Source organism: Hibiscus syriacus, unplaced genomic scaffold (genome assembly GCF_006381635.1).
Source record: "Hibiscus syriacus cultivar Baekdansim isolate YM2019G1 unplaced genomic scaffold, ASM638163v2 tig00007041_pilon, whole genome shotgun sequence".
NCBI classification, from domain to species: domain Eukaryota; kingdom Viridiplantae; phylum Streptophyta; class Magnoliopsida; order Malvales; family Malvaceae; genus Hibiscus; species Hibiscus syriacus.
The window spans coordinates 23,811-95,899 of NW_024062123.1; the positions used below are offsets into that span (position 1 = coordinate 23,811).

The 72,089-nt window shown below is 34.3% G+C and overlaps 7 protein-coding genes and 3 pseudogenes across 7 annotated transcripts; 4 read left to right on the forward strand and 6 right to left on the reverse strand.

Annotated features, from left to right (window-relative positions):
• Positions 1–5,103: 5,103 nt before the first annotated feature.
• On the forward strand, positions 5,104–9,145 carry LOC120201154 (kinesin-like protein KIN-1). The gene is made up of 15 exons (XM_039201820.1): positions 5,104–5,421; positions 5,563–5,665; positions 5,756–5,799; positions 6,153–6,182; positions 6,272–6,394; positions 6,493–6,518; positions 6,691–6,772; positions 6,993–7,034; positions 7,114–7,147; positions 7,290–7,365; positions 7,436–7,655; positions 7,748–7,839; positions 8,080–8,197; positions 8,271–8,450; positions 9,008–9,145. Exons 1-15 carry the CDS (start codon positions 5,308–5,310, stop codon positions 9,143–9,145), a joined length of 1,422 nt encoding a protein of 473 aa, XP_039057751.1. The 5' UTR covers positions 5,104–5,307.
• Positions 9,146–12,514: 3,369 nt separating this feature from the next.
• LOC120201155 (sodium/hydrogen exchanger 1-like) lies at positions 12,515–13,581 on the forward strand. Its single transcript, XM_039201822.1, has 5 exons — positions 12,515–12,636; positions 12,725–12,857; positions 12,939–13,001; positions 13,089–13,175; positions 13,273–13,581. The coding sequence occupies exons 1-5, from the start codon at positions 12,515–12,517 to the stop codon at positions 13,579–13,581; spliced, it is 714 nt and encodes a 237-aa protein (XP_039057753.1).
• Positions 13,582–14,841: 1,260 nt separating this feature from the next.
• LOC120201163 lies at positions 14,842–16,552 on the reverse strand (annotated as a pseudogene).
• An 11,484-nt stretch (positions 16,553–28,036) lies between these two features.
• On the forward strand, positions 28,037–31,436 carry LOC120201164 (BUD13 homolog). The gene is made up of 8 exons (XM_039201830.1): positions 28,037–28,148; positions 28,258–29,188; positions 29,763–29,830; positions 29,920–29,981; positions 30,150–30,253; positions 30,398–30,470; positions 30,542–30,722; positions 31,136–31,436. Exons 2-8 carry the CDS (start codon positions 28,299–28,301, stop codon positions 31,219–31,221), a joined length of 1,464 nt encoding a protein of 487 aa, XP_039057761.1. The 5' UTR covers positions 28,037–28,148; positions 28,258–28,298; the 3' UTR covers positions 31,222–31,436.
• A 963-nt stretch (positions 31,437–32,399) lies between these two features.
• LOC120201156 (protein FANTASTIC FOUR 2-like) lies at positions 32,400–33,038 on the reverse strand. The gene has a single exon (XM_039201823.1). It carries the CDS (start codon positions 33,036–33,038, stop codon positions 32,400–32,402), a length of 639 nt encoding a protein of 212 aa, XP_039057754.1.
• Positions 33,039–36,946: 3,908 nt separating this feature from the next.
• Positions 36,947–40,386, reverse strand: LOC120201165 (annotated as a pseudogene).
• A 682-nt stretch (positions 40,387–41,068) lies between these two features.
• Positions 41,069–42,124, reverse strand: LOC120201157 (receptor-like protein 9DC3). Its single transcript, XM_039201824.1, has one exon. It carries the CDS (start codon positions 42,122–42,124, stop codon positions 41,069–41,071), a length of 1,056 nt encoding a protein of 351 aa, XP_039057755.1.
• A 14,945-nt stretch (positions 42,125–57,069) lies between these two features.
• On the reverse strand, positions 57,070–58,553 carry LOC120201158 (phytochrome A-like). Its single transcript, XM_039201825.1, has 2 exons — positions 58,279–58,553; positions 57,070–57,352 (listed from the first exon to the last, which is right to left on the reverse strand). The coding sequence occupies exons 1-2, from the start codon at positions 58,551–58,553 to the stop codon at positions 57,070–57,072; spliced, it is 558 nt and encodes a 185-aa protein (XP_039057756.1).
• A 22-nt stretch (positions 58,554–58,575) lies between these two features.
• On the reverse strand, positions 58,576–60,174 carry LOC120201159 (annotated as a pseudogene).
• Positions 60,175–66,079: 5,905 nt separating this feature from the next.
• On the forward strand, positions 66,080–70,080 carry LOC120201153 (receptor-like cytosolic serine/threonine-protein kinase RBK2). The gene is made up of 9 exons (XM_039201819.1): positions 66,080–66,288; positions 66,936–67,048; positions 67,133–67,468; positions 67,595–67,846; positions 67,926–68,080; positions 68,740–68,819; positions 68,901–69,036; positions 69,116–69,265; positions 69,757–70,080. Exons 1-9 carry the CDS (start codon positions 66,245–66,247, stop codon positions 69,910–69,912), a joined length of 1,422 nt encoding a protein of 473 aa, XP_039057750.1. The 5' UTR covers positions 66,080–66,244; the 3' UTR covers positions 69,913–70,080.
• The last annotated feature ends 2,009 nt before the right edge of the window (positions 70,081–72,089 follow it).

Here is a 72,089-nt window from a genome sequence, read left to right on the forward strand (position 1 = left end):
GGCACGAGTAGGGCATGGGCGTCAATAGTGGCTTCGCGTGGGTGGCCGACAGTCATGGGTTGATGCTTGGTGTATTTGAAAGCCATCTCGGGAATCTGGGAGTAAAACGTGGTTGTGCATGGTGTGGGGTATGGGCCTAATTAAAAATATGGTGCTCACACCTACCCATTTATATATCCACTAGTGAACCATATTTGAGCCTATTTCCCTTTTATTGTTTTACACCTCATAATTAAACCTGAAACCTTTATTTTATTTTCCTCTCTTTTCACACCCTTACCGAGACTTGAGATCTTGTATCACTCTTGTTCCATGAAAAAAAGATGAAAAAAATCACTTTTTCGAGAAAAAAATAGCAAGTTGTTCACTGTTTCGAATAACAGAAAAAAAAAGCAGACCCTTGTTCAAAAAAAAGAAGGGAAGGAAAATCGATTGTTTCAATTGTCTTTCATCTATTCTTTTTTCTTGTTTTGTTTTTCATTGCACTTCAAGTTAATTCGTGGATTGTTCTTAATTAATTTGATATCTTGTTTCGGTATTTTAAACCTTTATTTTGGCATTTTCCCTACCATAACCTAAGCCCCGTTACACCTTGTTTAAAGACTCCTTGATTATTTCATTATGTTCATTTTTCGTAGTGGAGACTTTATCGGATTCCAAGCCTATGGTAATATTTTGGTTAGTTTCGGTTTGAGCAATTTCATTTACCTCAAACACTTTGAGCGGATATGTGTGAATATTTGTAAGGTATTGACTCATGTTTCATTGAAGTCGACAATTAATTGGGATATCTTGCTTTCTTTAAAATTTCTTGGTTGTATCTTTGCTTGAAATTTACTTGAATTCGGAAAATATCATGGACTTAGTTCGATTGGAAGTTTGAGGGATAACATGAAATTGAAGATGACATCTTATGATTTTGATATGTTAATTGATGAATGCCTGAGGACAAGCATTGAATAAGTGACGGGGAATTTGATAAGTGCTTAATTTAGTTAACATTTTGCTTTTAAATTACTCTTTAATCCTTGGTTTTTGTGGCTTAACTATTCATTTTCATTCATTTTCTGTACAAGACGTTAGATTTTGGAAATTGCACTAAAAGGACGGAATTCTGCAGTTTTTTTTATTTTCGGAATTGAAGGTGAACTAGTGGGCATGAATTCGGGCATGAAACATCCGACGAGGCGATGACGTCAGGACCTTCTAGAAGATCCAGTCAGCGTTTTTAGAAGAAAGAATGAATTGGCTGCACATTTTTGGAATTTGGATTTGAATTAAACTCAAGTTTTAGGATAATATTTTAAATATTATATTTTATCTTTGTTTTAGGTATTTAATTTAAATAGGTTTTAGTATTTTAATTAAGTTTTAGGATATTATTTTTATATTTTATCTTTGTTTTATGTATTTTAGTTTAAATAGGTTTTAGTATTTTAATTAAGTTTTAGGATATTATTTTTATTTTATCTTTGTTTTAGGTATTTTAGTTTAAATAGTTTTAAGTGTTTTAATTAGGATTTAAGATGTTTTAGCTTGTTTTTAGGAATCTAAAAGTTATAAATACCCTCTAAGGGAGCCTATAAACATATTTCTCTCATCTGAGCTTGTTTTAGCTTGTTTTAGGATATTATTTTTATATTTTATCTTTGGTCATGCTTAGCCTAATTTTCTTTAAAGCCGAAGGCTAAAGCGAAGGCTCAATTTCAAACGTGAGAATTGTAAGGTACTTAAATCGCTTCGGATTTTCTCTTTATTTTCTGAGCTTACTTTTCAAATCAAAACAATTTCGACATTGGTTCGGATATTGTTATGGTTAACGTTCAAAGAAGGATTTACTTATTGAAGCATATTCAACTTCCCGAGAACACACTTAGCAAAATTGTTTACTAAGAGAAAACTGAGATCGGAATCAGTTATTGTTGAAACGACACAATCCAAGTTGACAACGAAGAATTGTCCTTGTAAGCTGTCATGAATCTTGAAGTAAAAAATCTGTTTCGATGATCCGAGGAATTTGAGGCGAAGTTGAAGTCTGAGGCTGCTCTCACCATAAGTTTTCATTATCTTAATTTATTTATTTTATTTATTTGTTTGTTTAAATTTTATCTCATTATACTTCTTTAAATAATTTGAACCCCTTTTATCTTTATTACTATTTTTAAAATCATTATTTATTATTTTATTATTTTCTCTTTTTTATTCTATTTATTCTATATTTTCAATTTCATCTAGAATTCTATATTCTTCTAAAATTAAGAAAGAGTTTTACTAAATTAGAAACACCACAGTCCCTGTGAATCAACCCTGCTTCTCTGTACTACTTTCCTTTTCTATTTGTTAAAGAAGTTGAAATTATTTTGATAGCAAACGATGGTTATCAACTTCAGAGATCACATCACACATATCTATATCCTCCACATCCTTAGCCATTCTTTCCACAGTATTAGCCTTGCGAGCTTTAGCTTTATTTGGATGTCTATACTTGATTTGTGCCCCATCTTTCCACAGTTCAAGCATTTCCCTTAGAATTTCTCCTTATTGGAAATTTCACCTTTAGGTCCCAGTTTTGACATATTCTTAGGTTGTTTTCCCTTCTTGGAGTCCTTGACTTCCATCACTCTTCCCTTAGTCTTTTCTTTGTTGAACTTCTTAGCAGTAATTTTGTTGTATTCTTCTATTCGAAGTCTGACAACTAGTTCTTTCATGGTCATTTCCTTCCCCTTGTGCTTCAGATAATTCTTGAAGTCACTCCATCCAGGAGGTAATTTCTTAGTTGTGGCTGCTACCTGAAAGGAATCGCCTATGACCATTCTCTCAGTAAGGATTTTATTGATTAATTGTTGGAATTCCTCCACTTGTTTTACTACTGGTTTAGAATGAACCATAGTAAAATTCAAGAACTTGGCAACTAAAAACATTTTAGTCCCAACATATTTAACTTTGTACTTGTGGTCCAATGTTTCCCACAATTTTTTTGATGTTTCATAACCAACATATATCATATATAATGAATCTTCAAGACAATTCAATATTATATTCCGACATATATAATCTAAATTCTTCCAAGCTTCAACAATGTTGAAAGTAGTAACATTGTCTTCTCCATCTTTAAGAACATTATGATCTTCCTTCAAGAACCTTGAAAGGTTCCCTATGGTCAAATAGAAAGCCATCTTCTGTTGTCTCATCTTGAAATTCTCTTTGCAGAATTTTGTAGGCTTTTCGTTGTGGTTAATTGCCACTACCGATTGACTCACATTCAGATTTGGATTCTGAACCGTTACTACCATCTTAGCATTCATGTTGGGTGAACCAGTAGAGTCTATTGTCTCAATTTTTCTGTAAAAGAAATGAAACCAAAATTAGAAATAATTATAGTAAACATAAAATTAATTCTTATTTATTTTCGATTTTGTTATCGGACTGAATCAATATTCTGAAGAAAAAGACAGTAATCGCAGTTACTTTCATTATAATTTTTGCTATATAGATTTGTTAACTTTGAGATTTTAGTAAACTCGTTAAGACGACAGGATAAATCCCAAAACAAATTATTTAATATCTCAGTTTTGTTTTCCCCACAATTCTGAATTATCTCGGATCAAGAAAGGTAGAAGAAGAGAAATATGTCTTGATATTGAATCTGAGAGTAACAATCCGAGACTAAATTGGAACCTGAGAAAAGTAAAAGAAAGAATAAAATTCTTTTAAAAAAATAAAAGGGAATTAAAGGATATAAAATACTTTGTATTTTGATCCTGAGATCGGAATCAGTTGAGGCATGTCGTTACACAGTTTCCTTAAGACAGATTTTCGGTCACACATTTGTGCTCGAGATCCTTTGGTCGTCTGTCTCCAAGGATACAACAACTAGATAATCAACTACAGTAGTACAACAGTAGAGATCACAAACTTTCCTTATCTTCAATTATCACCGGAAAAACTAAGGGAAAAGAGACATTTTCTGAGAATGAGAGAAAATATTTTCAAGAGAATAAGACTTCTTGAATTCTGAGTTGTGAAAAAACCGAGAGATTTGCTTAGTATTTATAAAAAAAATTGAGAGAGTTTTTCTCCAACTAAATCTCTTTTAATATCTAAATTTAAACAGATAATAATATCTTTTAAATTTAAAATATTAAACCCGAGAGATTTACTCCAACCAGATATATTTTAATATATAAATTTAAATAGATAATAATATCTTTGAAATTTAAAATATTAAACATATATACATTCCTTTTATTATTCAAATTAAAAAAATTATTATTTTGATTTAAAATATAAAAAATATATAATTTTCTTTTAATATTCAAAGTTAAAAAGATAACATATACAATTTTAAATTTACATATTAAAAGAGTAATTATCCTATTAATATTCAAATTAAATCATATCTTTTAATTTACAATATTTAAAAATATATATAATTTTAGGGCGAAAAATCCGACCCGACCCGGAAAAAAATATATAATTTTACCCTATATATTTAGGGATAATTACAATAATACACATCTATATATAATTTTTTTCAATTAAGTCACTGTATTTATTGATTAATTTTTTTATTATTTCGGGTCGGGTCGGGTTAGGTGAAACCTTGTTTTGGTCAGGTCGGGCCTCGGGTGGAGGCTCTCTTGTTCTCGGGTCGGGTGGACAAAAAACCCGACCCATGCCCATCCCTAATTTTAGTACCTAAACTTTTAATTTTTTTCATAACTTAATATTAATTTTTGAACAAGGTACTAAAATAAAATAAAACTAAACTTTAGATAGAAAAATTAAGAGTTTAGATAGTAAAACGAATTAAAACTGACAGTTTAATAGCAAATGCTTAACTTGCCCTAAAATATATTCTAATTTTTCTTTCCCGCCTTCACTTGGTATAAAAGCGAAGAGGAGTTTACTGCTCTCAGTCCTCTGCTCAGCTGAAAAACAGAACGGTTCGCTTCTCTCTCAGATCAGTCCCTCTCTATATCCAAACAGAAATTTCATTAAATTTCCTCACAGTTATTAGCGTTATACTTAGTTTTGCACGATTATTTTCAAAATACTGTTTGGATTCTTGGAAATTTGGAAAATAAATTGTCTACAAACTTTTAAAAGCTTTCACGAAAATTCAAAATACTCTTCGGATTGTCGGAGATTTGGAAAAGAAACTATCAATCAACTTTTGAAAGCTTCGACTGATTCTCAGAAATTTGGAATGCTCCAAACAGATCTATTTCATTTCAATTAACTGACTCTTTTAAAGCTTTCAATTCATTGATTCGGTTGCAGATTTGAATCAGCTTTCAAGTAGAAATGTCGAACGTAACTGTCTGCGTACGCTTCAGGCCTTTGAGCGCAAAGGAGAAAAGAGATATCGGTGATAATATCTGTATCCAAAGCATTGACTCCGAAAACTTCATTATCAAGGTTTGAATTTCGCTTAAGTTTGTTTTCAACTCCAATTTCTTGTCGCTCTTATTTTCTATTTACTTTTGTTTTTCAAAAAACAAAATGATAAAGAAGCTTTAAAAGCTGATCGGCTCAGTAATTTGAGATTGAATGTGATAGGATGAGAAGGAAGAAGGTTTTACATTTAGCTTTGATAAGATTTTTTATGAGGAATCTAAACAAGCTGATGTCTATGAGTTTCTTGTTCTTCCGATTGTCCGAGGTAATATCAGAAAACTGTTTCATTGTTTCTCTTCATTTTCATGACTTCATCAACTGTTTTATGCATTGCATTTTTTCCCTCTGATAACAGATGCTGTCAATTCTATAAATGGAACAATCATCGCTTATGGACAGGTAAGATATCTTGCTTATTTGTGTTACCAGTACATTCCAGAATTTCCAGTACTTGAATGAACTCTCCATTAACTAAATGCTCCAGTTAAGGATTTGTTCATAGTATGATTGATTACGCTGTTGAAGATAATAATAAAGAAGTTAATAGTGAGAAATATCCTCCAAATCTTGTTGATGCATTAAGCTAAAGGACTATGTTGGTTTAGATTTCTATCTGTCTTTCATTGTTGGTAAATAGTAGATCACATTCACACTGCTAACGCAACACATTGCCCTCACCTTTTTGATTGATTGCTTAACTTATCATGAAATACATTTAGTCCTATTTCATTTTCTTTTTCTTTTGATGACAGACTGGGGCAGGGAAGACATACAGTATGGAGGTCTGCCGATGAATGCCTAAATGTAGCCCTGTTAAATCTTGTAAATCAAATTGACTTTGTTAATGATGATATATACCTTATTGGACCAGGGGTCAAACATACTGGAATCTGATGAAAAGAAGAAAGGGATACTTCCAAGAGTGGTGGATGGATTGTTTACATGTATAAAAACTTCTGCCGACTCAACCAAGTACACTATTAAGTTGTCAATGGTATGGAAGCATGTCATGTATGTTCAGAGAACTATATTACTTTCAATTTTACTATTAAATGATGTATAATTCATGAAAATTTTTATTCTTGTCTATAGGTGGAGATCTATATGGAGAAGGTTCGGTATGTATCACCTTAAATTCTATTTGTTATTGGATTGAGAGCTTTGATTCTATAGTAAATATTTCTGATTGGCCTTTCTGTTCTAAAGCTCATGTTGATGAAATACTATATGAGGCGCTTTTCTAGCTGTTTTTATATTTATGTTAATCGCACATGTTTTTCTTATCCTCAGGGACCTTTTTGATTTGTCGAAGGACAATATCCAGATTAAGGAGAGCAAAATACAAGGAATATTGTTATCTGGAGCAACAGAGGTTATCATGTTTTGGCCTGGTGGCATGAATACTGTTATTTTGAACAAACTCAATCTTGTGTAAAAATTAGTTTAATTAAGCTCCAAATTTCCTTTCCACTAAAGTAAAGCAAAGAAGTATAACATTATTTATATTGAAACTATACTTCGTCTCACTTAGATAATGTTATATGCCTCTTTCCTTACTAAATCCTCTATTTATTCCTTGATGTTGTTCACAGATCTCTCTTTCAAACCCAGCCAAAGCATTGCAAAGCCTATCTGTAAGATTAAGAATTGTTAGAACTTTATCTTCCTTTCTGTTCATAGGATATAGATTCTAATATCGGCCTTGAAATTTAGAGTGGGATAGCTAACAGAGCTATTGGAGAGACCCGTATCCTTTGTCATTTGTGCTTTTACGTTTTCCGTTAATTTCTTAATTAGAGAAATATAAAACTCGAGTGAAAGAATTCAGTCTTCGTTTTTACTTCGTAAAAGTTCTATTTAGAATTTTTTTTTTACTTAAACGTAAACAGAAATGAATATGGCAAGCAGCAGGAGCCATTGCGTTTACATGTTCACAATCGACCAACAATCACTTTCAGAAAAGAGGTATAGCTTATCCCTTGACTATGTAAAAGTCTTCAAATGTAACTATCTATAAATTTGACAATGTAACCAGGGTGAAATCTGGGAAGTTAGTTCTTGTGGACCTGGCGGGGTCAGAGAAAGTAGAGAAAACTGGGGCTGAAGGAAGACTACTCGAAGAGGCTAAAACAATCAATAAATCCCTTTCGGCATTAGGGAATGTAATAAATGCTCTGACATGTGGTACACCAGCCAAAGCAAGCCATATTCCTTATCGTGATTCCAAGCTCACTCGACTCCTGCAAGATGCTCTTGTAAGTTCTCTAACCCCTAATTTCATCTCTATGTAATGTCATCAAATCAGTTTCATGATCTGTTGGTTTCCAATTTCATATTAAATTTGCAGGGTGGGAACTCCCGCTCTGCATTGCTTTGTTGCTGCTCACCAAGTCCTTCAAATGCATCAGAAAGCCTGTCCACTCTTCGTTTTGGTGCAAGGTTCATGAACACTATAATATGCTATTATACATATTTAAACCCACTAGAAAAAAAAAAGAAGTCTAAGCATTAAGGAAGGCCTAATATTCTCCTTTTACATATCTTAATTTCTCCTTCTAGAAAAGAACATTTTTAATAACAAAAGCTGAAGGTTCGATATCTCGTTTTGTATGATCAAACTATACATCTAATACTTTATTATTATTATTTTTTTCTGTGGGGTTGTAATTTTCATGGCAGGGCGAGGCATATAAAGACATCTCCACTTGTCAAGGTTAATGAGGACAAAGGTTCCGATAAGAAGAATGGAGCTCTTTCTGGTACCAGAGACGAGACATTCGAGAAAATTCTAGAAAAAGTTAGTGTTATGATCCGACATTACGTAGATGAAACATTCTTGTCACTTTCTAATATGGTTTGTTCTTGTTTAGATGAGTGAGAGGCTTAATGCTGAAGATGTGAAGCTACTTGAGGAATTATTCATTCAGGCAGGACTATTTGTGGATCTTGATTCAACAGATGACTTGGAATCAAACTTTCAAGATGTTGTTGAACAAACCATTTCTTCATTGATGAAAGCTGTGGAGGAGCTCAGATCTGCTGTTCAGATGGTAATGATTTCCATTATCCATTATTGTCTTACCCTAGAGAAATAAGGGAAATAACAAAGAGGGGTAGAAGTCATATATGCTCTAGATATTTGTATGACCACTTTTCCCAAAAAATGGTAAACTACACGGTTAGTGCCCCAACTATGAAAAAAACCATACCTAACATTTTTTTTTCATTTTGGTCATCCATCGAAAATTAACAGTGATGTTGATGTATCATCGTAAAGTAATGTCATGTCATAATTGAAAAATAAAAAAATATCACTTAGTAATTCTGTTAATTTTTTAACAATATGACCAAAATGAAACTAAAATGTAATTTTAAGTGTCATTTAAAAAAATAATTGGATGAAAAACGCAACAAAAATGATAGTTGGGGTACCAAACATGTAGTTTACCCCAAAAAAATAATCACAATTTTTCTTGAAAATTTGTCAGTTTTTCTATAATTCTTGCTCAATAGAGACCAAAGTTACTTTTCTAGACATATAGGACCTTCATATCATGGCAATTGAATTTGGTTCCATGCAATATCTGAGATTACCATATTTGTGCAGCTTCAGAGAGAGAACATGACCCTGAAGGAAAGGCTTGGTGCTGCTGAAAGATTAGATGCTTTGCCCGGAGGAACTGCTGATTTTCTTCAGAAGATTTCTGGTCTTCTCAGCTACTTCATTCCGGGAATGCAGAGATGAAACTTTGTTCCACTCCATGATGATGGTTTATAGGTATTGATTGGATAAGTGATAGAATCCAAGTAAACACTGGAACACATTTGCTCTACTTCAATTTCTGTCTTGATAAATCATATCTCCATACGTCAGAGATGGAATCATTGTCGGGACGGATATATCGGCCATCCACACGTGACAACCATCGGTCAACCGGGATTTCCAGCTGCATCAAAATCAACTGTAAACGAACAACATAATCGTTGCAGGTTCACAAGAAGGCTTCATTTTGACCGAATGGAATACAAACTGAATTTGGCTCTCTTTCAAGTCAGTGAAATTACATAAAAAAAACTTAAAACGCTTATAACAATAATATAAATTTGAGGATAATTATGTCCTTTTCAATTGATGTCATACCAGTGACGATCCCAAGAAGCAATTGAAATGGCAACATCCATGCCATACCATAGCGTTCAAGGATAGAACCAGCAAGTGATAGAGAAGAGTCTTTGAACTCACTAACCAATGTCAAGTCTCTGTTCCATACTCTTTCTATTGTGTCAAGGCCACGAAATAAACCCCAGCCTCTGCAATGTTTCACCAAGCCTTCTATGATAGGGTTAGGGATTTACATTGCCGTTGGATAGCATAATAGCAGCCGCTATATGGTGGTAGCGGTGTCATCCGAAACTTTTAGTGTCAAAAATAGCGGTGTGAAGCAGAATCACTGGACCTCTAGGATGCTTAACTCAAAATGTTGCCAAATTCCGAACCGACCTACCGAGTCTCGATGAACAAGGGAGTGTGAGGAAGCATAACCAAGCTGCAAAAGTCTTCAATCTGCAGCTTCACGCCCTCACTATAAAAATTGCAGGGCCAGTATACAGATTCAAATTTTCCCTACGTTGACGTCCACACAATAAAGTACAACCTTATCTCTAATTATGCTAACTCGGCAAGTATGTTCATGGAAGGTTTTCTAATCTCTAAATTTGGTTTTAGCAGCATGAAGTTTCAGGATAAGCCAAAGTTGTGATTCTTTGAGTGCTTACCGTTTTGCAGGATTTGAGCAGCCTATAATGGCTTGCTGTGGGTCCGGTGGCCCGCCTTTGAACTACGATAGCTGAATCGCATGTGGGAAAACAAAAGAGATTAATGGAACCACAGTGACAGCCAATGCATGCAATGATAGTTCTAAATATATATCGGAGGCTGTGAACCGGTATGATTCATTGCAGATACTCACCGGAAAGTACTCATGCTTGAACTCTTCTTTGTATTGAGTTCTAGTAGTCATTGCAAATGTCACTGATTAAAAAAACTATTTATCTGCAGATTGAAGTCATTATTCATTCACCAGTGAAAAGTATGACAGGTCTCAAAATATAGTTCTTGTGTTGTCAACTTAATTTTCCCGATTTTAAAGCTTTAAGCATTCTGATTATGGCGATTATAGAACTCGGTCACGTGTTAATCGAGCTTTTTTCTAAACACGAACCAAATATTATTAATAATTTAATTTAAAACATTAAAAATTTAATATATTATTTTTTCGAGTTGCTCGAGAGTTTTTGAGTCAGATATCAAGTAGCTTACTTTGACTCGTTAAGAACTCGAGTCGATTCAAGTGACAATCGAGTTTTGATTATATCGAGCTCATGTAGCTTAATCTGTCTCATCTCCTTTACAACCCTAAAGCTAAAAGTTGAAAATCTCAATGGCTTACCTAATAAAAACAAAGCTTAAATATACATTTGGTACTTTGAAATTAATATTTGAAATAGAAACATTCTTGTAAGTTATTACTTTTAATAATTTTATACAATTTTTATTTTATCAAGAGTCGGCATTGTTAATATAAGTATCAAAACAGTGAATTAAATTAAAGTTTGAGTATCAACTTGAGAACAAAATTTCTTTAGGTGCCAATTTGGTATATATTTAAGCCTAAAATTAGTGACAAATTGTTTTATTAGTCCATGCGTTATGTTATGGATTTAATCTTTATAGTCTAATTTGATCGTTTTTAGTTCCAAGACTTTTAAATTTTTAAAAATTTTGGTTTTGATCAATAGAGTAACAATTAAATCTAAGTTCATGATTTAATTTGGTACCTGAATTTAATATTTTTATTCATGTATTAGGCTTAAATTATGAGTTAAGTATTTAGGTAAACTTTAATTAAAAAAAAATATCTAGGTAAACTATTTTTTCTTTTCAAAATCATATCTAATGTTATGTTTTAGTTTCAATTTGGTCACACGCCGTTAAAAAAATAATATTGCTGACGTGATAATTTTTTTCATGATGACACAATATTATCTTATGGTGACACGACAACATCACCGTTAATTTTTTTAATGATGAGTGACCAAAACGTAATACTAGGTATGATTTTGAAAATAAAATAGTATGGTGACCAAATTGGAACCACTAGAATAGTTAGGTGATTAAATACATAGTTTATCCTAAGTATTTATACTCTAAATTCATTTCTTGCTCTCCACTTGGTCTATTTCAAGTGTGGACACTTTCCCTCCTTACCCCCATATATTTTTGGTGGGTGAAACTCCAAGTTTCAATCTCAACTTAGTACATGAAGAAGAAGAAGAAAAATTCTATGTGAGAATGAAGAGATATAATGTATGTTTCATGTAAACTATGCCGCAATAAGATTTATTCCTACAAAAAGAAAGTTGGTATCAATTCTTTCCCCAATATCGACAAATTTTGACTTGAACTGATTCGATAGAGTCAATTTTTTTTTAAAAAAAGTCAAATTCGAGTCGGATCGAGTCAGTTTTTTTAATAGAGTTAAGTCAGGTCGGGTTCAGGAGGAGGGTGAAAAAACTCCAACCTGACCCGACTCGGGGTAGTAGTGTAATTTCTTCTCTATTGTTTTTCCAATTAATTCCCTATTTTATATTGGGTTGGATTGAGTCGGATCGGATTTATACTCTAAAAATTTGAGTCGGGTCGAAATCGGATGGACGATATATATTTTTCAGGTCGGGTAAGATCGAACGGAGAGTATATATTTTTTAAGTAGGGTCAAATCGGGTTTGGGTGGAGGATATATATTTCCAAGTCGGATCGGATGGACTAAAAAACCAACTCAACCCGATTCGTTGTTATCCCTAATTTTCCTAATTTAAAACCTTCCTTTTGCACATAGTTGCAATCTTCAATAGATCCTTGTATCTTTTTTAATACTCTGGGTAAGTATAAGATAATATCTGTTTAAAACAAAATTTTATTATTGATAATGTATATATATCCTGAAGATACATCTATTTAAACCTAAAATTTATAAAGAATAATATTTTCTTCTATAACAGAATTCATGGGAATAGTCTAATCTCGTATGTGGAAATCTTGGAACTTGAGGTGATGAAAATTGCTGAGGATCATTGTGCTCATGTAGGTCTACAATCGGCAGTTATATATAAACACTCAAATGAAGTGATCAAACGATGCATCAGATTTGAGAAATGGAAAGCCAGCAATGCAAGGTGTTTTCTCCTTTCTGATGCGTCGTTCGAGCAAGCAGCTGAAATACCTTGTGACTCTAACTTGGATCATATTCTGAATTCAGTGCAGGAACCTTTGTTGCAGTCAGCTTAGCAATGTTTGCACTGGTGTTAGTTGGAAGGGCAGCATTGTGTACCCACTAGCAAACTTCATGAACTGTACTAAGATACAGGATGATTCGAATATCGAGTTCCCACAACAGGTGATAACAGAAACCATCCATGAATTTAACTGTTGTCAAATGGTTCTAATCCGAACTTTTTCTAAATCTTTGAATCCTCAGTTTGTAATGTGGTGGGCGGGCCTCATGAGAGGTGCTGTCACTATTGCACTGTCTTACAACCAGGTAAATGTTCATATTCCTAGTTCTGGTTTAATAACTTAAAGCTCTTGTTTCTTTGTTGATATCAAGATCAAGAATACTTGAATGCAGTTTTTTTCGAATTCTGAGAATGAAAATACCGAAGATTCTGCATTGATGATCACTTGTACCATGATTCTAGTCATGTTTAGCACAGTGGTAAGCTAATTACTTCATAACTCCGCGATCTTGTTTCTGCAACTTGTTTAACCCGTCATGTCGGGAACGTTGATACTATAACGTTGCTGTGGAACAGTTGATGGGTTCGATAACAAAACCATTGATCGAAGCATTAGCGCTATTAAGACATGCGAGACAAAATGTTTCAGACGCTACTGATATTTCCAGCCTCGAAGACTTGAGAATTCTGTTGATTGAAAGTGGTGCACCAAGTGACATGTTGGAGAATCAATTGGCTGCGGCATCCCGTAGAAGTAGTACAGTTCATCACTTGTGGAGGAAATTCGATGACAGATTCATGAGACCGGTTTTCGGTGGAAGGGAGTCTGTTCCATTTGTGCCTGGTTCACCCACTGGTGCAGCTGATGAAACTTCAGGAACCTGAAGAACCATGTCTACCTACGTTGCTTCTACTCCGTATTTTTCTTGAAGTACTAGTGTCTGCCTGTCCGGTGCAAATCTTTTCATGGACGTGAAGACATGACCATTTAGAGATCATCCAAAAACAAGATAAAACTAAGCATACCCATTCCGGAGACATACCCATAGGATATGTGATATGGGCCATATCGGATACTTACACCCGAATCCGAGTAGCATAGATCTACATGCATTAATATTTTCGACGATGTTATCGAATTTACCTGCTGAAAATCCTGCTAGCCTCTGATGCTTTGTATTTAAGAAATAGCCAATATAGGTGTCAGACGAAGGAAATCTATCAAGAAAAGTAAAGTATTGCCCCCCAAGTAATATTTTCTTGCATCAAAAGTAAAGCATCAATGAAATGAGTTAAATCTTCCCTCTGTTATCATTGGCTGATCAAATTTATAAAACAACCAAACGCCATTTTAGAACCATATCCCACAAAAATGGATCAAATCTTTCTCGGCCTTTGCCACAAGCTCTACAATTTCATCAGGAAATATCTAGCAACATATGCCATGAAAAGAGTCACTTTAGGCCAAGGTTCTCATCAGGACTCAACTCATTTACCTTCTCCCGGTTCTGGATCGGTTATATCGAGCTCCATCACCGATCAAGCAATGCCTCCCGTGGCCGTTGAAACTTCGGTTGAAGATGCAAGTTTGCAGGCCAAAGTAGAGCCAGGGCCAATATGTAATCATAGTGAAAGCGGCATTTCTTCTGCAACACTGAATGAGGAGAAAAATGAGGATGAAGCACCAGCAACGTCTGCTATTCGACCTGAAGTTCGACCTCCGAGGAAAATGGTTAGCATAAATGATACAGTGCAGGAGATGACTGCAACAGCAAGCAAGAAGAAGAAAATCAAGAAGAAAAGAGCAGAAAAAATGGGGTCATTCAACCAAGAAATAATAGAAGAACCGAAACCTTTGAAATCGATTCTAAAAGTAGGGTCAAAGATAGATGAGAGCAGCAGTTTAGGGTCTAGCTGAAATTACCTAGCTGATTTGTTCTTTGTATATACTATTGGCTAAAGCCTAGGCAGATGGTTCATTAGCTAAAATCGATTCGAATGAATTATTGCAGCCTTGATTCTCCATGCCAAAAGCAAACAGGGAGAACTCAACACAATTTGATTTAATTCTTTATCTTTAAACAAATCCATTTGATTTCTTATTAACATATAGTTTTCATCAATGATGATCTTGCTAACATATAGTTGCTATAAAAGAATTTTATTTAAAAAAAAAAGTGAAAACGAAAATACATTTGCTAAATCCATCCATGTAAATGAACATTCCCATGGGGTATCATGAAATACAAGTTTCGCATTCAAAGAATTAGTATCTACACTTTTTTTTAAATTTTTTTGAGAATGGATATCAATTACTTTCAACATCATCTTTTGAGTCTAATTCGTCGAAAAATGACCTCAGATACCAGGTACAATGATCATTCCAATCAGTCTTTTTGCCGGTGATTCGCCATTTTTGGTCTTGTATCATATCCGGAGAGAGTCCCCATTCCAGCATCTCTTCATCTGTATGATTCATCGCCAAGCTATATTCTCCGCCCTGTCCCAACTCCATAACTCGGCACTCACAATTCTCGGGATTATTTAAGAACTCGAATTGCTCGACCGTCCATTTGAACCACTTCATTAGAAACACCCGTGATGCTAGACCGTGAGAGATTATCATGAGATTCAAGTCTCGACAAGGATCTTTGTGAAGTCTATTCAAGTCTATGTCTCTCCAGAGGGATTCAAGAAAATCTGCAAATTTCAACGATTTTTCTTCGGTTTAGCAACCACAGGCACGAATTACATATCAAAACCGACCATTTCGATTCATTCTCTATAAAACATCAAACCACAGATTTGGGATCTCTTTCCAATATCATTGAAAAGATAAGTCATATGAAGTTCAATCTTAGGGGAAAACAACCTGAACTTATTTCCTTATCTTCTATCAGCATTTCTCTACGCGGAGATTCGAAAAATACACATATGTCAAAGAAATCTATGCTCATTACATGGTCAAGGAAGCAATTAAACAGATGCTTATATCACAGTAGAACCCAATTTTCATCCAAAAAGTCCATATCTTTCAAAGTTGCAAAGCAAGTCGTTACCAAACAGTATCACTTCAAACAAGAAACATATTGATTTCAACAATCTTCTTTAATTTTTGTTTTCCATATTGATTTCAAAATCAATGAAGAAACTTTCCCAGTCATTAGCTTCTTAGAAAACTACTTTAAATGTCCATGAACCAGTTCACAAATCACATTTCTTCTTAGAAACTCAATATCCCAAACAAAATTTACATACAAAAAATGCAAATTTTGTATATAACAAAACTTGACGATGAAGAACAACTTACTTGAAACACGATCAAAAACATCAGCAGCAGATTCACCTTCAGGGAACCTATAAAAGAACCTCCCGAACTTTTTCCCTCGTCTCCTTTATAACCTTCATCCTTTCCTCAACCTGAAAATTCCCAAAGTCCTGTCCTCGAATCCTGCACTCTTCCCTCACCCCAATCACCCTCTTCTTCGAAAACGACTTCCCTATCTCCCGCAGCGTGGATCGGGTGCGCTCGTAAGGGGAAACGTAGAAGTACACCCGCCAATCGGGGCGAGACCCATTACCGGAAATGAGGTCCCGGAGGTGCGAACCGGCGAGGCGGGCTTGAGCACGGCCTTCTTCGGTTAAGGAGATCTTGTAGTCTGGGGTCTTGGAGTAGGCCGAGGTGTCTAAGTTGCCTTCCGACTCACCGTGTCGGACTATGATTATCCGCTTCGGTAACACCTTCTTCTTGGCTGATTGGTGGCTGCTATGATTGTTGTTCTGCATTCTTGGTGATTTGGGTAAGTAAATTTTGTTTTTTTGTTGAAATTTGGAATGTGGGATGGATGTATATCTCGAATTTCTACCCTTTGAAAGCTCCTATTTTTCCATCGTATTTATAAGGCTTAGCTCGGTTGCTTGTTGAATTGAAGGCTAAAGACAGAGATGTTTTGGGATGATTCCTTTTATATTTGTGGTCTAACTGTTTATTTAATGTTCAAATTATTTTCTATTTTTCTTGAAATATGTTTTACGATATATAATTAAATATCTGATTATATTTTATTATTAATAATTCAGTTAATTGTATTTTACGTCCTCAAACTATGACCCATATTTTAAATTGGTCCTTTAACTTTTGAATATTCTAATTTCATACCCAAGCTATGACTCATTCTAAATTATTCCTTAAACTTTTTAACATTCTAATTTCATCCCCAACCTATGACCCTCATTTTAAATTAGTTCCCAAACTTTTGAATCTTTTAATTTCATTCCCAAATTCGTCCAAATATGTAATTAGATTCAACCATATTTTAACCTAGATTTAATTTTTTTTAACATATAATAATATAACTTGGCCTAATGATTTTATTAACAAGGGATGTGATTAGCATATACATATAGTTTTGGGATAAAATTGAAATGTTCAAAAAGTTTGAGGATTAATTTAGAATGAAAGTAATAGTATGGGAATGGAATTGAAATGTTCAAAAGTTTGTGGACTAATAAAGATGAAATTCAAATGTTTAAAAATTTAGACTAGTTTAGTATGAGAATCACAATTTGTGGACATCTCATACAATTAATTAACTCCTGATAATTTCGTTTTTTAGATTAATTTAAAATTTTCTTTTAGATTATTTAATTAAATTCATATTCTTCTATGTAAATAGAAGCAAGCCCTCAATTTCATTAAAAAAATATAAAATTTTAATGAAGATTTACAATTAAACTAAAATTTAACTCATAATTATGACATTTTTTTTAACTATTGATATAAGAAATTAACAGAGAATTACAATATAGATATGACTAAATCGATAAATGAATTCTAATAGGGGATTAAACACTAAAAGACCACCGACAATCGTAAATCAGAATCGAACATCGTGAGAAAATTATCTTTAATAATAAATTATGTATCTACATTCAATCCGAGAGTCTAAAGTAAGAAAAACTAATATGATAATAAACAATAGTCATCTTGATCAGTTGAGGCGACGCTAAATCCAATCATGAAAAAATTAAACAAATATAATGACCAAAACGATCCTTAAACGTACTGAAGTTATGTCAAAAGATAGATAAAAACATATCATAAAGAAGAGTTATTAAAAATAAAATTAAGAAAAATAACGATGTAATATAAAAATAAAGGGAAAATAATAAATACGGGTTATCGATTGAGAGAATTTAACCATATACTCTAGAGATTAAACAATTAACAGATTCTTTTAAAGTTTAAGAGTTTTTTTATTAATCTAAAGTGATTACGATATATATATATATTAAAGTTTTTCAACTATCTGACAATGAAAACTCATACTCTTATACCTTCTGATGTTTGAATCTAAAACCTTTAGAGATAATATCGTATTTTAATCACTAAATAGTTTGGTTTCTACAAAGAAAAGAAGAGAAAACTTTCATAATTTAATATTATGATCCGGATGCCTTGGAAACTGAATGTAACGTCACCACGTGCATCCATTTGTACTTAAAAACACATGCAAATTATTGGTACGTGAACGTAGATGTTTTGCATCTACAAGGAAGGATATTTATGTGTTCTTTTAATGGAAACGTGTAAGGTTGGTGGCTTGGTTTGAACAGCTTATTAGTAATTAGAAATCGTCGAGATATGAAATAGAAAGTCAGAAATGACAGTGCCACTTTCACGTTATTATATTATTTTAGTTTTGGGATGGAATAGTAGTAGAAGATGGCGACAAGTGTCTGATGTGTCCACTTGCTTTATTTTGCCAAAGTTGTTGGTTGAACGCAAGACTCTTAATTTTTTGGTCGTGGGATCGAGTATTACGGTGTGTAATTCATAATTTCTAACTGTCGGAGGTCTTCCACGGAAGCTGCTCTTAACCTGGCGTTGGGGGCAGCCTACTACCTTACTTCCCCCTCACCCCATTACATATTGGAATAGGGTCAGCTAATTTTTTGTTGGTGAAATGATCATGTGCGGTAGTTTTAATATACAGTTAAAAAAATATTTTCGGTTTTGTTATTATTTCAATAATAAAATTGGTAAAAAATTACCATAAATATTATTATTTCTATCTGTTTGGTTAACAAAACCGGTAAAGCGCTATCTGTTTTGTTATTTTTTTCTATCGGTTTTGTTATTGTTAAGCACTTTACCGGAAATATTAAAAAACATTGATGATTTAGGTTGAAATAATAATGTTTTAGGTAATTTTTTACCGGTTTTGTTATTTAAATAATAACAAAACCGATAACGTCTTTTTTTAGTTATATATTAAAGGTGCCGCACTATAGAACTTCCCAAGCTGTTGTCTGTCTTCAATTAACGTATTAAAGCAGCCATGGGGTTCGTACTTTCGACAACTACCGGTGCCTCTCTTTTTCATATTGATGGAGTGAAGATTAAGAAAATCAAATTTACATATTATACCGTGAACGATTCTGAATGCATCAACAAATCACTATAAAAGAGTATCTAATTATACAAGATCGTCGATCTTTCCTGATCAGGAGATATGTCGCAATGAATGTAACACGAAATACTAAACTATCATAACAATAGAAAAATATGTGCTTTTTTAAAGTAGATAAATAACCGTACCATAAAAGCAGAAAAAAAATACTTTAAGAATATGTAACTAAAAAGATGTAAAAAAGAGAAAGATATTTATTTAGATCTAAATAAATAAAGAAAAACATGTAAAAAGAGAGAGAGAGAAAGAGAAAAAAAAGCTCAACAACACTAAGTCGTTACCCTGCATGCATTATTATATTACATATATAGTCTTGAGTGCACCAAGAAACGTTCCATTTCTTAGTGGATGTACGTCAACGATGATTGAAGCTAACTATTCACTACTGCTATCTGCTTCGTGTTCGCACATACCTTTTCCGTAAACAATTGTTGAACGGTGGCATATAAATCAACTTCCATGAACTCTACTTCTTCACCGTTAGTTGATTGTGATCCATCCTCGGACAGCGTCTTATGATTACTTCTTCCAACGTAGGAAATAGCAAGGCATAGTTTCCTGAGCAGAAGCTTGATAGGTACGGGAGACTATCAAGTTCTAATGACTCCAGCTGGTTAAGAATGATGACATCTGTGACTTCATCAGCTGCAGAAGCTATGATTTCTTCAATCATATATTTGGCAATCAGTAACACTCATTATCCTTTGAGTTGCACCATGCAGCAATCAATCTTCATACAAACATCTCCATTTATTAAAGCCTTTGAAAAGATTTTATCCCCGAGCATAAGATCTCTAAGTCAACTACAATGCGTGGTCGAGATCTAGACAATACTTTTGACATGTCAATGTGAATTATTAGATCAAAATTAAAGCTTAGACGATCAAATCTGCCTAATATATCTACCTACATATAGTTATGATAATTTTATGACTGACACTCTCGTTAAATATCACTATATAAACTGTTGGTCAGTCTTAACGAAATCATGAATTGGTTTTTGGTTTCTACCTAAAATCTCTCATCTTCTTCCTTCTCTGTCATTTCTTAGACATTTTTTTATCATGATCCTTGCTTTAGTGATATTCTAACCTGGTATCATTAGCTGAAGGTCCTGTGCTGATGCAGATTGGGGTAGCAGCGTGGATGACAGAAGGTCCATATCAGGGTAGCAGTGTGGATGACAGAAGGTCCATATCAGGGTATCGTGAAAAGCATTCATCTACGATGCACAAGGAATCAACTCAGAGATGGCCTCTCCAACTCTTCGATTGAAAGCTGATTGTCCATTAGTTTCTTTTCTCTGTTTCGTTACTCTTTCTGTGATAAAATACATTACTTTCTACTTCGTTTCATGAATATTTACTCCAGTTTTCTACTTTGGTTATTCACACAATCAAGTGAATTTTGCTCTTTTGTCGGTGGCATTACCTTGCTGTGGGAAATTAATAGGTAAACTACAATGGTAATCACTAAACTTTTAGAGCTCTTTCATTTTAATCATCGAACTTCTAAAACTTGTATTATAGTCAATAAATTTTAAATCGCTTTAATTATGTCCACTGTCGTTAGTTGTAGAAAAGAAATGCTAACATGATAAGATAAAGTCTATTTCCCAAGAAAATCCTAATTTTCAAGTTCACCTTCCTCGCAAAGATCGATTTTTCGATAAATGGAGCACTCGCTAATCAATTTTAACAGTGGAAAGGCTTTGTTTAGTTAGAATATTAACATATTTATTTTAAGTTGATCCACTAGTGAGTCGTGGTAGATTGAAAAGTTTTAACTTTTAGTTTCTATTAGATTATCAACGTCTTTCGCATCATTTTTGCTAGTACCATTGGGTGGTTTCTTCAGTAAAAAAAGATCACCAAACTACTACTCTTTATTATTTCTTTCTTTCGGTTCAAAATCGTTGGAAAATCTTTCAATATCATCAAATTCCAATTAAATCCCTACTGATACTAAGAGTTAAATTTTTTTAGCATCATTCTCAACCGTCAGATTAACTTGAAACCAAATTATATTAATCTTATGATGATCGTTGAGTGCTCCAATCGTTGGAAATTTGGATTTTGTGGCGGCTTCAAATTTGAAACCTTAAGGTTTTGTTTGGGGGGAGAAGACTTTAACGTATCAAATTAGTTTTTTTTTAACATCAATGACCTTAATGAAAGCCAATTAAAAACTGAGTGACTGTAGGAAAAGTTTTAAAAGTTCAGTGACGAAAATAAAAGCATTCTAAAAGTTTAGTGATTACCAATGTAGTTTACCCTAAAACCATATGAATACTGTTTTCATTTATATATGAGCCTTTAAATCAGTATTTTCCCATACTAGCTACATCCTCCTACTTTATAGGCTGTTCATGTTGAAGAGTTGCAGTTTCTATAAAAAATTTGAAAAATAGAAAACATAAAGCATTGTTGAAATCGCGATCGCGTTTTCGGTCATTTTGAGTTTACCGTGATTATGACCGTCACGGGCGCTATTATGGGTGTAGCGTGTAACTCAGACGACGGAAAAACCACTATTTCGCGGAAGAAATCACATTTTTGGACCGTGATTTGAAACCCTGGCAACAATATAATGATGATGTGTGAAAATTGGCGCTGCCAAAGAGAGCCACTGTTAACTGTCTAAAGCATGAACCCCATGGCTGCAATATGGTATTTGGAGAAAGACAACAGCTTCGATGAATTTAAGCTTTATCCCTACACCGAAGCAAGTGGATATATACATTTCCTTCGACGCTTGTCCTCACCCGGCCACCCTACCTTCTATTACTATTCCATCCAAAAATTAAAATAATATAATAACATGAAAGTGGCACTGTCATTTCTGACTTTCCATTTCATATCTCGAAGATTTCTAATTACTAATTAGCTGTTCAAACCAAGCCATTAACCTATATGCTTTCATTAAAAAAAATTGAATATCCTAAATAATAATAATCGCTTAGGGGAGGCTAATGGACTCTATTAACTTCCATCGGAGAGGCTATCTCTGATTTGATTCCCTGTGCACCGGAGATGAATGTTTTTTTTAGTGTGGGACAAGTTTCTATACCAAGACTTGTCAATAAGGGGAATTCAAAGTAATTTCCATGGCAGAATCTCGTCACTTTAGGAAGGTCTTTGAGCAGTAGGAATTCTAGTACACGGAACAATTTCTGGTTCATCATTTCTTCTTTGCCTGATCCTTCCACAAAGATCACACTTTCCAGATTCTCACAATTCTCAATGTTTAGCTTCTTGAGTTGCACGAAACTTTTCACCATGGAGGTCGGAAATAGGCAGTTCAAATTATGACAGCCCTCGATAGTCAAGCATGTTAAATTTCGGGCATAAGACTGTGTGGCCAGAAGCTTGTGGTTCCATGCTCGCTGAATGTTGATCGAAGATAACTCCAAATCCTCCGAGCTCGGGATACCCTGCATGCATTAATATATAGTCTTGAATGCATGAACAAACGTTTGGAAATTCTACATTTGGAAATAAGCTCCAAATGACTAGATTACTGATCTATTTAAAAAACTTCAAAAATAAACATCTACATTTGGAAATTCTTAATACGTCGATCTCCTTGTGTTTGGATGATCGTTTGAGAACTAGATTACTGGAAGTGCGACACGCCACTGAAATATTTAAATGATGGATTATCATCAAGTTTTGAAATAACAAATGTGTCTGAACCCCAAATGACTAAAATAACCTCGAATACTGAGATGACCTAAATACTTTTATGCCTTGGATCAAGTGAATGTCTTTGGATAGACTATGGGAACACATATGAACCTAAATGATGTACTTCCTTTAAAGGTTATAAAGCACAACCCAAGTAGGCAGACATTTTGGATACTATTACTATGTGAAAATGAAATAAATACCAAAGGAATACCTTTTCGTCTCCTCAAGAACTGATCAATGATGATTATGATATTGATCAAATCAATTGGTGCAATCAGTAATAGTAAGTGAATCATAGTGAAGTATCACAGTCCAAATGCTTGAAAGTATAGCAGTATTAGGATCTGTAGTTCAATCAGACTCGGAATACTGATAATTCAATACATACTCTTGAATACCACAAAATCATCACTCTGTCCTTATTGAGTTAAATTACTGAGAATTCTCCAAGAATCAAAATGTCTGAAATACTCTGTTTGTTTGAATAATGGAATCACTCCTGTCATACTTGAAATCTTAAGTAACTCTGATACAAAAGATTATGAATACCTTACTGATCACTAAGTAGCTCTGAAGAATATTTGGATCCTCTAGCGTGTTCCTTATGTGACATGTAAATATTTTACCTGTTTTAAAACGTGATTTTTCGAAATTTCAGATTTACTAATGTTTTGATTTACTTTTAACTAAACTATGGCTACCCAATATGTGTCCTCTGATTACCTGTTTTCACTAGAAAATATAATCGCTCCTGATTTATATATCATGGAATCTACAGGTTACTACTTGAACTGTTTTATTGGGACATTATTTGGATAGGCTAAAGTATGGAGGTTCAGCTCTGATCAAGTTGGTAAATCCTTATAGACCTAAGGTGATCATTGGGTAGGCTCGGAGGCCCCGAGTAACTTTCTTGGGTAGGCTCTTAGGTCCCAAAGCAATCCCTTGGGTAAATCATGGGATTGCATATGGTGTAAAAGAGCAGAGCAATTACGTGATTTATTTCATGGTCACTCTTACGAGATTTTACTGGATCATGATCCTGATATTACTGTTTACTATTAAATGTGATTTCTACTCGATACTGTATGGGTATGATTCTGGAGTATGGAGGTTCATCTCTGATCAAGCTGATAAATCCTTACGGACTTAAGGAGATCATTGGGTAGGCCCATAGGTCCCAAGGTACTCCCTTAGGGTGGATCCTTTGCTGTGTGCATAGGGTAAGTCTTTATGGATGCAGTTATGAGGAACTGCAAACGGTGTTCGGTTGGAGGGTATTATTGTGTTTTTAAAATATGTTTTAAACTACAAACGTTTTTAAAGGATTTATATATGTTACTTTTTTTTGTTGGAACACACTAGACATCCTATTCTGATCTCCAGAACTTGGTTCTCTGAATGTTTCCTCTGGACTGAAATCTTCATGGCTTTTACTCGAAGAAATATCAGTGGAATCTCAGCTCATTATGAAAATCTGTAGACGGCTGAGTCAATAAGGAAAATTTATTGCTTTCCAATTATTTGCATGTCCTTCAGCATCACTTGGTAGTTCTGTATTACTGAGCTTTTCAAAGCTCACTCTTTTACTCTCTATTTTAGGTTAAAAGAATCGATCCAGCGTATCTATCAACTTCAGTATGGGGAGTTCCATTGGCTTGGGTTGAAAAGTACGGTACAAGGGAAAACTTGGGGGCATGTAGATCACATTTGACTTATTTTTTTTATAATGAGTCTGGAATTTGTATGCATTTATAAATTGTTTTATGATTTTACATGTTTTAACAAAAAATTTAAATTTTTCCATATTTTTATTGTGGGTCGCTCCGGTGTCCCTAATGTGACACCTTAGATCGGATCAAGTCACATGCATCGGTCTGTGGGTGTTACATAAATTTTATAAGTTCAAGTTCTCTCCTAACATAAAATTTTGTGTCTGCATGCATGTGTTATACTCCTGCCTATTATATATTCTCTTATTCATGCTTACGTTTATGATGCATATAAAGTATATCGGAGTAGAAATATGCTAATGAGCAAATAAAACTCAATGTTCAAATATTTCCATTCTTATGTTAATAAATTATGTTTGAGTTAGAGAAGAATCGTCTACACATAATTTTCGGCATTATTTCTTATGGTGAAATGTCCGATTACATTAGTGAGCATGTTTATTCAATAGAATCTTACCTTATTTTTTAGAGTTTGTAATTTTATTATACTTTAATATATTTATTTATAATATTTCTATTCGTACATAAAGTTGGAGCATCCAGTCTTTATTTATGGAGAAAAAAAGTTTTTCTTAAGTCGCAGAATTTTTGAAAAGTTATGGGTTGAATGTATTATTATCCAATAGATGATGTACAGTGCTGGAAATTATTGTTTGAGGGTTGAAATTAAAGTTAGAAAGTAAAATTTAGCTATTTTGGAAAGTTGAAAAATTTTAAGTACGAAATGACAAATATTGGAAAAAGTTAGTAACTTAAATGGTAAATATGACATTGTTGAGGTATTGGGCTGGAAATTAAATGCAAAAAATTTATTGGGTTTGAATTGAAGAATTAATGACAAGAGCCCAATATGAATAAAAATGAAAAGTTAAGATGAATTTTAGAAGAATTCGAAAACAATAGAACTTTTGGAGTATTTTTATTAAGTATGAAATGTTAGTAAGAATGCTAACATGTATTTTATATCTGCATATACTTTGTATGGATGTTCATGTAGATTGTGATCGAACTTGTAATACGTTGTCGGTGATCATTGCTTCTAAAGAAGTGATCCCCTTAGGTGAAAGTTTAGGAAACATACCGCGTAAGGGAAAAGAGTCTGTCCTGTTGGCATCCTCCCGGTGAAGTTTGACAAAGAAAGCAGTTGCTTCCGAACGTAGGGTATCATCGTCAACACACCACTCACCATACTGAATTTGGAGAGCCTGAATATGGTTGAGGCGCCTTCTGCTAATCGCTCGGCTGTGGAAGTACTTAGTATTCCGATCATCATAATATATATTCACATCAAGCATTTATCCACAGTCAAAATGACATAATTACATGCCACCATCTTAGGAGTTTTGAAATAAAGAGGATTACATCCGGGACGAAGCCATGATTTTAGTTTAAGGGGACAAAGTATAATTAACAATAGAAAATAGAGAGACAAAATCAAAATTTAAAGACCTAAATAAGTAATTATCCATTAATGAATTATTCAATAATTTGGGTTTCCATATCTTTGGAGGTTCCCAACTTTTAGACTTCAAAATGAATTTTATACTTAATGATATATTTAGCACCAAAAATCATAATAATCAATGATATTTTTAAATTTTGATATTATTTATTTTTATTTTTGATATATTTATTTTTTGAGTATTTTAATATTTTAAATATATTTTTTAATTTGTTAGAAAATAAAACACGTCCTCAATTTTTTTTAAATTAAATTGGTTTTTAAACTAAATAAAAATATAATTTAAGTTTTCTTTCAATTATCTTTCTCCATAAATTGTTACATTAGCATCGTAATAATTAACGTCTGTTAGTCAAAAAAATCAAATAGTGGAAAAAATAATTTCAACAATCATATTACTTTTTCAATAAAAGTTTGAGGGCCTCGTATACAATTAAACCTAAATTTTGTTCATAATGCTTTTATCACAATCTAATTATATATTAGAAAATGTTCTCCTGAAGTTCCTTTTCGAAATTCCGACCGCCAAACAAGCCTGAGCTCGCCACCGCTCTGTTCCAGCCTCGTCTTTCTATTCCTCCTATTTTATCCGCCTCCTCTCCCTCCTCCTCCAGTCGCCGGTCCAACCCCGCTTCTGCCTTCAAGTTTCCGACAGACCAGGATATTAAATAAGGTAAAATTTCAAAACCCTAAACTTAACTTGAACATTGATTCCTACTTGATTCATGAGAGAGATTTAAGTTACGTGCTCTATGCCTCTACATCATTCTGTTATATTTTTTGTTTATTTTAAATTACTCTGCTATTTGCGGCAGCCATCCGCTGCTATTGATGCGAAATTTGTTAACACCGATATTGAGGTCTTTTCCTGTGGCGGACGGTGCGGCTTCTGCAAAATAGCGGCATTGCCACTGCTACGCACTGCTATTTGAACCCTAACTTAAGTTGGACACTGATTTCTGCTTAATTGATGAGAGAGATTTTGAGTTATCTGCTCTCCGCCCCTGCAGAATGGAAATCAGGAAATTCCGTTCTTTTTAGCAATATGGATATGTGAATCAGTAGTTATATTACAATTGATGATGATGATGTGTGACGTTTCAGGCTGTCGGGAGTCACAGGACAGAGCATGGAACCCTATCATTTGGAAAAGGGAAGCACTACCCTTTTGTGCAGCCTCTCCCGTCTTGTGCGCACACATGCACGCTATAGTATAAGTTGGTTTTTTCAGTAATTGAAACGATCTATATGATCAAAATGATAGGGTCCAGTGTTTGTTTTGTCCTTAAATTACTGTCAGACAACCATCACATGATTTGGCTTTCCTCAATAGAAGGTTTCTCTATTACAAGTGTTACTTTTATCCAGTATACCTACAGGTTTGAATTGTCTGTATCTGTTTCTTTCATTGACAGTTGATCCTAAAATGGCTTCATTTGATCTACTTACTAGTGCTATTAGTTCTGCCAATTTAAAAACTTCTTTTTATTGATTGTTGTGGCTCTTCAGCTTGTTGGACTAAGCTTTAAGCACACAGGTTGCTAGGAGGTCTAGTGAACCTGTAGATTTGAAAGTCTAGATATCATGTCGGTAATTTTCTCTTCCTTCTATTATTCATCTAACTCTAGGCATCAACATGGTTAAGTTGTTAGGTCATTTAGAAGATTGATGGAAACAAGGTGATAGTTATAGAATTATGGGGTCAGTTACTGTTTGAAATTGTGTTATTCGTAGTTTTGTAACAAAATATGCTTAGCCCTCTAAGACTTTTTCTTCACGTAAAATTATTCAATTGTTGAGGTGCACATGGCAGGAATCCAAAGGCTCAAAGTAGTGAAAGATTACAGAATTTGCGTTTTGCTCGCAGTATTTGAAACCCTAATAATCTTATTGAATTTGTGTAGTGAAGGCAACTTCAAGCTTGAAGGAATATCTAAAAAGATACGAGACCAAAAATGAAGAGAGGATCAGAAGAAGAAAAGGAAGAAAAAGAAGAAAACCAAACTCGAATCCTCAGGCGTGTTGGTTGTTGATCAAGATCCGGTCTGGCAAAAACCTGTTAAGGCTGAAGACGATGATGGCAATGATTCACCTGGTTGGTTCAATTTTTTTCCTCTTCTTTTTATATTGTAATTATTATTTATTTTCAGTTTAATGAATTTATAGTTGATAGTTATTGATTATGAACTTTGTTATTTTCCTAGATGAGACACCCGTAGTAGATGAAGATATCGAAGTGAAAAGAATGAAAAAGCTAGAGCAGATTAGGTTGAGGAGGGGATACAATACTATTGCTGAAGACGGTAGTGGATGGGTCTCGCTATCTCCTAAACGTGCTAACGCAGTGGATCCTAATTCTGATAGTTCCCCTCGTAGGCAGCGGACACGAAATGACACACCTTCTCCAGAACCTGGGTTGAGGCATTCAAACTCTGAAATAGAAGTTAAGGATTTGTCACCAACACGGAGAAGTAGGGATGATTTATCACCTTCTTGTAGGAGGGCAACTAGGACTGATTTACCAGAACCTCGAGTCAAGGCATCTAGAGATGATACTGATTTATGTCCTCTGCGAAAATGGAGGGTTCAGAATGAAACACCATCACCTGAACCTTTAGTAAACAGTGCAGATGGTACTGATTTATCTCCTCCACGGAAACGGAGGGTTCGGAATGATACACAATCACCAGAACCTTTAGTAAACAGAGCAGATGTTAATGATTTATCTCCTCCATGGAAACGGAGGGCTCGGAATGGTACACCTTCACCAAAACCTTTAGTAAACAGAGCAGATGCTGATTTATCACCACCTCGGAAACGGAGGGTGAGAAATGATACACCTTCACCGAAACGGAGGTTGAAGCCTTTGAGAGAAGGTACTGATAGTGATATGTCACCGCCACGGCAAAGGTCAAGACGTCAACATACACAATCACCGGAGCCTGATATGCCACCTCCTAGACAATCTCGTCGTCAAACATCTGAGTTAGTTCATGATTCAGATCTTTCCCCTCCAAGGAAAAGTAGGGAATCAACCGGTCCTGCTTCTTTGAAACAAAAACCAAAAACTGGTTTAATTTCTGGCAGTGAGATCGGAGAACAAATTTCCAAAACAAAGAAGGATGATTGGTTAAGGTACCTATTCTGTTTGGCCATCTAGATATAGTTCATCTTTTAGAAAATGGCTCTGTTAGCTTTTTGCATTTTTCATCCTTGCAATGTTATATAAATAGGATAAAATAGGTACTCAGCAATAGATGAGTAGTTTTGAGTTCAATGTAGGCTTCAGTCAATAATGTTTTTAGACCAACATCAGAAGCTGCTTTTTCTTTGGTTGAAACAATTTTTACATGTGGCTGCCGTTATGTAGTGATCTGCTGTAGGGACACTTGGCTTTTTCCATGAGGACATTGGTAAAATACATCTGTTGATGAAATGAGAGAGTTAAAGTATTCTCCTGTATTTTTCTTTTGCTTTGGATGATAGCATGAAGCAGTGCTTTTAGTTTGACTGCATATATCTGATTACAAATTTGAAAACATTTAAAACCAACTTTATGTAATTTCCAATTTGATTCTATCATGTGTGCTTGCATACTTGAGTTCTGTTTTCTAGTGGAGGGAAGCCCTTGGGTTTTATTTATTTTTTTCGGTTTTAGTTGGTTTGGCTTATGCGCTTCATTTAATTTCTTTGGTCTATTTTGTGTCAGGTTTAAGGATATGGATCCATCTGTGAGCGGACGAGGTGCTGAACCTGTATTTCGTGATAAGATAAAAGGTGAATGACAAGTCATTATTAAGTAATATCTAGTTGAAAACTTATGTACATTTGCATCCGGCTCACACATACCTCGTGAATCCCCGTAGGAGAACGCATGTCAAAAGAAGAGTACCTCAAGTCAAAACGAAAAGGAGAAGATAAGCCCAAGGTACACGGAAAAGTTACCTGTAGAGTTCAGAATTGCCTCATTTTTCCTTCTCAGTTATGATCATTGTAGCCAATTCTGGTGCGGTGTTCATGGTCAATGTGAACTTTATTGTTTACTTTGTTCTTAGTGAGCAAGAATTAATGGTTTGCTTTTAATGTTCTTTATCAGGAGAAAGAGTTGGAATGGGGCAAAGGCTTGGCCCAGAAACGGGAAGCCGAGGCTAGGTTGCAAGAATTAGAACTCGAGAAGAATAAACCATTTGCTCAAACCAGGTAAGATAACAAATTATAAACAATGTCGAGTTGTAATTCTTGTATTTGTTACTTCATTGTATCATCCTAGGCGATTCAGATTATTTTTCCTCTCCTATATTGGTGCATGTTGCAATTTTCATATTTTACGGCTTCAACTTGCAGGGATGACCCAGAGCTTTTCAATATGTTGAAGGATAGACTAAGATGGGGTGATCCTGTGGCGCATTTGGTCAAGGTAATTAACTGCTTTGATGCTAACAAGAATTTGGGTAGTTTAGTACTAAGCGTGTTTATGAAATAATGTAGAAAAAGCAACCTGAGCCAGTTCTTAAAGACCTAGGGGATACTGAGAAGATGAAGGAATCGGGGTTTATAGTTCCTCAAGATATTCCTCCACATAGTTGGATAGTAAGAAAATTAGATGCCATACCAAATCAATATGGTATAAGACCAGGAAGACATTGGGACGGAGTTGATCATAGTAATGGTAAAGTCATTTTTGTTATTGGTTCACAAAGTGTTTCATCATTATTTAAGTTTTAGGGGTTGTTTGTTTGCCTCTTAATGGAATCATTCAACGTTTGTTTCGCACCTCTGAATGATTCAGTGCTGACTGATTCAACAAAACAGTGATGAATGATTCAACAAAACATTACTGAATGATTTAGCACAGAAATACATTCTAAATGATTCAAAGCCATTATCAAACAACATGTCACATTCAGAGCTAATTCATACAGAGTCTCTGAATCATTCAACATTTGAATCATTCAGCATTTGAATCATTCAACATTTGAATTATTCAGCATTTGAATCATTCAACGCTTAATCATTCTGAAGTAAACAAACAGTCCCTTAGTTTGAAAAATGCTAATCGACTACTGCTGGGCATCTATGTAGGTTTTGAGAAGAAAATGTTCACCAAATTGAACGAGAAACGGGTAACGGAAAGGGAAGCATACCTCTGGTCCGTGTCGGACATGTAATCCGAGGCATCGATATTAGCTCTCTGGTTCGTGTCAGGTTCATAATTGCCTCATTTCTTTCGATTATGATTATTGACTCTTGGGTCTTGACCTTGGGTATCATCATCTCAAATTAGTTTTCATATACTTTTAAATGCCAATTTTATAGGTTTCTTGCTTCCATGAGCTATGATTTTGGCATCTATATTATTTGGTTCTGTTTTAATGTCTATCCAGAAAGAGTCACTATCAGTTTCTTTATCTTTTTTCATAAATTGACTGATTATTTAATAGGATCAATTTATAAAAGTTCTTTCCATCGTTTCCTGAAACTATGCCTAGGTATGGCAATTTTACCCGAGGCGATTGGATATTTTTTTAATTTATTTATTTTGAAAATTTGAGTTTGAGTTGGGTCAAGTTAGGTTTTTCTAAGATCAGATTGGGGTTTAGGTTTAGGATAAAAAATCCAATCCAACCTGACAAAATATTATAATTTTCTATTATATTTAGGGATAATTATAGTAATATCGATCAAGTTGGGTTTTACATAATAAAAATGAACTTTATATATATATATATATATATATATATATTTAGGTCAGGAGTGTGGGTTTTAGTTTAAAAAGTTGGGTTAGGTGGAGTTCTCTTACACCCGAATTGGATTGGATTTGAGTGGAGGGTTTCAAATTTTAACTCAGATTTAAGTAAGTCAAAATTCGACCTGGTCCATTGCAATCTCCTAGTGTGCCCAAATCTTATGTCTCCCAAAAAAAGAGGAAATTATTGTAACTTCTATTCCGAATCTTCTGTGTAATACAACAACAATAGCCTTATTTTACTATATATGTACACATAAAATTGTACCCGTGATTACACTGGAGTAAACTTTCACAACCTAAATTCTACTAATTTAGGCAAAAAGATAATAACAAAATTGTTGGGTTTTTTTGGTATTCAACATCTTTATTGGAAAATCAAAGATAAATCTCCAGAATTTTTTTAAAAATCTTTTTTTTACAGTGTTGACGTTTGGAGATTCCCCATCTTTAACCTCCAAAATTAGCATATACACATCATACTTATCATGTCTCAGACGAAGACATCCATCTTCTCCCAAAACAAAACACAGACCATTAGTCGAGCTCGTCTTTTTTTCCTTTATTTTCACCGTCCTACATTTGCTAATTTATTAGTATTCACCTTATTGACACACTTGGCTGCCTCCACACATGCATGCTATGATGTCCATTGATTCCATGATGTCGATGATAATCTACCATCTCATGAAATCTACTGGGACCTCCACCTTCCACTCTAATAGTCCACAATTCTTCAACTTTTATCCCCCCTGCTTTTTCTTCTTCTTCATGCAAGTCATGTACTTGTCCTTCATGTTCTCTCTCTTCATCTTCCTCTTCCTCATTGAATTTACAGCAAGCATCGCTACTAACAAGATGCAATCTCAATCGTCCATTTTCCCTAACAGCACATAAAATCTCTGGTCTATGTATCTTAACCTCGGTTAACTCCAACCTCCCATTTGCCCTTACAGGCTTTAGGTAAAAACAAGGCTTACCGTTTTGGTTCAATGAAGAAAGTGGTGGTGGAAACTTCTTATTCCTTTTATCCTCCAATCTCTTCTCTTCAACCCTCTTCTTATCCCTCCATCTACCCCTAATCTCCTCTTCACAAAACCCATTATATTCACCACCACGACCATCATCATCATCGATCTGTCTTTCGTTACAACTCTCAAACCCTAAACTCTCAGTGCATAAGTCCATATCATCCATAAATCTTATTACACCAGGGTCTTTCTTTGACGATGAAGACATAGGGTTAGTATTGAGCAATGGTAATGAGGAGGACTCGAAAATATTGGGATTGTTTTCAGTGCTAAAAATCAACCCTAAACCACATTTGGAATGAGGGTGAGAAGGCTTGTTTTGTAACCCTAAAAAGGAGTGAACAGTTTTCTTACCAAAGCAGTACTTGTTCAACATGGATTGTGCATAGTGATAGAGGTAAGAGTAAGGCATTATGAGTCTCAATGCCAAGAGGAAGACGGCTAAATAGATAAGACAAAAAAAGTGAGAGAAACAAAGGGTCATAGGAAAAGTTTTAAGGAAAAGTTGGGATTTGGTTGTTGTTGTTGATATGATTGATTTGATAAAGAAGAATAATGGAAAGTGAAGAAGGGGGAGGAGAGGGTATTAATAAAAAAAATTTACATGTTGAAGCCAAAGATAGGGGAAAGAGAATAAACAAAAGAAAAGGAAAGGAGGCGTGAGCGCTACTGCAAGAGCAAACGGTGCCGGATAGTTATTTGATCTTTAAGTGGTAATTAAATAGATGATTTTATAATAATATATGTTGATAAGATAAATTGTCTCGTTGATTGTTGGTGCCTTTCTTTTCTAATTAGGGTGAAGAGTTACGTCGTCGATTGATATTTTTCTGTATGAGAGAATGGTCATAAAAAAGGAGGATACTGAGTCTAGATTAATGAAGGTGTTGCGTCCTTATTAATGAAGGTGTTTACACCTTAATCTTGACTGAGAATATTTATATATGCTTTTAGCAAGGTAACTATGTTTATTTATTAGTTAAAAGATTGATTAAAGCATTAATTTGGAGATCATAAGAGATGACAGTTTCTAAAATTTATTCTTCAAAAAATATAATAATATACTCGGAGGGATATACTGCAATATTCCAAGAGATTATGATGGATGTATAAGAAGAATGATTTTTTTCATCTGTCCTTATATTTATAAAGACAAAATGTGCATGATTGTTTATATGAAAACAAAATGAGATAATTGAATTTAGTAAGCAGAAGCAACAAATCGGTGCAGGTTGAGGAAATGGAAGATGAAGACAATGATCTCATCTAATGTTTTACTAAAACGAACCACGTGTGCTGCAAGATTCTTGTCCTAGAGTGTTTGTGCTCATCCTCTGACACACAAAAAAGATCTTCTGATACTTTGTATGTTCTCTATGTGCCACCAAAGATTTGTACAATTTTAGTTTTAAACCAATCTCAAAAGCTACGTGGACCGCCCTTTCTCATATTATATATGATACATATCCAAAAAGCAAGGAAAAACCGTTCAACTGATAATGACATTTTCAAGTGTATATGTAGGGGAAATTGAGCCAGTTGGAAAATGTGGATTTTGCAGGCTAAAGTCTTCGAAGTAGGGCCAGGTTAAATGGATCTTTGCTTGGATTTTTCTTTTGGGATTTTGTGCAAAAATAGGACAGAAATTATTACATAATTATGTGGTCTAGTTGTTAAGTTATATATATAAATATGTGTGTGTATCTGGTTTTGCCAATATCACTTTGAAGTTTAAACCAAAAGCTTAAGCAAAAAATATCTATTTAGTCTGTAATATTGATACTGCCTTGTGCATTCTTATCAGCCAAGCATTGAAAGATTCTATAAGATTAACAAGAATATATAGTAGAAGTTATTTGATGCATACTTGGTTTAGAATTTATACTCTACAGGTTTATCTATCATATTTGAATTATCTCTATTGATGGAAATAAATGAGTTACGATAAATATAGACAATTTATCTCTCTTGATTTGGACAGAGAATCGCAGTCAGCGATCAAATTATCACTAGCCGGTATCAAAATATTATTTTCCATGAGGATGTAGGAAAAAGATGAATGAGTGTGAGGTGGCTCCATCTGTTCTCTTAGCTTTGGTTCAGAGGCATTATAGTAACTCTTAGTGCGTGTGTCATGCATGAAATTATTATAGTTATTCAATCAACTAATAATAGATTTACTTTGATAGATCACGCGTGCCTGTCAGAGGTCATGTCGAAACATCGTTGCTTCGTGATAGTGAGACTTCGGAGGATCTCTCTCCGAAGATGTTCTCACGAGACCTTGATTGTGGAAGGATTCTCCGGGGACATCGAGACACGAAGATAATATGCGAAGGACAGGTATAGGAACATTAAACTTTAATTCAAAATTTATATACTCTAAACTTTAAATTTAAATCTTAAACCGTTAAATTTATAACTCTAAACTTCTAACCTTGAAGAACACAGATGACATCAATACAATCCACATGTATATTTTTCTGATCACCAATTAATTATATAATAACCCATTTTTTAATATACTAACGATATTTGTTTTATAAAATTAAAACCATATCTTATATTTTGATGTATATTTAAAATTTTATAAATAACTAAATAAAATATTTATTATTATTTTAATTTTATTTATATAGAAATTATTGATAATATATCTAATAATCATTCTTTAATTAATATATACGTAAATATCATGTTGTCAGTCAGTCCTTTTCATGCACGGCTGCCGAATGAGTGGAGCACACTGATATAGTGTATGGTAAGATAAGTTCTAAATAAGGATAAATCATTAAAATGGTTACTTTCGTTTTATTTTTTTTTCATTTTTTATTATAAATTTTAAAATATATTATTTTAATTATTTATAATATAATTTTAGTGTATGGAAAGATAAGTTCTAAGATAAGTAATTTTCATTTTTTTTATTTTTTTTCACTTATTAATTATACAATGATAGACTGCTTTGTTACACATTCTGATTATATCGGCAAATGACCATTTACAAAAGAGGGGATCTGACAATACGTGTCCATCGATAAATCAATCAGAAAATAAATAACGTAAGGATTTTTGTGAAAGCACTAACAGGACCACAGAAATATAAGAAAAACTTACCAAAAACGATAAAGAATGTGCCACAAGATCAGAGAAAAAGCGTGCAACGAGAGCAGAGAAAAGTGTGTCACAAGATCATAGATTCTTATTTAAAAATGAAAAAAGTTAAGAAAAAAACCATAATATGAAAAAGAACAAGGAAAATAATAATCACCGACAGTCGGCAATCAATATTAAGATTGATGTTGTCTTTGACTAAACAAAAAATAAAGGAAGAGAAAAAGACGACACAAGAATATTAAAAGAGAAAATTAGGTTAAAGAAGACGGCTCGATATAAATGAATCTTAAGTCATTTAGAAAAAAAATATTTTTTTATCTAATCTATTGAACCTCATTGACAAGTTCATTTCTTGTTTTTATATATAATGTATTTTTCATGCACGTTGAAGATAAAGTTTTAACTTTACGATGCCTATTGACTTCATTTCATAGCCATAAATAATGAATTTATTATGGAATATTTCTCCCTTCTATTCATAGTATACAGTCGAGACGGAATCAAACAATTTAATTTATGATGTCATAATTTAAAGTGAATAAAAATAAATTATGGATATCGATTTATTTGAAGGGCGTTAATTTTATTTTTAATTTTTTTTAAAAGAATATTAAAAAATAAGTGAATTTTACATATTTTCAGTATTTTTTGTGATAAATATATCAATAATTTAATCAGTAAATATCATGTTCTATTCACATAGATTATGCATATTAAATTTTAAGTAAAATAAAAATATCTAATATTTAATTTATATTAAGAATTCTATCATTAATACATATTAATGAAAACAGTAAATTGAATTAATGTGACAAATATATAGATTGATTCAAAAAATTACATATTAGTACAACTATATATATATAGTCGGGATCCACTTAGACATTGTGAAACTAATCGAGTGAAAATAGATGACTGAGATTAAATACTATATATATATATATATATATATGAGTTTCGATCATATCCCTATATATATATATTCCCTAGGTTTCACAAGGAACACAGAGACAAGCTATTTGCATGGTCCTGCAATAAACTCAGTGGATTGAGATACTAAGAAGAATTGGATCCAATAAACAGGTGGAAACCTATGTACCAGACCATGGGATTGGCAACTTTGAATTCATGAACTCAAATATGGCACTGAAGTTAGGACTTTGAATCGCTCGGTAACTGTTTGATTGATTGTTCATGCACCATCTACTCATCCTATGAAACCGGATTTAAGGACGCTTGTATTTCTTCGAGCGTCCGTCCCCTGGTCTCCGGCACCAGCTTCGCCACGAACAGAACAGTCGAGCCACACACGGTAGCAAAAATGAAGAATGTTGCTGGAAGATGGTGTAACATGGGAAAGAAATGTCAAGATTTTGTACCTAAAATGATCATGTTGACAACATCAGATGCAATGAATCTCTCACCTGTTGAGCTCCATTTCATGAGGAAGTTAAATGCAAATGAAATAATCCAAGAGCCTAACCAGCTAACCAATGTCACAAGGCTCCCGGCTGAACCTTTCTTGTTTATGGGGAATATCTGAAATACTAACCTTCTTTTTTCAGTTCACATAACACTGAAGGCTGCAAATTAATCTAGATCAGGGTTAACTTACCTCGGACATTATAACCCAAGGTATTCCTCCCATGCCTAACGAGAACGATCCTGTGTACACCTACATCGAGTCTAACGTATCAACACGAAGACGATTCTGTTCATGAAAGCTACTGCCTAAAACATTGATTCATTGGATTTACCAGAACACCAACAAGTGATAAAACAGGAGTGGCTTCCTTCCATTGTTGAAGGTCCTGTATGCGGTCGAGCTTAATGTTTACAGGAAAAGAATATAGAACATGAAAAGCATTTTGAATTCGAGACCGATAAATCTCGTCGTACCTGCAAGAAAAATGATAATCCGACGAGGAAGCAACCCAAGCATGTTCCAGCTGCAGATACCTGTAGATATAAGTAGATTTTAGCAGGGACATTTCCACGATGTAACATACATAGAAGATAAATTTCAAGGATTTTGTACAAGTAAAAGCGGTCTTCGACCGGATTTATCAAGCAATACTACTCCCAAAGCTGTCATAGGAACCTGCAGAAGATTATTCCAGTCATTAAGAAAGGCATATTAATCAAAATGATATGAACTCTGATGATGGTGCAAGTCATCATGATGAGCTGACCTGAACAACAGCCATTGCTATCATTCCGACGCTACCGGAAAATCCTGTCGCAAAGAATTTAAGATAAAAAGATTATCCAGTTTGAACTTCCTATACAGTTCTTCTATTGTTTCATAAACATAAAAAAGTTCTTAACATACTAGCATAAAATGCAATGCCATTGACTCCTCCGAATTGTTGCAGAACCATTAGGCCAACTCCAACCTTAACCAGTTTAGTTATACATTAAAAGAACAACTCATAGCAAAGGTCAATTATATGCATAGGATTAACGAATTCGTACGGTGAGCGACCAAGCATATTCCTTCTGGAACAAGTCAAACACGCTAGATTTCGAATGCTGTTGAAGTTGTTCTGTATAATCCTGCAAAACAAAATACAATAAAAAGTATAAACCTTTATTATTCTGGCACATGCCGTACAAATCCAAGGGACAGAAACCGAAGCTTGCTTGCACCCCAAGCTAATAACCTACTTTAATCTCATTTGCTTCATCAGAAATATCAGCATTGTTTCCCCTTAGGAACTGCAGGGAAGCTTCACACTCTATCCATATACCTATCTTTGCCTGCAAAGATTTGCGTTCACTAATTCAATGCATTTATCGATGCTTGAATTTCCTTTGAGGCATAATTTCGGAAGAAATCTGATTATTTAGTAGCATGAACCACATGTTTATGAATTTTTGTATAAACTACTGCCTTAAAGTTACCTGCCATCTAGGCGACTCGGGGATGAAGAATAGACCCAAAAGCTGCATAAGGCATGGTATAGTTCCTGAAATCATGTCATATAGGGGAGAAACTGTTAGAGAATCCTTTGAAGTTCAATGTAGCACCATAAAATCCGACACTTACCGATTAGAGCCAAAGTCCGCCATGTGGCAAAAGCGCCTATGAGGTAAGTTAACGACACACCACAACAGATCATCAGCTGCAGAATTGATGGTCACCAGGAACATAAGCAAAACAATATTTTGAACTCCATCAATGGTGCTTAGCATTTACCTGATGGACTGATGTAAATCCCCCTCGAATATCCTTCGGTGTAACTTCAGCAATATACACTGGAACCTATAGAGGATAAGATTAGATAGTTTTTCTTCAAACATATGAATTGTTAGTTGAGTACGACCGCAATATGTTCATAGCTTACCACATAGGAAAGGAGTCCCATCCCACATCCTACCAGCAGTTATCCAAAGTCGAGCCAAAATGCAGCCTTTTCACATGCAGTTCATATGAATTGAAGCCATATAAGGTACTAGAATGTTGTTTTTTCTTAGAAGAATGAAGGCAAGAGTGTAATCAAGTTAAGCAGGAAAACACCTTGGAGAATAGTATACCAAGCCATCCTACAATGCAGAATATCTCCGCAAAACCCATCGTCTGCATCAAACGTCAATCAACGGTGAAGAAAGTCCAAGACATGAAAAGCTGTTTTGAATTAAAATCTTACACATTTTCGACCAATGTAATCTGCTATTCTCCCACTCATTACTGCACCTATCATTGCTCCAATCGTCAATATCGAACCGAAAAGAGAATACTGCAATGATCAAAGCAGGAAAAATGCTGAAACTGATATATGTTATCCAGTTTCATTCTAAAGAATATGAATACCATGCTAGATATGCCAGCTTTTGAGCATTTCATGCCATGGATACAATTTTACCTAACATTACCCTGCAGCTCAGTAACAAAGTTGGTATAAAGGCATTTGAAATAAAATTTTAAGGTAAAAAATATTGTACAAACACTTTACCTCAGCCACAGAGAGGCCCAAATCAGTTATGATTCCAGTCTGAGCAGGTGATGAATATCCAATCTGGTAAATCAATCATATTGGTTCATCTTTTGTGTGACAAATGACACGGTATTGTTACCATCAGGCGAATCAGAATAGAGAAGGGGAACCCCTTTAGTTTGCAGATTAAGATCATAAGTAAAACTAATCATTTCATTATTGAAATTTGAAAATAACATACTTACAGCAGTCCCAAAAACATAAGATCCACAAACGGCAACAAAGGTGCTAAGAACAACCATAGTTGTTGCAGAAGTAGTAGTTCTAATCCCACCTTGTTCTTCACCAGAACTTCCATGTCCACCTCCATCCCCAGGATTCTCTTTAACTATCAAAGAACTTGAAAGTTCACCATCTTCGAATTTTTCTCTATTCATCTCTCAAAAGTTCAAGCGAGAGCACTGTAGCCAATAATTAAACAACAGAGGAAAGCAGTGAGATTGAAGAACAAAAGGACAAGAAATTAATCTTTCAGTTGGAAGAAATGGTAAGAGTTATCCTTTGGGTCTGAGGGGTCCCCACATGAAATTTGATATTTGTTGGAATGTTTGAATATTTCATACATCTTCACACATTCACACATGCAGCTGTTTGTATTAATATGGGAAATACAAATGAACTCAACTTCCAATTAGTTTTTTTTTTTTTGGATTTGAATGTCTCAATATCATACAAGTGTGCAGTTTTCAATTTAATCCAAAATTTACCTTGAAGTTTGCAAAATTTCCACTTTAATCCCAAATTCAAGGTTTTAACACACAGTTTCCTTCGTCGAGAAACTTCAGATCTTTGCAATTATCCAAAGATTGTGGTAGTGACACTTTTTCATCAAATGTAATGGAATATATAATACACATACGCTACAAAAAAAAATTCATAACCAACCAGATAGGATTTAATGTCAAATTATACACTTTTTTCATGTACCAAATCCTAATAGTTTAAAGTATAAAATGTACACATTTTTAGTCGGTAAAACCATAATAAGTCATGGGGTTAATTTATTGAAGACGGTATATATAAAACTCCTATAGAAAATGGCCTGCCTACCACCATACAATGAAGTTTTCCGCTCTGTTCACAGCTTGTTTTGCAACAAAATTCCCTCAAGGAGTTGGCTTCTCTACCATTTTGCAAATTTTTGTTGAACTCTCGCATAAATCCTGATGAACCACCATGGTTTTTCAGTTCTGAATACGATGTATCCCATGCTCAGTCCCAACACCAACCCACATCCATACCCCAGCAATATTGAAAATTTCCAATTCAATCCATCATCATCATCTCCATCAAATCTGGCTGGATTGACTTCATTATCACAACTTCTTGATAATGGGAACCAACATAAACCCGAGTTTCCTACGTAGGAGTCATGAATGAATCCTTTAAGATCATTATGAGAAAGGTTTAACACCTCTAAGAATCCAAGATTTATTAGCTCTATTGGAATTCTTCCATAGAGCTCGTTTGATGAGAGATCTAATGATTCAAGCTCCGATAAATTACCTAATGATGACGGGATAGGACCCGTGAAACAGTTATGAGAGAGGTTTAAAACAATAAGTGAATGAAGCTCACCAAGTGTTTTAGGAATTTCTCCGCAAAACTGGTTGCTCGAAAAGTCGATTGCCTTCCAACTAGTTAATAAGTACTGAAACTCTCTTTCCAAACCTTTTGTTGTGAAAGATAAACCTTGAGCATACCACACCACTCCATCAAGTGATGGAAATATCATGTACAATGATTCATCTTTCTTTTCATGCCCTTCTCTAATGGCATGCAGACTTTCAATAATATTCGTAGGTATATAGCCACTGAAGTTATTACCAGAAAGATCAATGACACGTAAACCAGTGAAGAAAATTGTAACATCAGAGCTATCCACCTTACCATAAAATCTATTTGAGCTCAAGTTAAGGACTTGTAGCCGATCCAAATTTCCTAACCAATTTGGGAAAGTATCATATAGATCATTGTTTCCCACATCAAGAAGCATCAGGTCTTTGCAATTACTCAAAGATCGTGGCAGTGACCCTTCTACTTGGTTGTTGTTGATTCGAAGACTTTGTAACGTACAACCTTTGCTAAAATTCTCTGGTATTTCGCCATGGAAATTGTTCTTCTCTAGGTCAATGTGCGAAAGAGAATAACTCATGTTTCCAATGCAATCAGGAATCATTCCGTTCAAACTATTTCTGCTTAAACCGAGACACGTAAGGGAACTCAAATTGCATACTGAGTAGGGATGGCAAACGGGCGGGTCGGGTGCGGATACCCCCTCCCCCATCCCCATACCCACCTAATATTTTTCAATCCACCACCCGTCCACCACCCATGATGGGTAAAAAATTTTAAACCCACACCCGCCCACGCGGGTACATTCTCAAATCCATCCCCACATCCACTACCCACTAGCGACGTACCCGTCTAGATCCGCCGGAAAACAAACTTTTTTTTACGGAAGAGGTTTCGGGTTTTGACTTTTATGAAAAGCAATGATATGTAAAGATGAATTTATATTTACAGTCATTCCAACCAGAGTCATAAATTTGATGAAATTACTAATATCTTCATCAATTTCACAGGTGCGGTCAATAAAATACATTCGTGCTATGCTTGAGACCCTCTGGAAATCTTTTCAGCTTTGAGTGTATATAATGGTTCATACTCAACGAAGAGGTTTGACAGGTAAAATTCTAGAATAAGTTTATCTACACCAAACATATGATATCTTGCTAATTCACAATTCACAATTCCAGAATAAGTTTTGACAGGTACAATCAACTCATTGATATCAAATACTTCTTGTGGCACAAACAATATTCCCAATAACAATATTTAGTTAAATTACATGTTATATCTTATACAATATTATAATTTATAAATTAGTCTCTAAAATTATACCTAAATTCATAATGGTCCAAAATTTAATGGATATTTAGCTAAACGAGCGGATGCGGGGCGGACGGATGCGAGGCGGGTAATGACTCAAACCCATTACCCGCCCACTACCCGCGACGGGTATCACTTTCTAAATCCACACCCGCCCACTACCCGCTAAAATTATACCCATCCCCGCCCCAATTAGAGCGGGTGCGGTGCGAAATCCACGAAACTGTACCCGTTTGCCATCCCTAATACTGAGGAAGGAATTTGACCTTGCAGCAAATTTGGAATAGAGTTAGAATAAGGAGTTTGTATAGTATTGAAGGTAAATTACAAATTTGGTAATTGAAATGTACTCTCTCTCCTATTTCACTAAACTTAATCATTGGGTTTTTTTTTCCTGTCACTTAGCCATTGAATAGTTAACAATGTTAAAATGGGTTGTTATATAGATGCAAAACGACGTCGTTTTAAGAAAAAATTTGTTTTTCTAAAATGACATCGTTTTTAACGTTGTTAACTAGTTAACGGTGGAGTGACAAAAAATAGGAGAGAGAGTAAAGTTCAATGACTAAAAAATCAATGTATTAAGTTTAGGGAGAAAATTGAAAACTTTTAGAATTAAGTGAGCAAAATAGGAGAGAAAGTAAAGTTTAATAATGAAATTTGTAATTTACCCTAATCATTAATACAAAAACATGCATGACGCCAGTAGACAAGATGTATTAATTTACTCTCAGTAGGGTATATGATATATAAAACATATACCATCTATTGACTGATTGATAGTGGTGTATCTAAATCTAGTTTGTCCATATTAAAATTTTAATTTTTTTCATCGATTATTTACTTATTTTATTGATTATGTTTATTATGAAATTTTATTCATGTTTTATCACATACTAAAATTTTATGTTGTTAATATATATGTGTATACTCTAAAAATCATTTCTGAGTATGTCATTATCTATTGATATAATTTTTGTTGAGGAATTTACTTGGACACCACATGACATTAATAAAAAAAACAAATTTTGGACAGAAAATTTACCAAAGGAATATATAAACCTTATAATTAGAACAAAGAAAATTCAGTTGACTCATTTCGAATTGAAAAAAATAAAATATTTTGAATTTAAATAATTTTGGAAATGATTTATTTGAGTTTTATATTTAGGTTATTTATGTTTGGACCCAAAAGGACACACCAGAATGTAGAAACAAAGAACCGTAGAACTAATTAATGATATATAATAAAGTAAAAACAAGAAAGAAAAAAAATGATATTATACCTGTTAAGTTGTAATGGTAAAGATTAAGAAGCTCGAGAGAAATCATATTTCCTACAACCTATGGAATATTACCTGAAAGATATAAATAGATCCCATAAAATAGGTGAGATAACAACGGTGAAGTTGTTAAAACAGGTCGTTAATCGAAAAATTATTAGATGGTCATGGCTCACCTCGTCATCTGTGGCCTCAATCGATAATAATTTTCCATCTCATTTTTTTCCAAGGTGAATCTTCACCTCTTTCTTACGTGTAAATAAAGAGTGGAATAAAATAATTTGATTCTCATTGAAACAAACTCTTTGGAATTCTACCGGGAATTTGATTCTCATTTAAGTCGAGTACTTCCAATTTAGAAATGTTGTCAAATATTTCGGATGGTAGATGACCTGCAACAAAATTATTTAGTGATCAAAATAGAATTATGAGAATAGTTGAGTGATTCAATACGTAGTTTATCCTTTTTTCTAATAAGAGCATATTTGAAGATTTTTTTTATTATTATTCTAGGGTGCTCAAACATGAGATCTATAGATAACAATCATCCTTTAATCATTGAATTCGTTTGGTCATATAAGATATTCAAGATAAATAAATATATGAAACCTAAAAGGTAATTGTGTTCCAAATATAATCATATCAAGTTTAAAAGATTTTCATTTGTTATAGGAATCTGACCTTTGAGATTGTTTGTGTTCAAGCACAACACTTCTAATTCTGACAGATTGCTCAGATTAGTTGGGATAACACCAGTGAAGTTGTTCATGTGCAAATACAAGCTTCGAAGCTTAGCCAAATAACCAAGCCACGATGGGATTTCTCCGGCAAAGCTGTTGTCTCCAAAATTCAAATGCTCCAACCGATGCAAATTAGTCAACTCAAGGGGTAAAGCACTATGAAAACCATTGTGACGGAAGTCGAGCGAGGCAAGGAAAAGTAAGTTTCCCAACTGAGATGGGATGGTGCCAGTGAGATTCATACTTGAAAGATTCAGAGCAGTGACTCTGTGGTGTCTGTATCCACAGAGTCAGACACCACAGAGTCACTGCTCTGAATTTTTCAATTGCAAATAGAGGTACAAGTGGATCAGGTAGTTGCTATGAGGTTGTGTGGATCATGAGTTATATGAGATTTTAAGGACGAGAGGGCGGATTGATCAGTGGTGATGTTTGGTGAATTCGAAGATAAAGTAGCCCTAAAGGTTGCAAACAGCAGCAGAAACATAAGAGGTGGGAGGAAGCCAGTTTTTGCCATGTGGTTGGGTGTGGGTATAATGCAAATCATAAGGAACAACAAAATAGTTCAATGCCTCTCTATTCTTAGTTCAAAGTCTTTAAATAATTTGGATCTGTGCAGTGTATCCTTCGAGTCAAACTTTGAATAAGAATAGGGCACCAACCACAACACATGGCACAAAAGGAAAGGCTGAAGTCTCAAGCTGAAGAATAGCACTAATAATTCAGGCCCCGACTGAAATGGTCAGGACACCCACTGAAGACTCGAGAAAAGTCCAACCCTTTTACTAGTAAAAGCCGAGTTATTTTCCTTGACAAAGAGATAAGTGACCAAGGGCAAAGACAAACATACATTGTTCACACATTTTTTCCTCATATATCGTTTTGTGGTGGGATCAAAGTTGAAATATCATATTGTGGATAAAGACAATTAAATTGAAAGTATTATCTTTATATGTTCAAGTTATAAATAGTTTAATATTGATTAAATAATGTCTCAGGTTCGAGTCATTGTGTATGCAGAAAATTCCCGCTGGAAGACTCGCCTACTAAAACTAAGTGTGCGACCCGAGTCGATTCAGGTTAAGTTAAAACGAAACCTTAGAATTAGATAAAAACCAAAAATATATATTATTTCTACCATAATTAGTTATAATATTCTATTCAAATTAATCAATTAATAAAATAAATATTTATGATTATAAATTAAATAATTTTTATTTTATATTGTTATCAGTCCTATATCACATTTAATAAAAAGATTTTTCTCAATAAAATACTAATTAAATTTGAAGTCCATTTTTTAGATAATCGTGTATATATATGCAAAGCCAATATATATATAATTACTATGACCGGCACCGAGGTCCAGGTCAAGAGTAAACATTAAGGGTGCGTTTGGTTTACGGAATGTAAGATTATCAGTGGGAATAAAAGATTACCAGATAATAAGATTACTGAGAATGTTGTATTTTGTGTTTGGTTGGTTTAGCATGAATGTAAGATTATCGTGTTTGGTTAAAATAATAAAAGATTATTGGAATGTTTATTTTTTTTTTTGTAAGATGAGTACTTTGTATTAATAAAAATACAAGGTACATCACCCCATGGACCTCATTAAAAAAACCTCCCTAAACCTATTTGGAGAAAAAAGAGTGAACCATGAGGTGAAAAGAACAGGAAGCCAGGGACAAGCTCCTGGGAAAGCAAACACTGCCTAAGAAACATGCTACTACAAAGACACATCAAATCTGCTGCTATACACACAGCTGTAAACAGAGATGGGAACCAACGGAAAAGACCACAAGGGGAATAGCAACAAAACAACTAAGCACAACCTTCCAACGGAGAAGCAACCAAGCAGATTTTCACCAATGACCGCTGAAACAAAGAGCGACCTCAAACTTCGAACTAAAACCTAAAAATCAAAGGGACTGTACAGGCCACGAAAAGAAAGACCAAAGCTCCAAAATGTTATCCCAAACATCTCCAGAACGAAACCAACAATCGATCGAAACCCTTAGCCAATCAAACAAAACTAAGAAAATCTCCAAGATCGCAAGCATTAGCTAAAATAATCCCAACAAAATTCTAAATAACATCAACGCGAGACTAACGACAAGAACTTCTAAAGAACCATCATTTCAGGACTACCAACCATAAGGCCGAGTTGCCTATCTACAGACAATGCTTCCTGTGCTTCAATAAAAGCTTCAACCCACCTTTGCTTTAAAACAGAATCAGAAATAGATGTGCCTGATAAATCAGATAAAAGATCCGATTGATTCAAATTTAATTTCTTCAACGCTTTATCTCGTCTTCTTTTCTCAGCTTTAGAGAGAACTTTGCCCTGAATTTCCAGCATTGAACCAAATTTCTTCAGCTTTAATTTTTTGGTAAAGGACCGACACGGCAAAATCAACGACTCCTCATAACCACACCCAATTGGAGACTTAGGAAAAGTCCCCTCAACAACATTTCGAGAAGAAACTAGCTCTACATTCGATCCAACAACAAAACCCTTGTTAGACGAGCAATCCAAAGGCGTGAAAGAACCCTCGAAAGCATTTTCAACGTGAGCAACGTCCAATGCCACTACTGACTCGACATGCATGTTCTTAAGTTCCTCCACCACTTTTGAGTTGCCCTTAAAAACCGGATTAACACAAGGAGAAAATGACCCTCGAAAGCATTGACCACATGATTCTCCAATAATAATTTGCTAATGGAAAGATCGGCCCCATCAAAAGCCTTGGAATTACTCCCATCAAGAGGTGTGTTCGGCCCCACCTGTATTTGCACAAAACCATCCAAAGCAGTACACGCTGCCACCTCAGAACCATCATGCGCCCCATTCCTAAGATCCCGATTAATGAAAGACCCGCTCCTCAAACATCCTGAGTCATGCGTGCACTCAGCAGAAAGCATTTGTAATTTAAAACTATCTGAACCAGCTGTAAACTCCGCTACCGGGTCCACAAGCTTTGGAAAAGCAATATCCTTATGCGGCCCCTCGTCCAAAGCCAACACTAACCCCTCATGCGACAAATTAAAATCCACCGCTGCATCAAAAGCAATCACGTCGTGCACATTTTCTAATGTCGCACATGGACCTTCGTGCAAAATATTCAAATCCTCCATGACGAGCGAACAATCGTCCGAACACCCGGTACCACTCCTCTGACAATAACCTGCATGCGCCCCTCAGCAAAATTCATAAAATTTATATAATTTTTTTATAAAATTAAAAATATAAAAATGTTTAATGAAAGGGTAAAGTTTTATTTTAACCACTGAACTTCATATAAAATTTTAATTATAGATTTTTTTAAATCTAAAATAGTTTAAGGATAAATTTAAAATTTAACATTTGTAGAATTTTTATTATTAAATGACAGAATAATGATATTTTTGAATGAAATAAAATTTTAAGGATATTTTAGTCCAAAATGCTGGTAATCCAACAATACCTAAGGAAACAGAGGTAATGACATTCCCGGTAATATATTCCAAAAAATCCACTATTGATAATGTAAGATTACCGGGAATGACATTCCCGACCAACCAAACGGATGAATGTGGATTTCATTCCCATGGGAATCTCACATTCCCTCAACCAAACACACCCAAAAGACAAGACAGCCTCATTATCTCACCAAAAAGTTGCCTTGAAAAATATGTCAGTTCCAGATGAAAACATATATGTATTGCATTTTAAACGGTTAAAATAGTAGTATTTTTTTCTCATATTTTTGGTTTAAGAACACACCATCTTAACCTGAATTCCCAAAAAATAGTTCAGTCTATCAAGATCTTTTTACGAAAAAACACTGTTCAAATCAGAGATGACCTTCTCAACCCCAGAACTTCCGGTGACAATGATGCCGTCCACATACACCGAAAGATGGATGAGCTGACCACCCTGTTTCCTGACAAACAAAGAGACATCAGATTTTGACAAAACAAAACCCACAGACAAACCAATCCCTAGGTTCTTGTTTCAAACCATAAATAGCTTAGTTAAGCTTACAAACTACCATCTTCTTATCTCTCACTTTAAAATCAAGAAGTCGTGACATATAAACTTCTTCAGCAAGTTCTCCATTCAAGAAAGCATCATTAATATCGACTTATCTAAGATCCCACTGCCTTGAAGCTGTTATAGATAGAATAGTCCTTACGTTCACCAGCTTCATCACCGAACTGAATGTCTCATGATAGTCATGACAGCTTACTGTAGATATCCCTTAGCAACAACGCGGGCCTTGTGTCTAGCAATGGTCCCATCAACATTCCTTTTGAGCTTAAAAATCCACTTACACCCAACAGCTTTCCGATGAGGTGGAGCTCAGCCAAAGACCAAGTGTTATTTCTAATGAGAGTGTCATACTCCAATTGAGCAGATTTTGTACCCCTCAGACCGATGCGGGTGGTCTGATCTGATTTGAGATGTTACATTACGACTACCAGAGCGATCCATCGTAAAAATCTCAGAAAAATTAAAATTTTTGTTATAACATGTAAAATCATAAAATCAATTTATAAATACAAAAGTAAAATTTACCAGTATTCAGAAATAAAACAGATTATCAGACTCGTATATAAAACAAAATACAACCTACATGCCCCCTAATCACATGCATCATACTCCACAACCAACGTTTGCAGAATCCCATACTGATGTCGATAGTTGCACAAGTTTGATTCTTTTAACCTGAAATAGTAAGTCAAAGAGTGAGCTTTGGAAAGCTCAGTAATACAAAACTACCAATTGATGCTACAGGACATGCAAATAAATGAAAAGAAATAACATTTCCTTGTCGATTCAAACGTATACAGGATTTCAGGATGAGTTGGGGTTCCACTGGTAGTTCATCGAGTGAAAGTCATAAAGTTCTCAATACATAGGAAACATTCAGAGAACCATTTTTCATGAGATTGGAATAGGGTGTCTAGTGTGTCCCAATCAAAACCAATGAAAAGATATATATCGTTTTAAATCAGTAATCGTTTAAAACATGTTTTCAAAAACCATAATTGAACCCTCCAACTGAACACCGTTATGCAGTTCCCTACAACTACATCCATAAGGGCTTACCCTAAGCACACAACAAAGGGAGTCAACCTAAGAGAATGCCTTGGGGCCCGAGAGCCTACTAAAGAAAGTTACTTGAGGCCACGGGGCCTACCCAAGAATGATCTCGGGGCCTCAAGGCCTACCCAAGAAAAATCTAGGGGCCTCGGAGCCTACCCAAGGTTCGTCTTAGGTCCGTAAGGATTTACCAGCTAGATCAGGGTTGAACCTCCATACTCCAGAATCCTACCCATATAAAAATCCAGTAGAAATCAGTTTTAACCGTAATATCTGGATCGAGATACAGTAAAATCTCGTAAACGTGACAATAGAATAATATATATAATTGCCCTCCACCTGTACACCATATATAGTCCCATGATTAACCCAATGGAATGCCTTGGAGCCTGAGAGCCTACCCAATAAAGTTTCTTGGGGCCTCAGAGCCTACCCAAGGGTCACCTTAGGTCTATAAGGATTTACTAGCTTGATCAGAGTTGAACCTTCATTCTACCCAGATAAAGTCCCAATAAAACAGTTTAAGTAGTAACCAATGAAAACATAAAACCATAGTTCATAAACCAGTAACTTCCATGATTCCATAAATCATGAAAAATCATATTTTTCAGTGAAAACTGTAATCATAGAACACATATAATGTTGTCATGGTTCATAAGCCAGTAAATCAATAAATTTAGGTAAAACACATTTCAAAATATATAAAACAATCATGTAGTACATGGGGAACACACTAGAGAATCCAAGTATTTTTCATAGGCACATAATAGTTATTAGGAAAACATGAAACTTATGTAATTTTATCGGATTCCAAGATTGAGGTCTTATTAAAAGGGATTGATTACTAACGGATCTATCATACATATAAAGTTGATACTCTAGAACCCCGTTATAATTCAGGTGCATTAGAAAGATGCTCAGGAACCTTTATATCAGAATAATTCTAGATTCAGATTTACAAAGAGTGATTCCATTACTTAAACAATCAGGGGTATTCAGGATTATGTATTGAATTATCAGGATTTTGAGTTCAGTTGCACTAATGATCCCAACACTGCAATACTTGTCAATCATTGGGACTGTGATACTTCATTATTATTCACTTCTTATTATTGAATACACTAGTTGATCTGCTCAATATCAGAATCATCCTTGATCAGTTCTTGAGGACACGAGTAGGTATTCCAATGGTATTTATTTCTTTTCTGTAATGAAACGATATCAATAAATGTCGACTTGCTTGATCTGGGGTTTAACCCCTTGAGGGCGGTACAACATACAAGTTTACCAACGTTTCCAGACTTGTCTAAGTCATTCCTTAATTCTAGGTCTTTGAATGTACTTAGGTCATTTAGTAGTTAAGTCTATTCCGATCACTTTGAAATTTCCATAGTAATTCAATCATTTCTGAAATTCAGATACATACAGTTCTTCCAATCCATTCAACTTGATCATATAATTTAGTCATTTCATGAAATTCAGACGTGTAAAGTACCTTCAATAATTCAGTCTCTGGGTGTTATCTCAGAAAATAGAATTTCTAGGTCGTTTGGTATTCGAGGTTGACTTATTCATTTCAGAGTTAGAGGATTTAGTTATTACAATACTTAGATGTTCCTTGGGTCATTTTACATTTCATGGGCATTCCAATATATATCTGAAATTTAAATCGATGATTCCAAGGTTCAAGTGTAATAAGATATGAATTATGATATAAATTATCATAACCATCAATTGTGCTTTTTACACTATAAGCGTATTATCGTCATTTCATTCCAATCTGTTAGTGACATTACTTCTGATATATTAGGCTTCAAGTATTCTAGTTCCTTTAGAGTTCAGGGTATTTGTTCCTTTGATCGTTGGAGGTTATTATAGTTAGTATGAAGCTCGAGGACATTTTAATAATTCCTTTCAATTCAATCATATACAATTTTTTTGATAATTGATCCATTATGTCCTTTCAGAGTTATTTTTCACCTTCCAGAGAAGTCTTGGTCTTTTACAGTTTAAGGGTATTTTCATAATTTTACCCCTTAGGGCTATTTTAGATAGTTTCTTATCCACATAATTCCCGATATTTAACCTTTAACTAGATTAATCATTGTTTACGAGTCATGAGATTGATTGATTAAATCATTGAACTTAGATTTGTTTCCGATCGGTCTACCAATTTCTCTTTTTCGAACCGTCTGAGTCTTATATAATGTTCTGTCTTTATTCCAATTTACGTTCGAGTCTGATGATAGTTAAATACATTTAATGGACCAATCATTCTAATCACGCATTTATCATCTATCCATGAGTTCCGAAAAGCATACAAAAGGTAGTAGAGTATTACCTCGATTTTTGTGCCATGTCGATCTATCATTTAAACTCCATTCAATTGCCCTCGGACCTTAATTCAACGTCCAATAATTCCTCGGATACAAAGCAATCGAATTTACGTCAGAAACTGAACTTAATTGAGAAACCAATTTGAATCCGAAGATAAAACATTGAAAAACAGCTTACCGGGTGCAAATTTGGAAAAACGGATCTCAAAATCGGATCTCAAAATCGGACTCAGAACGTCGAAAAACATATAATAGAGCTTTTCAAAAAATTAACTTTTCGGTCAAAGTCAAAGTCAACGGTAAATGGTCTAACCGGTCAGACTGGTCAACAGGTTGACTCGGTCAAAGTCAATGAGTTGACTCAGTGAGTTAACTCAATGGACCGGACCATGTGGTTCGGGTCGGGTCGGACAGACAGGTCAGGTCGGGTCAACCCGGTTCTGGAAAATTCCTTGGACCAAACAAGCCCCACACGTGTGGTGGCGTGATACGCCGGTGGCAGACTTGGAGCAGTCGGTCGATTCTTCCCTGATCATCAACTTGCCGGAAACAACACAAAAATCAATCCAAAACCAGCTAAACCATAAAGAAAAATTAAATGAAATTGATCTGAAACTTACCCAGGCGGTTGTCAGCGGAGGCAACGACGAGGGACGACAAACCCGACTAGGTTTTGTTCCCCTGTCGACGATGCTCCAACTAGGGGTGGCGGTGTCGAACACCGCCAGCTTATCAACAACAAAACTCAAAAATAATTTTTCGACGGTATGCCCCTTCGACGAGCCTTCAAACGAACCTCCACGACAATTGGCAAGGTGAATCGATGAACCGTAATGATTGATTTTGATCTTGAGGTCATGACGGTGCTGATGGTGTCGAAGGTGCATGACACGGTGGCCGGATGAATCCGATCGGCGGTAGGCGACGGAGGTATAAAATAAATTGGTTTATAACATTTTGGGTTTTGTTTCCAACTGGAGAATACAATTGGGGGTATTTTCATTGCCCAATAAAAATGGGATAATTCGGGTTCAAGTCCCTAAATTTCTCATAAATTTCAAAATAGAGCTACAACTTTTAAAAAAATTATAATTTGATGCGCTAAACTTTGCCTTGTTACTATTTTAATTCGATATTTTAAAAATAATAAACTTTTAACCCCTAAATTGGAGTGTGACAAATTCCTTCCACTGTGGGATACTAATACTCGTCTCCGTAGTATACCCAAGACGTTGAGCAAAGAAAACCTTAGGCTTCCTTATCCCCTTTTTATTCCTGGTTATAATGGGATGACCATGGACAGCACTTCAATCCACAACAGGAACAACAATGCTTACACCCTCAACAGCACTAGGAACAACACTGGAATACTCAAAACAACCTCAGTCCTAGACTGTTCTTGAGGCTCAATAACTCGAGGACAACCCAATAGGGTCCCATTAACTGTACCCTTATCAAGGACACCCTCAGCCCTCAGGACCAGCACAGACAGATGGCACAACATTATCAGAAAGTCTATCCTGAACACAATCATGAGAAAAGGTAGCATCCACAAACTGATCCACTCTCTGCCTCAAGGTACCAACCGTCAACTCCTCTGAAGTGCCTGGTAAATCCATAGGAAAACTATCAACATGTTCCATAGGCAACACATCCTGCCCAACTGTAGCAGAACCATCCACGGGAGACACTATTCCTAAAGGAACAACTTCAGGAGTTTCTTCTCCAGCAGCCTGAACAGTTCAAAAATTTTCTGCACTAGGGACAATAGATTTGTCAAAAATCACATGCCTAGAAATAAAAATACGCCAACTGTCATCTTGACGCTTATTCCTATTGTGTTCATCTCGAGTTAACTGTCGTTAATCTAATCGCAGTTAAATATTTTGATATAATCACATGTTTGGATTTACATATTCTCAATTTAATAATTTATTTTATATTTCACACATTTTTCTAATACAACAATAAACAAAGAACGTACAGTACGAAACTCAATAGCCCCTGTTTTTACGATTAAAAACATAACAAAAGTAGTCAAGTGACCTTCTTTGAAGACTTCATCAAGAATTTGATTATCCATCTCTGTAATACATAGCAGTTCAAGCACTAAATAAACTTAATTCTCAAGTGGGTCACCTCTCTACTTTTCATTTAAAGAAGAACGCCCATAAAATCACTTCAAATATTTGTTCATGGCGAAGATAATTTTATTTTTGTTATTTCATCAAGTTGCACATTTAATATATTTTTGTTTACGATATTAATGCTTGCAAATGTTGCGAGTATTACTATTGTTCATTAGTAGTGGTGTTCGTAAAAATATAACAACACTGAAATGATGAATTTCAGAGCAGGATACTAGTTGATATTACTCTATGTAATTGACATGTGAAATGATGGTTGGTGTATCAACCAGAGACAATGTCATAGTCAACACAAACCTTAGATGTGATTTTGTAATGTTACATGCTCTATGTTGGTCATGGTTTAGTGGGGTTCTTTTTCTTGTTGGAAAGGTTCTTTATTTTACTTGGTCCAATCAATGGGAAGGTTCTTTACTTTCCCTTTTTCTTGCTATTCTATTCCAATCCCAACATAAGGTTAGAAAAGAATCAAAAAGATAGGGAACAAAAAAACAAAATGCAAAGTTTTTGTAGTCAATTTGATTGAGTTTGTAACGTTCACTTATAATTTTGTTATCCGCATGGGTCGATTATATCGGATCGGATCAGATCATACTCCTAAACAGGGAATAAAACTATCCCAGAACTGTTATTTTCATAAAGATCTGCACATTTTCCTTCAGAAAACGGAATAACAATTTCCAAGTGCCAGTTCGCTTTGCAGCAGTCAACAAGTGCAACTCATGCAACAAATAAAAGCAACAGGCTTTGGCAAAATGCATTGCCAAACTTCTAAAGTTCCCCTTAACTGTACAACATTGTCAAATCACATCCAATTAAATCAGTTAGGTTCTCGAATCCGGACCTTTCGCTGCCACGAGTTCAACCGTCGTGATGAATGTTGACCTGCCAGCTTCCCTTAAATACTGGATATCTCCATTCAGGAGCTTTACCAACTTTCGGCTGACTAGCAAACTGATACCCTCCTCGATGAATCTTCATCGCTTATGAACATTTGGCTCAGCAATGCTTCAGGTACTCCGCTACCTGCGTGCGTTGTCCTGAACCAAAATACATACCAAACGCCTTTTACTTTCGGCTTGACTTCATATACAGGTGAAGTTCATTTGTTCATAAAACTACGTGTCCGTAACCATTTTTTTAAATAATTAAATATTATTTTACTTTTTATTTTGAAAAATAGGAGGATTTTGGATTAATTTGAATTAAATTGAATAGAGTCGTCATCGACCTTTGGGTTAGGTAGGTCGAATACCTAAAAACGTCTTTTAAAATAATTTTAAGGAAAATTTGTTTTTTAATACGAAAATTGGTGTGCGTTTACCAAAGGTTTGTTTTAAAATGATTCGGGAGTCGGTTACGCGCGGGAAATGATTAGCACCCCACAACGCCCAAAATTGGTATTGTGTCGCTTACACGTTATCGTAAATGGTGGAAATCATGAATCGAAAATAAAGTTAAAATATGATCCTTTATTAAAGTTAATTAATTTGCTTTGAATCAATTAATTAGAGAAAATTCTTTAACTCGAAAGAAATCTCGAGATTAGCAATCATCCGTCGCGAAAGCTATTTCAACTATTTCTTATCCGTAAAAAAATATTCGCTCATCGATAAATATGCGAATTGAATATAAAAAAATCCATGTTTACATACAACAAAATAAATTGATTAACTAAAAAAAGTGAATCGAATATAAAATGTAGAATGAAGATCGACAATTTACATGAAATGAAATAAATTTATTTAGAGACATTCAATGCAATATTCGACTTAAAATGAAATGAATTAATAATTAACAAACTATAATTGATTTATTTCAAGTTCGTATTTGATTCGAATGCTATATTGGATTACATCACTTCGATCAAGTGGTGCTTTCCAAGCCCATTCTACAAATATCGTTCTTGAAAATAAAAATCGAATATTTCATCCATGGATATAATGCAATGGAAATAAATGTAATTAAAAATATAAAATAAAATGTTTACATTAAATGAAACTAAAAACATTATTTACATAATACAAATAACCACATAATATGTAAAATACATTAATACATAAATGACTAAAATAAAAATAAGTAAACATTACAAACCAAAATAAAATACAAAAAATAAGCATTTAAGGGACTAAAATATGATTAACAGAAATTTAAAGGAATAAACAATAAATACAGAAAGTTAAATGACCAAAATAGCAAAAACAAAAAAAATTAAAGGACTAAAATAGCTAAAATAGAAAGTCAAAGGACTAAACAGTAATTACAAATAATCTAGAGCCAAAATCACAAATAATAAATAGTACAGGTACTAAAAATGAAAATAACCCAAAAATAATATAAATGACTGAAATGAAATAAACAGAAACACCAAGGAGCAAATAATAGTTAATCCTAAATGCCAAACAGTGACTAAAATAAAATATTTACAAATTTCATGGTCAAATTAGAACATCAGCTAAAATACAAACCATACAAAACTAGTGACTAAAATAAAACATTTTAAAATATTAAAACCATAATCAAATATAAACAAATATGGTATAATACATATGATAATGACTAGAATATAAATGTGGAAAGATAAAGGTTCAGAACAAAACAACGTAAACTTCATTTCATACCCATATCGTGAGATTACAAAGAACGGGGACCCCCTCTCCCATCAAAACTACGTCGTTTTGGTAGTGTTATATAAGCCCCAAAATAAAGCCAAAATTGGCTAACCATTTCATTTCGTTTGGTTTCAAACCGAGGGAGGAGAGAGAGAGTTTCAAACTCTCTCAACTCCCTCATCGGAGAGGAGAGAAGCATCCGTCGTCGGTGGCACCTCACGGCGATGTACGGCGGCCGGAGGAACCCAAACACCCTCAACTGATTCTCCTCAACCCCCTCCACCCATATCTCAACATTTTTAAGCCTAAAAGCCACCCATTACCCTAGATTTGGATATTATCTTTCGAAAAAACGAGGCTCTTGGATTTCCAGCACCAAATCGAGGTAAGAACCCCCTATTCTTCTTCGCTTTTTTTTCCTTTTGTATGGTTCGAATATCGATGGTTGTTAGGTTCCCCTTCTTTCTCTATTTTTTCTCAAAACCCTCTCTCTCTTTTTTCTGTTCGAAACTCTCTCTTCCCCTAATTTTCTTCTGTTTTTCTTTTTTTTGTTTTGGGTTCTCATCGAATCCCCAAATGAATCCCCCCTCTTCTCCTCTTTCTCCTCGTTATATTTGTATCTCTGACTTCCCTGCAACTGAGGAGATTGATTGAAAATCTTTAGATTTTCATTGGGATATCTCTTGTACTTGCCTCATTTTTTTTTTAATGTTTGATATGATTTCTTTTGATTGATGGTGATCGATGTGGTCACTGTTCGAGAGGAGGGATGGGCTCTGATCAGCTCGGGAAGCACTCGGCGACGGCTGGAGATTTAGACGGTGCAGTGCACGTGCGGCTGAGGAAGTTGGAACTCACTGGCAGTGACATCTTGATAATTTAGGGTTTTAGAAACCTAGGAGTCCGGGTCGGATCCTGGGTTGTTGGGCCGATTTGGATCAGTTCGGATCAATCGGGTTGGCTAAACCATCTGGGTTTTGGGTCGGGTCTGTAATTTGTGTTGGGCTGTTGGGTCACTGATTTTTTTGTAGTGAGCCTGCAAAAATAAGTGTAAATATATGTTAATAATAATAATAATATTTTTGTAGACCTAGACAAAAATGAGTGTCTACACTAAAAAATATATATACCAGTTCCGTATGCATACTACGGATCGATTAATCTAATTGTTGTGCAGGAACGTTATCAGAGTATGAAACTATGCATGCTATTAAAGAAAACAAATCAGTACCTGAGCTCCAAATGTGCAAGGTGAACAGATTGTCCTAGTCGATCTTTGGTCAGGTTAGCTACAAGAAGAAGCTGGCTTCCTTGTGGTGTAAAATTAACCGATGTCAACAAGAAGTCGCCTACGACCTGTTGAAGTCCGACACTATCTCCATATAAGGTCTCGGGCATGATGTCTTCCGCTGTATCATTGACTATTATTCGGATGAATTTCCCGTCACACTTTACCATCACTTGACTGATGGAAGCAATCAATACCTCATGCAGGGTGAATTCCATCATTTCGAGATCCACGTAACTGTTAAAAAAGAACGAGCTTGAAAACCAGTTTCCAAAATCTTAACAATCTGATCCATTTACAGCCCTCGTCGTTTTCATATGCCTTTTTACCTCTCAAGAGCTCGAGAAGCACGGCCCGAAGCTGTAAATGTAGCTTTTCTCGGTTAACTTGCCGTACAAGGCGTATTCCGGAGCAACATAGCCTAGAGTTCCAGCTACTGTTGTGCTTAAATGTGTCATTCCCTCGGACTTGATCTTTGCCAAGCAGAAATCGGCGACTTTCGGCTCGAATGTCCCATCCAGAAGTATATTACTAGCTTTGATATCTCTGTGGATGATGGCAGGGTGAGCCCCATGGTGCAAATAAGCTAAGCCTCTTGCGGTACCGAGGGCAATCTTGAGACGAATAGGCCAGCTAAGTTTCTTCTTTCCCGATCCGAAAAGATGATCATAGAGGCTTCCGTTACGCATCAAATCGCAAACGATTAGCCTTTGATGCCCTTCCAGCGGCACCGTTGCAGTGCAGAAGCCTCTTAATGCAACAAGATTGACATGTCTTACACTTGCGCAATGACTTCTACTTCATGTACAAAGTTTGCATCTCCGACGACCGAACAATTCTTCAACCTTTTTATCGCGACTTCGGATCCGTCCAGTAGTATCCCTCTATAAACATTCCCATATCTTCCCATTCCAATAATGTTCTCTCCCGAAATTTTTTTTGTAGCATTCTGTATCTCCTTAATTTTGAACCTTTTGAGACTAGTACTTCTGCTACACAGTCCGAACCCGAAAACCAAACTAGTCTCATCCGTATCCGAATCATTCTTCGCCTCTACACTTTTCCTACATCGTCTCATCATAAGGAACAGAATGAAAACGCCCCAAGTATACCACCGACAGAACTAACCGTCGCCCCTGCAAGTACACTTCGGTGGTGACTAAGGCTCGGCCTCAATTTCTCTTGTTTAGATGCTATGGAAAACTAACACTGAGCGGTTGCTCTATCAGCAGGACCAAAATGGTTAAATGCAGCCGTATACATATTAGGGTACCTCGAACAAGCCGAGATATTCAGTGCAGCGTCGTCATCGATGCCATCGAGGAAAACTTCCTTAACTATGAGCAACTTTCTAGTACACAGTCCACATGTAAAACTATCATCCAGAGACTGAGTACAGTAGTATCTCAATTGGTACAATATGGCACGAATTAGGCTCTCAAACTGTGCTCTAGATGTTACATTCATGCAGGCTTCGGAAATCCATTCCACGTTATATCCGCAAGAAGTTTCGATATCAAAATCGGTTACAAACTCACCTCGTAGAAGCCGGTATGACTCCCGGCATGCCACGGAAGTTTCGGGAGGGGGAACAAAGTACTCACTCGTCCGGAGATACTCTGACCGGCCCAAATCAATTCCTTCCATGATGTTTCGACATTATGTGAACCCTGCAGAGTCTCTATACACAAATTTTTTGAGGATGTCAAAGTTCAGTGGACAGGAGGCGTTCACAAGGGTTTCATTTGAGAGCTTTAGGCAATATGAGGGTGACATATTGATCTCAGCAGAGGTTAAGACTGATACTAATGCAAACAAAGTAAACTGAGATGAGGACATTGAAGAGAAATGGAAGGAGATTTCAATCTTTCCACTTAAATTGATCAGAACAACAACTTCATCATCAAGCTTTTATTGGATACTTTGGCCGGTTTTGGCTTCTTGTAAAGGGCGGCAATGGAGAACTTGGAATCAGTCTAACTGTGCATGTGAGTTTTAGGTAGAGGTTGAAATAAAGAAATCCCAACAATTTGACAAAGTATAGCTTAAAGGTAACTTTTGGCCTCATCTTAAACCAAGGTTCTGTTTCATATTTGTCAAATATATATATATATATATATATATATATATATATATATATATATATATATATATATATATATATATATATATATAAACTTCTCTCCTTTCTACTTACATATAGTTATAGGTAGGGGTGTAAATGAATAAAGTATTCAGTTAATTGTTCGTGAATCGTTCGTATGATGTTTGTTCATTAAGTTAAATGGCGAGTATGAACAATTTTTTTACGCTCATTTAATAAATGAACAAACACGCACATAGGTGTGTTCGATTCGTTTATATTTACAAACATGCTTATTTTATTGACTCGTTTATAAGCTCATTCACTTGGTCCTCCTTTTTCTTTTATTCTTTTACATTTTAATACTGGTGAAAGTAAGGGTTAAATTGAACATAAGGTGATATTTGGAGTTCAAACTGTGAAGTCGAAGGAACTTAAAGACTAGTATAATTTCATCATTTTTCTTTCGCAAACAATAAATAAACCTTAAACGGACATGTTTTCAAATGCTAAGCGAACGAACATGTTCGCAAACACTGGACAAATAAATATGAACACTTTTAAAAATAAACGAACAAATACGAATACAATTGTATTTGGTCAAACTCGATTCATTCACGTTCCTACTTATAGGTAGGGATGGGCATGGGACCCGAACCCGACCCAGGTCGGTTTTTTAAATAAATTTTAGGTTCGGGTCGGGTCGGGTCGGGTTTTTTTAATGTGATGTTCGGGTCGGGTCTGGTTTGGGTTTAGGGTGAAAAATACTCGACCCGGCCAGGAAAAAATATATAATTTTACCTTATATATATTTAGGAATAATTACAATAATATCCCTCTATATATTATTTTTTCAATTAAGTCACTATTTTTATGGAATAAAAATAATATTTTTTTATTATATTAGGTCGGGTTCGGGTCGGGTGGAATCTTGTTTTGGTCTGATCTGGTTGGATCGGATCTCGAGTGGAGGACTCCTTGTTTTCGGGTCGGATCGACCAAAAACCCAACTCAACCCGACCGATGTCCATCCCTACTTATAGGCCAATGTCAAATATGTTGTCTTTATTAAGAAAATGGGTAAGAATATATGATGAAGAAATAATTTCTGTGATGGAAAAGAAATGGTCTCGGGATCACATTAATACGTCTTCCTTTCCATTTCTGTTTTCTTCTCCAACTAAAGCAGACCACCATGACCATGATCGTCAAGCCAAGAATAGCTTATACGAAAGGGTACTCCGAACAATCTGTAGCTTTCACACCGGCTGTGACACGAAAGTACGAATTGTTAACGCTAGTTAAGGAATTAAATTGTAGCGGCAGCAGCGTTTTCGGTTGTGTTTATCGTAGTTACAGATATAACAGATGTTATTGTAGTCACCACTTGTACGACAATTGTGATTTTTTTTAAAATTAGTAAGTGTTGAATTATTTTTAAAAGTTTACCATAATGGAACAATAAATCTATATATTTAAAATAAAAGAGATAAATCATTGCCCGTAATAAAACCGTTAAATCACAAGTGTCATGTTATTTCATTAACCGTAAAACAATCTGAAAACACTATGATCCTTTCATTCATCGATCATTTTTCGTTTAAACTAAAAGAAATAAATCACAAATCGTTAACTTAACTATCTCTTTTTTCACCTTTTAAATCATGATAAACTATTTTAGATAATTAGAAGTTACTTGAACATGTATTTTAATTAAAAAAATAAGGATAAATTATATTATTTATCACTCAATTACTTTTCACTCTTATTTTAATTATTAAAATTTATATATTTTCAATTTAATCACTTAATTAGTTAATTTTTGAATTACTCCTATTTTATTCACCAGGATGACATGACATTTTATTTATATATAATGTCATATAAAACTTAAAAGAAAAAGAAAAAAAGAAAATTAAAAACACCTAAAATGCAAACCTTAAAACCCTAAATCAACCATCTAATCATCAAATCAAAAGAAAACCAAAGCTTGGAACTATTCTTGAAATCCAAGCTAACGCCTCTTCATTTTCGAACACCCTCTGTCCCTTCTTTTTCGACCATTCTCCGTCCATCGACGTCTCAAATTAATCATTCAAATCCCAAATTAAAAGAAAGCCCCAAAAACCATAAACTTTCTTTAGCATCCAAGTGAGTGTCCCTTCATTTTTGACCACCCTTAGTCCACTGGCCCCTTCATTTTTGAAATTGAGAGCCAAAAGAGACTAAAAAATGGAAGGGATGGAAATGGTATTTTCAAGAAGTTGGAGGGTTAAACTGTTATTATGCCTTAATAGAAGGAAAGGGTGTGTTGGAGATTGGGGAACTGATGGGACATGGGAGGCCCTACATAGGGCAGGGGAACCTGAAAACTTCTTGCAATTGGTCATCTCTCTCTTCACTTTCTGAATCTGATATATTTATTATGTGTCAGATTACATATAATATATTAAAAATGATTTCATTGTTTGATAATTAAAATTTTAAAATATAAAAATTTATAAATTATATTTTTAAAATTTTAAAATATAATCACAATTAAATAAAAAATAATCATAAAATAATTTGATAAATTAAAAAATATTTTCTAAAAATATTTTTATAATTATAAAAATAAATTATGAATATATATATTTAAAAAATTAAAAGTATTGCATAATTGCATAAAATTATTGAAAATATTCAAATAAAATTTTAATTACAATTAAAGAGTAAATGAGAAATTTTCCACTAATATTATTGTAGTTGTATGGATTATTTAAATTTCAGTATTGTAAAACTAAAAATATTTAAATCTCAGTATTGCAAAACTCTTTTAAGTTTAAAAAATCAATTTATTTATATTTTAATTCATTTTAGCAGACTGCAGACGTTAATTTAATAAGGTTATTTATTAAATAATTTATTCAGTATAGATTGATTTATTTTAAAATATGGATTAATTTATTTTAAAAAAATTATTATTGTAGTTGTATGGATTATTTAAATTTCAGTATTGTAAAACTAAAATTATTTAAATTTCAGTATTGCAAAACTCTTTTAAGTTTAAAAAACAGTTTATTTATATTTCAGTTTATTTTAGCAGTCTGCAGACGTTAAAAAACAAACAGTCTTCTTCTTGCAGACTGCAGACTTTTGGTCCACCTCTTCTGCTGCAGATGCCTACAGATGTGGTCCGCAGACTGCAAACCTTTTACATCTGCAAAAACAAACACCACCTTAATTTATATTTATACCGTCTTAGTGACGATGTTATAATACGCATGTGTGTATTAGTGACGATGCTATAATACGCATGTGTGTATTAGTTAATTGATAAATAATAATACCAATTTGAATACGACATAGAATTAATAATAATCCAAATTTTAATTGATAAATAATAGGATGAGTTTGTCACGCTCGACGAGCACCACAGACAATGAGTATCACTGGGCACTATTAATTTAATTTATAAAATTTTAAATATTAAATGACTCAACATATTATTATAAATTAGTTAAAAATTTAAAGATAAATTATTTAAAATCAAATATTGCTTGTGTTATTTTTCATATTTTTTTTTAAGTTTAAAAAATTATGAAAAATAATGTAATTAATATTTTATTTTAAATAATTTATCTTTAATTTTTTAAATAAGTTATAATTATACATTAAATCCTTTAAAATTAGCGGCGTTTGGCGGTGAGCGTTGTTGGATTTTCCTAATCAATAATACCAATTTGATTGTAGTATAGAATCATTAGTAATCCAAACTGTGATTGATATAGAATAATATCAACACCACCACTTATAACTTGATTAAAGATGATAACTAGAATGATTAATTATTTTCTCTAACGATGTCCACCACGTAAATAAAATCATACCTGACGTTTAGTTTTTGTTTCATTTTAGTACACGTCATTAAAAACTAACAGACTGGCTGACTAGGCATAGTTCTGGTGGACGGACGACCAATCCAAATGATATACCGCGAAGAATGACGAGTCGACCAACATAGTCCAGTTTCAGGCCCATTGAACAGCTGGCGATGGAGATTGAAGGATGAATAAGCCGGAGAGTCCATTACTGATTTGGGGAGATTGAGACATTTTCCGGTGAAACGAATGCCAGAATCACGTTCAAGGATCGAAAAGTTGCAGACTGAAAAGTTTGGGCTTTATCGGCTAATGGGTGTGACAACCGACGACTTAGAAGTGGCGACCAATGGGCCCATCCATTAAGATTTTAATGACGGGATACTAAAATGAAACAAAAACTAAACGTTAGGTATAATTTTAAAAAAATTGAAAGTTTAGGTACTAAACGGATCAAAATTGATAGTTTATTTACTAAGCGTGTAATTTACCCTATAATAATTTGTATCAAAATGTATTTTCATTTCCAACTATTACTTTTTATTTTCTTCCATTTTGATTCGTAAAATGTAAAATTTAACCCTAAAAATTATCTACAACTCTCAACTACTTTCAAATTCAAAATCAACCCTAAACCATTACATGATATTTTGACAAAACCGCTAATATCAGAGGACCATTTTACCATTTATAATTATTCAACATCCTTAAATCACTATTTTTTTAATTAATTTCCCTAAAAAAGCCTCATTTATCGTTTCATTTACTTCATATAAAAATATAAATGAACATGGTTAGCTCAATTATTATAGGGGAAAAAGGAGTTCATTTTAAGTATGCAAACTCAATGCTTATTTATGAAGGCATGAGCACATAATAAAAATACATTAATATATATATATATATATATATATATATATATATATATATAATAAAAAATGTAAACTTTCATATTTATATTTTTTTGACCAACGCTTTTTCGTCGTTGACCGTTACGGTGCTAATGTGGCAATTCACTGTGCTGACATAGCAGTCCAGGGTGACAGATTAACGTGATAGATAATCATCGTAGACTGCCCAACACCGTGAACTGGCACTCCAATACTATAATCGTCGACGACAAAAAAGTTAGTCAAATGGTCACATTGAGTTTATTTTCTGAGTTGGAGGGTCACATTGATAGAAAAAATAATATAATGACCACATTGGTTTTTTTTATAAAGTATCGGGACCTTTGATGCCTTTTAGCATAAAATTTAATAGTCTAATTAATATTTTACCTAAAAATGACATAACTTTTTAAGAGATCAATGAGTGAAATTTCGATAAAAATAATAAGACCCAAACTAATAAAGGGTGTAATCATTAAGGATTAAATTCAACATTATGACAAATAAAACCATAAGATTTAGGGTAAATTATAAGTTTAGTAATCCTATTTATCAAAGGGCCTCAAATTATGATTTATTTGCATTTACCGAAAAAAAGAAAAAACCAACGTTCACATTCGGTCCTTCAAGCTGCCTGGTTGCAGTTTCGAGCGTTTAAGGTTGAAAGCAGAAGCCGCTGCAGAGCTTTTAACACATGTCGCCAACCCACCACAGCAGACCAGCGATTCCTGCGGACTCGTGTAAGAAGAGAGATAGAAAACAACAAAACAAAAGTAAATGTTTGTTTTGTAAGTAGTCCCACTTCGTGAAAAATCTCTACTTTCCTCTAGGAAAAAGTTCAAAAAAAAAAAGAACCAGAGGGAGATAGAGAAAAAAAACAAAGAGAAAGATGGAAACTTGTACAATTAAAGCTATGTTAAGCTTCATATGCCCCTTTTCTGGAGAAAAGTATTGAGTTTTGAGGGGCCAAAATATGGACACAAGAACATGGCTTTGATGTTATAGAAAAACCACAAATTGTACTTGTTTGTTTTACTCTCTGTCTATCACATTTGGACTATTTGCTTGTTTTGAGTATGTTCATGGCTGATGTTAATGCCTGTAAACGTGCTACTTTGAGGTATGTATTTTTTTTCTCATTTGGGTGTTTTTCCCCTTATGTTTCTTGAATGCTTGCATACTGTTTGTGTTTTTGTTCTCCTTCATGTTATTTCTTATGGGTTTGTCTTCGTTTTGCTGAAAGTTCTTTCCTTTTGGTAATATTCATCAATGGATGTTAGCAGAAGAGTTTTTTTTCTCTCTCTTTTCATAGTAATTTTGTTGAGCGGTAGCCATTGTTTTGTTCCCTTTTGGCGTTTACTAGAGCTTCTCTTTTTACCGTTTTCCCTTTCCTATTCGTTTTCCTTTGTGCTGTTTATAGAGAACATTGGTTTTGATGCTATTTATGCTGTGATTTCTAGTTCGTACATAATCATTTTTGGCACTTGTGAGTTTCAGCTTATCAATTTTGAGGATTTTTGTTTATTTTCTGCAAATTCTTTCTCTTTTGGATTAAATCTGGTTTGGAGCTTTTCGATTTTTTTTCATAGGTGTGATGATGATTTTCCATGTTGACATGTGTTTTTATTTTAATGCTATAATGGTCTCTCCCAAAACAAAGTTACTTATACGCATCCTGAATCCTGGTAGAAACGAAGGCTCAATTATTTCCAGTTTTATTCGGTTTTGACTGATTATTGACTTGTTATCGTTATCTATGTCTTCCAGTGAGAGCTCCATTGGTTCTGGTGAGAGGCGAGATAAGAACTCAGAAGGCGGGGTTGTTCGAGCAGCACATAAAAGGCAAGGGAAAAAGCTTTCTATATATTCATCGGCCCAAGGTATTGCGACCTATCTGATTCGTGTGTGATGATGTGTTTCTCTAGTTCAAGCTCTTACCAGTTTTCTTTCTTGTTCTATTCAAGAATTGAGGGCACTGGATGCAAAAAACGAGAAAAAAGATGGATCTTCTCCTACAGGAGTTATAGAGGCCAGTTTAGAATTAGGCTTGGAATCCGATATAACTTCTCCTGATGGCAGCCCCAAGGCAGAACTTCGTTGTACACATTCAGCAGCACTTTCAAACTGGAGGAAAATCTTCAAATTACTCAAAAGAAAACCGGACAAGCGCTTCAGCATATCGAGAAAGAACAGGAGCACAAAGGAGAGCCCTATGCTGAGAGAGTTATACAGCTTCAAATCTTCTTTAGAGAACTTCAGCATATCTCAGCTCCGAGTTGCAACGGCCAACTTTAACCGAGGTATGTAATCATTTTCAAGGCGATTAGCACTTGCAAAATGTGAAGTTATGCAAGGATGCTTAATGATACTATTAATAGACATTGATACAATTGTGTAGATTAATATAAGGGTACGATTTCTTGTAGAGAACATAATCGGAAGGGGTGGTTATGCTGAAGTCTTCAAGGGTCGGTTGAAGAATGGAAATCTCATAGCAATAAAGCGGTTGACAAGCGGGAACCCAGATGAGAGGACAGCAGCTTTCCTATCAGAGCTTGGCATTATAGCCCATGTAAACCATCCAAACACCGCCAAGTTGATTGGATGTTGCATTGAAGGAGGAATGCACCTTGTCTTTCATTTATCTCCGTTGGGAAGTTTGGCATCAGCTCTACACGGTTTGTTCCTAATCCACATTGTTTTGCTCGAGTCGTTATGATAAGTTTTTGATGCTTTTGACTCTTTAACATTATCCAGATTCAAAAGTTAAACTAGATTGGAGTAAAAGATATAAGATTGTTTTGGGTACAGCAGATGGCCTCACATATCTTCATGAGACTTGTGAAAGGCGGATTATACATAGAGATATCAAGGCTGATAATATTCTTCTTACAGAGAACTTTGAGCCTCAGGTAGCTTGCATCTGTATTTTTCATAATAAAAAGGAAATCACGAAACTGACGTGCGGAGAGAAGAAAAGAGAATGCATTTCCTTGTAAAATGCTAGAACTGATATTCTGTAAGCTGGATATTATCTGTGTTAACTATGTGCTATGTTTTGTAATTTTTCGAACCAGAAAGAAGTCAAATTAATCACCCAATAATAGCTTGTTTTCGTTTACCTAGCATTAGCGGGATATGCGTTGCTTCCTTCCTTTGTGCTCACTCTAAAGGTAGCTGCAGTTACGGTGAAAATCTTAGACTATTACGTGTCATGTTTTAGTTATGAAAATCTAGTTTTTTGCCTCAATATCCTTCCCTGAAGTATGCATGGGTGTCGTGTTTGCTTTATGAGATCTAATATCACTACCTTTCTGTCGGAAAATTGTCTGTTATTTGGTTTCTATTAGGCGCCTCAAATATACTATAATAATCACTTTTGTCGACATATATAGGTAAGATCTACCAATAATAGTGTTGCTATATCTGTCCTGTTATTTTGGCATATTATGACATTTATTTGACGAAGCTCCTAATGATCTGTGGTCATGAATGTCTGGCAGTTGTTTGCATTTGTATTTGATTTCCTTTGTCCGTTCCATTTATTGATTACGTCCGATTTTTCTTCCAGATTTGCGATTTCGGCCTTGCCAAGTGGCTACCTAGACAGTGGACACACTACAACGTGTCGAAGTTTGAAGGCACATTCGGGTTTGTAAGCCTAGAGTATCTTTATCGAGTTAATAAGTATTCTTGTCATAATGCTGACACGTTTATTTTGTCGATATGAAGCTACTTTGCACCCGAATACTCCATGCATGGCATAGTCGACGAGAAAACTGATGTCTATGCATTTGGAGTTCTGCTTTTGGAGCTCATAACAGGAAGGAAAGCTATAGATGATCAACAGCAAAGCGTTGTGATATGGGTACATTTCGTTACAGAGATTATGATCAACCGTACCCGAATCATAAAGGCCCCTTACTTACCCTTTTTAATTTTTTTAGGCAAAGCCTCTTCTTGATGAGAATGATGTTAAAGAGCTCGTAGATCCTTCCCTTGGTGACAATTACGATGCAGAGGAGGTTGATCGCATGGTTCTGACTGCCTCTTTGTGCATCGAGCAGTCTCCTATTCTTCGTCCCCAAATGAGTCAGGTGGGTATGACTTTTAGAAGTTCTTGAATATTTATTAATGCACACTGGAAAGAACTCAGAAAAATGCTAATTACGATATGATATTCGGCTTTGCGTTTCGGAAAGGTCCGACATTTCATTTCATTAGGAAAGAGACATTACTTTCCATGAAGTTAAATCATTGATCCATCATAGAAAGCTATTCTGGTGATTCATTTATTTCAACACGATGATATCGTTTGGTTATCGATGCCAAAATATGTTGGAGTTGCATGTTTGTCCAAGTTAGATGGTAGAATTCGCTCTATGATCGCTTGCAGCATCCATTTCTTTTGCTGTTCTTCGTAGTTTCCGTGAATGGATTGTTTTCTTTACGACATTCCCTGCCGGAACCGTATAAAAATAGCCTCAAGAAGTTCTAAACCACGAGCAACTATGTTTCTAAACATTCAAACATTTTAGAAATACTAGTGCCGTGCATGAAGGGCAAAATCACTTTGTTTATGATGCAGGTGGTGATACTGCTGAGGGGAGATGAATATGCAGCAGAATGTAGTAAAGAATCACAAAACCAATCCCATCACCATCATAGAACATACTCGAACGAGCTCCGTAAGGCTCAACCGAACAACATCGATCGACTCCGGGAGATTGCTTTAGGCTCGTAAAAAGCCGGTTATAACTTTGTTTTGCTTTGCTGCAAATCTGATGGAGAACTAGAAAAAAAAAGGACAATTGGATGCTGTGTTTCATGGCATTTGGAAGCATGGGTTGTTCCAAATTTCATGTGAAAACAGTTAATCAAAAGAACCAAATTATGCGTTGCTTTGGAGTTTGTGTGTATATAAGGTTTGAACTGAAACTTGTAAGGAAGTTGAAAGTATATATAAACGTTATGGCCAAAATGCTCTCGAATAAAAGAATAAGGGTAAAAACTATCATTTTAATAAATGTTAGTGGCTAATTTTGATATTATCCTATTATAAATTCATCTTTACACTATGACCTTCATTTTATATTGGTCCTTAAAATTTTTGAAAGTTCTAATTTTACATATAAACTTTTGAAAGTTCTAATTTTACATCTAAACTTTTGAATGACTAAGGGATATGATTAAAATATTCAAAAGCTTGACGATCATTTTTAAAACGAGGATCACAGTTTAGGGATGAATTTGGAATGTTTAGAAGTTTGTGGATTGATTTAGAATGTCGGCCATAATTATGAGATAAAATCAAAATGTTCAAAAATTCAGGAAGAACATATTTTGAGAATGTATGATGTAATTAATTTTAAAAATTATTTAATTTTTATTTGATGTCTTGAAATTTTGTAATTTCAAATGACTGAAAGTCTCACGTGTGGCAGCCTTAATATACGATTGTGAAAATCTATAATACGTTTTTCGGCCCCGGTTTTTGTGGCTAGCCATCTTCCTTTGAGATATTCTCCTCCCTCACTTGTCGTAACGTAACAGATCTACCCCCTCTACTTTCCTTTATTTTCCATCTTAACCCAATACTTTCTCTTCTCTTTCACTTCAGTCCTTTTCGTTGCGAATAATATCTTTTGCTATTACCAAACATTGAAGATTAATCGTTAGTTTTTTGATACGTTAATAATAATTTCCTCCATTAATAATTTCCCATGCTTCCAAATATGTTCCATGTACATGTCAATAAAGCATTGATTAGAGTATTTATTAAAATTTAATTAAGATTTTAAAATGTAAAACATTTAAAAAGATTTCATTCTTTATATTTTTCCAAAAAAATCACTGTACATTTATTACCAAATATTGTATTGATAATGCTGAGAAGGACGCTTAAAAACCCTAAATTTAGGGTTCTTTTGATTTTAGAAAATACATGTTATTCTAATTTTTATTTTTTTAGAAAATACAAAACGTTGAAGAAAACGTGTTTGTTTGTAAAATTATAAAATGATTTCTGTAAAATGAAAACAAAAATAAGTGAAAATATGAAAATATGCAAAAAGATGTTTTCAGTATTTTCATTAAAATTATTTTGAAAATTCGAAAAATAAGGAAATATGATATCTAGATTTTTAACTTAACTTGTACAAGCTTAAATCATTCTAACAATAATTTTTGATTTAATGATATTTGAAACCCTCAAATGTTTGTAAAAAATAATATGGTCCCTAAACTTTTTTTACACTCAATATAGTCCTTAAATTATTTTTTTAATAATTTAGTTTTTTATTTTTTATATTTAATTATTGAATATCTTAATAATTGTTTTTTATTTTAATCTAAATATTTTTTTAAATTTTTAAAAATTAAATAAGTCCTTAATTTTTTTAAAATAATCAATCAAGTCAAGTTACCACATCATCGTCCATCGAGTACTGCAACAACAATATCGTGAGCTATCACATCAATATTGTAGATTGTTATGTAATTTTGTGAACTGACATATAAGCGTTGTGACGATCAACGTTTGATTCCGCTATTTAAACGGTTAGATTACTTTTTTTGCTAAGTTTAAGGATCATATTTGGTACAAATAAACTTCAGGGACTACACTAATTTTTTCTCTCTCAAAAATTTGAGGGTCTCAATTACCACTTTTCATATGACACTTTGTGATATTGCTTATAATAATATTTTTGTGTATTTTTTAAAAGCATTAATTGATATTCAATATGTATTAATATTATATTATTATTATAAACTAAAATAAATTGTGTTATGGAATTTATTATTAATTTTATTATTTTATACTTACATAACTCACATCTTAATTTATGTAATGATTTTTTAATAAATATAGTTTAATTTAATTATTTAATAACTATTTCTTTATTTCTATTTTTTAAAAAT

Coding starts and splice junctions, on each gene's coding strand:
- LOC120201154 (XM_039201820.1), top strand. CDS start 5,308: ATGTCGAACGTAACTGTCTGCGTACGCTTCAGGCCTTTGAGCGCAAAG. Junction 5,666..5,755: donor TGTTCTTCCGATTGTCCGAG/GTAATATCAGAA, acceptor CTCTGATAACAG/ATGCTGTCAATTCTATAAAT. Junction 7,035..7,113: donor AAGCATTGCAAAGCCTATCT/GTAAGATTAAGA, acceptor CTTGAAATTTAG/AGTGGGATAGCTAACAGAGC.
- LOC120201155 (XM_039201822.1), top strand. CDS start 12,515: ATGAAAATTGCTGAGGATCATTGTGCTCATGTAGGTCTACAATCGGCA. Junction 12,637..12,724: donor TGGAAAGCCAGCAATGCAAG/GTGTTTTCTCCT, acceptor AATTCAGTGCAG/GAACCTTTGTTGCAGTCAGC. Junction 13,176..13,272: donor TAGTCATGTTTAGCACAGTG/GTAAGCTAATTA, acceptor GCTGTGGAACAG/TTGATGGGTTCGATAACAAA.
- LOC120201164 (XM_039201830.1), top strand. CDS start 28,299: ATGAAAAAGCTAGAGCAGATTAGGTTGAGGAGGGGATACAATACTATT. Junction 29,189..29,762: donor AAGAAGGATGATTGGTTAAG/GTACCTATTCTG, acceptor ATTTTGTGTCAG/GTTTAAGGATATGGATCCAT. Junction 29,982..30,149: donor AAGGAGAAGATAAGCCCAAG/GTACACGGAAAA, acceptor GTTCTTTATCAG/GAGAAAGAGTTGGAATGGGG.
- LOC120201156 (XM_039201823.1), bottom strand. CDS start 33,038: ATGTCTTCATCGTCAAAGAAAGACCCTGGTGTAATAAGATTTATGGAT.
- LOC120201157 (XM_039201824.1), bottom strand. CDS start 42,124: ATGATTCCTGATTGCATTGGAAACATGAGTTATTCTCTTTCGCACATT.
- LOC120201158 (XM_039201825.1), bottom strand. CDS start 58,553: ATGGAATTCACCCTGCATGAGGTATTGATTGCTTCCATCAGTCAAGTG. Junction 57,353..58,278: donor CTTGCACATTTGGAGCTCAG/GTACTGATTTGT, acceptor GGTGGCTTTTAG/GCTTAAAAATGTTGAGATAT.
- LOC120201153 (XM_039201819.1), top strand. CDS start 66,245: ATGTTCATGGCTGATGTTAATGCCTGTAAACGTGCTACTTTGAG. Junction 67,847..67,925: donor TTTGGCATCAGCTCTACACG/GTTTGTTCCTAA, acceptor AACATTATCCAG/ATTCAAAAGTTAAACTAGAT. Junction 69,037..69,115: donor AGCAAAGCGTTGTGATATGG/GTACATTTCGTT, acceptor TAATTTTTTTAG/GCAAAGCCTCTTCTTGATGA.